General features: G+C 39.7%; 1 protein-coding gene across 1 annotated transcript; it reads left to right on the top strand.

Annotated features, from left to right (window-relative positions):
* Positions 1-7,600: 7,600 nt before the first annotated feature.
* On the top strand, positions 7,601-28,598 carry angpt2b (angiopoietin 2b). Its single transcript, XM_006631214.3, has 9 exons — positions 7,601-8,316; positions 13,839-13,994; positions 15,379-15,500; positions 17,112-17,344; positions 17,850-17,971; positions 21,999-22,100; positions 23,955-24,121; positions 25,594-25,724; positions 26,095-28,598. The coding sequence occupies exons 1-9, from the start codon at positions 8,047-8,049 to the stop codon at positions 26,253-26,255; spliced, it is 1,464 nt and encodes a 487-aa protein (XP_006631277.2). The 5' UTR covers positions 7,601-8,046; the 3' UTR covers positions 26,256-28,598.
* The last annotated feature ends 43,491 nt before the right edge of the window (positions 28,599-72,089 follow it).

The following is a 72,089-nucleotide window of genomic DNA, read 5'->3' on the forward strand; positions in this document are numbered from 1 at the left end:
TGTGGTAAAGAGGCAGATGGGCCGTCGGTGATTTAGCCCTGCACAATCAATAACGTGATGACGGAGCTTCGCAGAGATAAAAAGGGGAAAGAATGTGTTATTTTATTTAGCTCGTTTCCAAGTGTGTATTTTTAACCTTCTTATCGCGCTGAGGATTGACTAGCAGGTCACTTCTGGGCTTTACCCAAATAATAGAAAACCAAATACGGTAAGCAGAAACCTTTCTTTGCAGAAGTGTAGATGCTGGAATGTGCCAGGTATTTTCATCTGTTTCTTCTTTGTGGCACTATTTCTGCATTGTCATTTCTTTAGTTTTGCTACAGGACTGGACTACTACCTGATGTGTTAAATATCCTTAGATACATGAAAGTGTCTGTAAGACTAGTGCTTTTTTTTAGCATCTGGAGGACCACATACACCTTAAACATGATGCAGGGGCTCAGATATTCTCATCAAGGATTGGCATCTGAGCCAAAATGCTACTTGTTACAGGACCACTTGGGGTGCAACCCACAGCTGCCTAATGTAATTACAGGCATTCCAAACTGCAAACAAATGTGCTGTGTTTGAGAGATTCGGTTTTCGTCATAACCATCCTAACGCCTCTGCATTCTTCATCAACACAATCATCATTCCCTTTCTTCGAATCCTCTAATCACTTGGGAGCTGATAAAGTCGAGGCTCTGACAGGGTTAGCGTGTAACAGGGGGACGATTCCTCTCGCTGTTGGGAGATTAGTGCCTAGCGCTTTCCATAATTAGAACTCTGGAGGTCCCGTTTACTCCAAATGGGTACATTTTGTTTTCCCCCCCAAAAAAATGTTCGGCAGCAGTACATGCTTGGTTCAAGGTGCCTTACAAAATATTCCAAGGAAAAATTAGTCTTTGCTTCCCAAGAATGCCACCTGTGCAATGAATCCAAGTCTGGAAGACAGGAAATCCAGTTTTAAAAGCTTCTCACGTATTTGACCATTCTGTGACAATTTTATTTGCTTTGCATCATTTTGCCGTTGTAAGAATAAACAAAGAACCCAAAGAAGCTTTTGAATCTTTCTTCAAATGTGAGGATCTTAAACTTTAAGGACAAGCTCCTCATGTCAATTAGCTTCCAGCAACCAAAAAAGCTAGATGAACCCAATGGCTTCCTCTCCTTTGAAAACTTTCTTATGTTTTTAAGATTTTTCTTTGCATTCCTCTGGATTGCAATTATTTAATTTATTTCTTTACTTACTAATGAGCCTTGGGCTCCAGGCTCTGACTTTATTTTCCTTTTGTAATCTAAACCTGATACAACAGTCGCCATGCAATACTGTAATTAGAGCAATTTTGATCACTTGAGCGTTTTTCCGTAAAATAAAAGCTCTCTTGTGTCTCCAGGAGAAAGTAGGAAAGTCTTCACGCTCCCGCAGGCAGATTGACTTTTTGCATGTGAGCACATGCTCTCCTGTACCATGTAGTTGAACTTCAGAGAAAATGCAAGAGACAGAGCGGCACTGACTGAGAGTGAGATTCTCACTGTGAGGACAAGCTAAATGTACTACATCCAGCCACAGACTGTTCAACACTTTGGAAAAGAGACTCAAAAATGAAACATGCCAGAGACAGACAGCTGGCTCCAATAAGCGCAGATTCCTGCTCCAGCACAGAATGCTTTGAGTGCATATGAAAAGCATTAAGTGGAATATACCCTCATAGTCTTATAAAGGCTCCAGGAGGTAGTTCTTTACATGAAGGTTTGTGGGAGTCTGGAACAAGGTACTCAGACATGCAGTACAGTGCCAAAGCTAATTCCCATCCTTCAGGAAACAACTAAATAAAGTTCCTTAGTTCCTAGTTTCTAACTACCAAACAGTGCAGAAGGCTCGAATATCCTCTTTTTGCTTCTAACATTTCTTAAATAAGTTAATCACTTAAATCAGCAATTGGTTAAAATATGCCTGTTAGGAGCCTTCTGCAAAGTAGTAGAGCTACTTAGACATGAAACCTTGGTTAAAATGAACTCTAGGCTCCAAAACGTGATAGCGATGTCAATTGTCTAATGCGTATTGTTGTTAAGCTTTGTATCACTTAAGAGAGAACAGAAAAAGTCTTAAGTAAAGAGCCACTAATATGTAGTGGGTTTGGAATTTTGGGTTGTGTGGTTTGCTCAATATTTTCATTTAATATAGTTTTGAATATCAACACAAATTCATTTTTGTGCATAATAACACTGTAATTACAGCAGTATTACTATGTAGTAGTACATAGTAATTACATGTGAGTACATTTTTCAGAATTGTGTAATTCATTCTACTGTGTTGCTGCTGTAGATTATGAAACCTGCATTCAGATTTGCATCTGTCTTTTTGTATTTGTTGTCATTTTTCTTGTCTGTTCTTTGCTTAAATCAAATTTGATCGAATCACATTGATTTGCTTGAATGCCATGAGCTAATTGAATACCTTGCAAGAGTAATATTATAAATCATTAGCATGAAAAATTGTTTTCTTTTTCATAAAACCACTATTGAAGAAAACCATATTTAGGAGCTCAATGTGATTGTCAGATAGCCTGATATCATTCTTAAAGTCTGACTTGTCCTACATGTGACACATCCAAGAAGCATCATGCTGTGGCACCCTGAAGAGTCTGGGAATTAGAGTATTTAATTGGATAACAGTACTTAAATACTTTGCAAGAAAATCATTCGCAGGCTGTAAAAAAGCACTAGTTACAGTAAATATTGCTTTAAGTTCAGCTAGGTAACTCAAAGAACACAATTATGTCGACGCTTAAAACGGCACATTTTTGTAAACTTGGACTGCATTTTTATTATTGTAGCTCTCCTGGCAGTACTAAATAATTTCTTTATGTTTGTTGGCTGGTCTAGATGTCTCTAAGAGATGAGCAGAAAATGTAAATTTAAGAATGTTTCAGAATTAGTTTCTGTAGGGTCAGGAGTTCTTGGATGTCATATAGCATAGCTCAAAATACTAAATGGGAAGAAGTTAGGTGTGTTATGTTAATCTTTCCAAAGTCTTTTAATAATTTAAAACAGCATCTACAGGACAAATTTATGGCCTATAACTGGTACAGTGACACTGAGGAGCTACTGTACCATCACTTCAGTACTATTTCTGCTTTTTCAAAGTTTTTTTTTTCCTTGAGAAAGAGGTAATATTTTAAAGAGAACCCAGAGAAGATGAAGAGTGAATATATTGTATCTCTGTAATTTCTTAAAGCAAGTAGAGAAAGAAATCTGGTTACACTCTCATTGTACTTTGTAATGAAGTAACTTTAATCAGCACACCGAAAGACGCTGTGACTCCTCCGGTATTTCCTGGCAAGGATGATTCTGGCTGATAGTCATACAAAAAACAAATGAGAAATAAAAAAATGCCACCAATACTCAACAGTGTTTCTCCATTTTGGTGGTGTGACAATTATAGTGTGATACCTATAATGACACTACAGTCACTTGTGGAAAACACATGATGCCTGGATTGATATTCTCTTCAAGCACTTTCAGTCGAGCCCCCAGGAAAACAAAGCCACTGTTCTCCCACAGAGAGGGGCCCCTCCTGACTCAGGGGGAAGACTGGCCCCGAGAGCACAGCCTCCTGGTGTGCTTTACCCTTGGGGAAAACTGCCTGCTCTAGTGCTTAAGGAACCGGTGCAATATTCCCCAGACATTTACCCTTGACAAAGAGGAAACAATAAATAAAAATAGCCCTATGGAGGCATAAGCGGTCAGACATGAGGATTGCAAATAGACTGAAGCATGTGCAGTTTCTGCATCCCAGAATCAGGTAAGACGATCAAGCCTGTCTTTGCTGGAGCAAGCTGTGTGTGAAAGTCTGAAGAGCCATTCTGTATACATCTTATTCAGAGATGCAAACAGAAACTCTAATCTTCAGAGAAGCCAAAAGCACTGACCTAAATGCATATTTAAAACAGACAAATGCATACCACACTGTATGGACACCTGAAGAAGGCTCCACGGCCAAAACGTTGTGTTTTCTTACTTCTTTTTTTCAGCATGGAATAAACCTATTACTTGTTCCCACACTGTAGTTCAGTGTCTTCTTAGTAAGTAAAGATGTTCCATTTCGAATGCTTCTTTGATTTGGTACTTACAGTAAAAATTACAGGTACATTTTCTTTCTTTGACTCTACTCCAATTTTCTTTAAACACTCTGTTCTTTACAAGCTCTTTAGATGATAACTAATTTTTCCAGATTGATTGGATAGAAGGATCAATGGCTAATCAGAAGCTGCCCAGCCAAGCTCTTATTGTAGCTGTTATTGTGTCCATGCTCTTATTTAAAAATCTGGTTTGTTTCATGCACGCCGATGGACCTAAATAAAAAACAACTTTAAAATGTCTCAATACAGCTTTAGGGTTTGGTAAGCCTGTGGTTCCATTATTATTCAAATGCCGTTTTTTCTTACTAGTCTTTTCCTCAAATCACATGCAGTATGATCAAAACCATCCGGAAACACGCTGAGAATCAATTTCCCTTACTAGTGTATGAAACAAGCTGCTTGCCACAGTGGCAGAGGCTTATTGTTTTAACTGCTCTGTAGTTCACAGGATTCCTGAATCTCTGGATAAATGCTTTGTCATGACAGCGAGTTTCTGAAAAGGCTCAGAAATCCAGAGTTGTGCATTCCTAATGTATGCTGGTTTGGCATGTTCCCCCACCTTTTCTAAAAAAACATCTGGGGAGGGAATTAATTCCTGACATCGATATTGTGCAACACACAGGAAGAATAAGAGAGTGCTTTTAACAGGGAGTACAGAACATTTGGATTAATATGATTGAAAGCAGGCACATTAACTAAGACTGAACTGTACAGATTTTGCAAGACACAATCCATTACATAAAGGCTTAGATCATGCAGAGCATGCTAGAAGAAGTAACTCCTTGCATTTTAATGACAATAATTTATAAGTAATTATTTTCTTTCGCCAGATAAGGCAGTTGAGAACAGGTTCTCATTTACAGTGATGACCCGGTCAAGCTGCTCACAGACTACCATAGTATAGAAGACAAAGTGGTGAAATTAAAAAAAAAAACACAATTAAGAATGTAAATAACATAACAGGACAGAATTTAACAGAACCTGGCAGTATTAATAGGTGTGGGTGTCAGCCAGAAAAGGCTTAAACACAAACTGAAAACACCATCAGATATGAAGGAGGACAGTTTCAGCTCGCCCTGCAGAGCCAGAGTTGTTCCAGTCCGTGGCTGTGAAAAATTGAAACGGTCTTGCACGCAAAGTCACTAGTTTTCACTAGTTACTCTTGGGCTGTTCAGTTTGATGAAAGTGCTCCATCTCATATTGAAAGATGGCACAGAGAACTCTATGCAATACTAAAATAAGGCATTATTTTCCCAATTAACGATGTATAGGCCCATTCAAACCAGTGGAGAATTTTTATCTTGTTTGGAGAGTGGGACATTCACTCAAAGAGTGAAGAGCACAATGACAAAAGCAATAAGCTTTAAAGTCCTTTCTGTGAACCACATCCCTGTAGTCCAGGATGGGGAGTCCAGACATTTCGACTGGTGTGTATTTAAAGGAATGTGTAAAGCAAAGTTTGTTGTGGTAACTTCAGCACAAGTAAATTATGATGTGATTACAGACGTATTCATTCATTCCAATGGCGCTTGCTGGTTTCTAAACTCCTAAACAACTTTTCCTGCAGGGAATGAAAACACAAGTTTATTCAGAGATGCTTCATATAATTACAGTACTTAAAAAACCACAGACCTGCTCCTGGCCATGTCTTAGCGCCTTAAATTGGAGTGATGGCTCTGTACATTTCTGGCCATTACTGGGATAAGTTTAGTCTGCAGAATAATGGAAAATTGAGTTCAACTTTAAGTTGCTTTGTGAGAAGAACCAGAATGAGACTCTAGGAGGCATATTTGTGTTCTAGTGGATTAATGCTTTAACTTAGACATTGACAATTAACATCAAAAGCAAAAAACCACAAATTACATACACAAATATGCCAAAAGGCAGCCAGCTCAGGAGCTGAATATGGTAGCTGTTCTGTAACCACATGTCCCAAACAGTAGCTAAGATACAGAAAGGGCCAACTGCAGTCGAAAGCACTTCATCAAGGTGAGAAAAATGCTGAAAATGGCTTCCAATTACTTGCCTGAGGATGGATTAGGAAGAAAAGGTTAGAAAAATTCCTTTTGTAGAGAATGAAGGCTGTGATATTTTGAACTGAACAAATTTAATCTTGAATGTTTCATCAGCCAGCAGTTTTGAGCGAATATTTTGTGTCTGCTGTTTGGGATTTTGGTTCTAACGCTTATCGAATGAATAATGACTTGCATCTGCCTCAAGTGAGCGGAATGGAAAGTTTAGAGTAGAAGTTTTCTTTTTGCTGAAATGCTTTTCTCATTTCCTGCCCTATTTTCTTTGTTTGTTTGGTGGTGCCATTGTTAGTCATGCAGTAATCACTCCGAACTGATGACTAATTCTGAAGACGGACCCCCTGCGCTGCTGTAATCTGAGGTATATGGCGAGCAGTGAGCACAGACTGACGGGCTCGTGTGTGCCCTGATGGATAATCAGGATGAAAATAGGGAGGGGACACACAGAGCCCCCCCCACATTACAAAGTCTGGTTGTGAGGCAATATGGAGTTGGGAAGAATGACAGCTGCCATGTTAAATTAGCCTCAGCTGTCCTATTCTCCTGTTGTCATTTCCTCAATTTAAAAAAAAACTACTAATACCTTACATGAGTCTTTTCTCTTTCATATTTTGTCATTTACAGTACATCCCACCTCCGCCACGTCCCCATGTTGGTTACCCCTTCCCGCTGTAGGGGGTCCCCCCCTCCTCGTTCTGTGGGTTAACACAAGGTGACTCTGACTAAACACTCAATTCACAATTTTATTCTTGTGCTGGCAACCAACTCAAGCGACCCTGAAGTTCATTGTCTTCAAGGCTTTTCTGAAATCACGCTAAATACAGAATCTTTCATGCGCTGAATGGCCTCAGTTAGTTCCTAACCATTCCAATATTCTTAAGTACCGCTTATTAATTGCACTGTTTTCAAAATATCAATATGCTTATTGACCAGGGGCAATTCTCAACCTTGAGTGCTCTGGAATACAATGATTTCATTCTGTGTAATTCATCAAAAAATCCATCACTGAAATGGTTAAGGAGAGTCTTGATTAATTAGGGCAGTTTGCGGCTGTATATTTTACAGAAAAAAGTATATACTGTATTACAATAAGCGGATTTATTAAAATCCGTGTAAAGTAAAATTGCAACATATCTAAAAAAATGTAAAGGAGTAATACGAAGTGATACATAATATAGTGTTGGGTCTTTCTTGAAAACGTACAGTACCACTCACTTTTCAGCAGTGGGAGAGGATAGGAGGATGGGAGACAAGCAGGAATAGAGGAGAGGGTGTATAAAACAAGGGAATATTTGTGAGAAGGAGCCATTGTGGTGGTCATGCTGTGTATTTTTGTAGCTTTCCTCTCTAACCCAGAATAGGGGGGCAGATGTGTGGAGTTGGGTGGTGGAGGGAGTGTGAGATAGGAGGTGGGGGATGATGATTAAGCCATGAGGGAGGGTTTCTCAGTACTTTAAATCCTCAGACACCTAATATACAGCTCTGAACTGGCTCCTCTCATGTACCAAGAACAAGAAGAGAAATATTTCTGAGAAACTAAAAAAAAAAAAGGGAAAGAACAACAAAGCAGGAAAATGCCCTGTGTTTCCTGCAGAAAGCGCTGTGGACCACTGCCGCTGCAAGAATAGGAAACAATCGCCTTATCCAATCAGTCCAGGCACACAGCAAAAAATTTCTTGGCAGCCAGTTTGCAGCACACTGTCATAAAACACATGTCAGTGCAGCCCCACAGGCAAGAACTGAGTCAGGAAAGCTGGAGTACTGCAGGCAGGAGAGGTGGAAGCTAGCAGGGGTGCAAGCTGAGCATTTGGAAGAAGAGGCATCCTCCACTCTCAGATCTCTCCAGTTCTGTTCCCTTTATCTATCTGGGGATCACCCAATCAACTGCCCTAATGGCGACACTCTACCCTGTCGGTTGGCTGGCTGTGGCCATCGTGGCCGTTGTGGGCTCGTCAGAGAGGCGACACCACCAGGTGCAACACGGGCCCTGCAGCTACACCTTCCTGCTGCCGGAGGTGGAGCACTGCCGCCCGGGCTCTGCATTCCAGGTCACCAACTCGCTGCAGAGAGACTCACCCCCCGCAGCAGAGCAGTCCTGGCAGTCCAAGAAGCTGGAGACCCTGGAGAGCGCCATGGAGAACAACACCCAGTGGCTGCAAAAGGTAACCTGTACCGTGGTTTGATTTTGTCTGTAGGCTTATCCTCTTTCTTGTTTCTTTGCTAATTTTTGTTGTCAAAATCTGTGAACAGTACTTAGAAGGTGCAGAGAGCATGTGATTTGTGTTAAGGCAATTGGCACACACACTCGGATGATGCAGAGATGTAATTGATCATTTTTTCCTATTTGTCTCATCAAGGCAGATCTCCAGGGCCACTGGCATGGCATCCACTGTATACCAAACCTACTTTATTTTCTCCTGGCTGCCATTCAATTATTGTATTAAAGTATGATTTATTCACAAGCACGTTTTGCATAGCACACAATAGCATTTGCATAAGACAAATATTTTTTTTTAATAAAACTGGGGAAATAAATCTTATGTGATACTATACTAGAGTCAGTACTTTCCCTGAGAAAGGCCTTAACCTCTTTCCAGAATTATTGAATTTGGGTTCTTCTAATTCTTTAAACTATCTGGGAAAGAATTTCCCAAATCAATGGTTTTTGGTAAAGATTCTACAAGAGGACCACTTCAGATACAAGATAAATGCTCCTACGTTAGGGGTAGAATTGTTTATTTGACACCATCCTTCACAAAGATGTTTGTGCTATCATCATGCATTCCAGAAATTAAAGGTCTGAATGTCTATGCAAGCTGATGTTTCTGAAAACCATAAATGAAGAAGCATCAGGCTAGGCTGGTTTTGGCATTTCGAACACCAGAAAAGTGTGTCTGAATGACATGGTATGCTTGTTAACTTTGGGAGTCGTTTCAAATGAAAAAAAACAACACATGTTCTTAACATGCCTCGTGGGTTTGTGGGAGTATTTTTTTTTTAAAGAAGAGAAAGATTGTACTGTGGGAAAGCTCAGGTGTGAGAAGGATAAATAGTCCAGAGACTGAGGGCAGGAGAGGGCAGTGTGACCCCCCCGTGGCCCAAAGGTTTCCTCCTAGCAGTGTGTCGCTCCAGGCTGTGTCTCCGTCTGCTCTGACGGATCCGTGAGCCAGAAGTGTTAGCATCCATGGCTGGTGTCCCTGGGACGCTGGTTTTTGAATAAGGCTGAGCAGCATTGCACAGCCACTCGTCCAGGTCTGAGTTACCACAAGATTACAGACAAGAAATCACACACAAGAGATTATACTCAAGGGCACACACACAAAATTACACTCAAGAGATTACGCTCAAGATAGCACACAAGACATTACTCACAAAAAAAGTCTGCACACACAACTCAAAGTATTTATCTGTCATCTTTTCTCATCTCGTCCATTTGTCCAACTACTTAATACAGCTACTTTTATTAACATTTCCTAGGGTCAAATATTCATATTCCCAGATTACTCTGCAATAGGTCTTAGACAAGAGTTATTCATCATCCATTACTTTCTTGTTTGGCTGCAATTGCTATATTTATGTCATATTTTGAACATATGTATGCAATTCAAGTGTTTTTTTTTATTTCGTTAAGATCTTAAAATACCCTGTATAGAGCTATTAGTACAGCCTTGAAGGGTCCTGGCTCTTTGCAAACGGGAGTTTTAAAGCCCTACTGCCTGTGGAGTGTGCTCAGTTCCTCGCGGCAGGTCTGATGGATATCCGTGAAAGTCACGCGACAGATCTGCTGTAACACGATGTTCTGAACATTATTTTAAAATCGCAAGCCTCTTCCTCAGCTTTCTAGTGTCTCTGAGGGCCTGTCAGTGTTTACACAGTGGAGAGTGTTTATAAACTCAACCACTGTGAGGGACCAGGAGAAATTCCATTCAGCCTTCTTTTCGCAGTTCTGTTTTTTTTTTGTTTCTCAGCTCAGCTCCCAGATTATAACATTGAAAACCGGTCTCCCAGCTGGAAGACGTGTGGCTGTTTTACGGCCCCGGAATGTCGAGAGGCAAGAACAGAGGCTAATCTTTGGGGGGGGGGAGTCATGTGACCTCTTCGAGCTCTGGCTCGTGGTGACCTGCTTGCTCAACACATTTCTGTCAATGAAAGACCAAATGTGACATTTGTTTTAGCTGACGGGCTCTTCTCTAAGTTTTTTTGTTGTTCAGATAAACAGCTCTTTAACACTGTGCATCTGCATCACTCAAGTCTGATAGTTGCATAATCTGGGAAATATGAAAAGAACCTACTGTATTAGTTTATTGCTTTTAAATCTCTTTTTTGTCCCGCCATAATCTTGTTGCTTGTTTTTAGTTAACGATTCATAGAGATAGAGCATATAGATGAACATGTAAATGCTCACAAACATATGGTATCTTTTACTGTTCTTTGTTGTTGTTCTATTGTCTACTGTGAGAAAAGCAGAAAATTTCAGGTGTTAATGCAGACTTATTTTATTTACACAATGTAGCAGTTTGATGCTGAAGGAATTTTCCATTCATCTCTTGGCAGGGGAACACAAGACCTTTATGCCAGAACCACACTGGGCTGCGTCCTAATAAAAGATAAAAGACAGGCTCTAATGGCAAAGGACTCTGGGTGGCTCTGACAGTTCCTGGTGGTTGACTTCACTGTGTAGTCTCTATAAGACTCCGCCCTCTTACTGTCAATCTGACTTTCTGCATTGGCATTGAGGGTATCCTGTGCCAGCACAACTCACTTTTCAGATGATTTTCAGCCCTGCATTCTCTCAAGAATAGGCAAAACAAAGTGTTGGGATTGGCCACAGCTCAGGGTTTCTTAAAAGAGAACGTTTGTCCAGTAATCAAACACTTGAAAAAGGACTGATTTGAAAAATAAGCAAAGGTTTTGGTTTTCTTGTTTTCACCTTCTTGAAGTTTATTTTATTTTCCCTTCCCAAGACAGAACATGTGAAGGTTTCATTCAGGGCCTGTGCTGTGTGTGGGGCCAAGATCTCTCACATGAGGGCAGCTTCATGGGACATGTTGTCTATTGCATCTCATGGCCGATTTTACAGCAGTTTTCTCATTGCTCAAGGCAGTGATGTCGGAATTTGATTTGCTTTCATGTACTTTTTAAACCAGAGGCATTTAAACTAAATGATTTGGGAGGTAATAGATAATTTTAGAGTAACACCTAATGGAATTAATTTGAAGCAGGAGCATGGCTGTGTTATTGGGACCATGGACTGGAGGGTCACGGGCTCAAATGCTGTGTGGGCTGCTGTCGTACCCTGCAGCAGGCTACTGCGCTAACATTCCCCCACTAAAGTCCTTGCTGTTAAAAGCGGGTCTCCAGGCCAGCACTGTAAATGACAGATTGTTCTCATTTCACTTTCTGAGTAGAATAAGGGAATAAAAAGCAAATCATTCTAAAGCTCTGTGGGCTCTGCTGTACAGCGTAGCTCAGGTTGGTGAAAACACGCAGTACAGCTTCTGCTACATTCCTGGCAGTCTTTATTTAGCATCACATCCATTAAAAAAAATTGTCCCTTTGACCAGCTGTGTCAAGACCAGAGGGGAGAAAAAAAATCCAGCATACTACCAGTAAGTACCTGTCAGACTTTATATTGTGTTGGCTGCAAACTGATGACATTTAACATAGTCTTTGCTGAAGCAGCACCTGCTTTTGACAGATAAAGTCACTCTGCTCCCCGTCAGCACAGTATCACCCAGCTGAAAAGTAATGATCTTTAAATCTGCACACAATTACACGGTACAGAAATGGTTACAACATCCCTCCTTCAAGTGCCAGATATTGAATTTCATTCTTATTAAGTTTTATTGTTTCAGCAAAATGCTTTAAATTAGCAAAAGTGTACATGGTATTGTCAAAGTTGAGTTGCTTTGCCAGTATAATACTAACATTATTCTATGTCTACTACAGTCACAAGGAATAATGCTTATCATCTCAGTCTCATATGCATTTGATTGCAGTAAATGACATGACGACAGATATAATCAGTTTTCTATTTGAGGAAAATAAGAGGGGTTTTTATTTCTTTTCATTTAGGAAAATGAAACCCTGACAAACAACAGTGATTACATGTGAGGTTTGAGAGTTTGTCAATCTGAACACAGCTCAACCTACATTAAGAAGAAAGGAAACAATCATAGCAAAACAAACAAAAACCAGCTTGCGCACTCAATGATTTTTCAAATTAGTTGAAGATTGAAGTTGATTAAAGAAGAAAAGCGAACTTGTTAAAACTTTCCTTTTCTGAGAATGGAATGCTTATCTCTCATCGATGACAAAATATTGCTCCAGGGTATTTTGATTGATTCTGAAATGATTACGGTATTCCTTAAAATCCATTATACCTGTAACTGCAGTGTTAACTCTGTTACGTTATGTACATCTTGTCTCAAGCCTCCAAATCCTCAGTTTAGATCCTACTTGCACTTAATTTAATGTTTGCAAGGCTGTGGTGAATTACTCTTGTGATGTGTGTAAAGACAAAAGTGCCAGAAGATCAGGAAGAATTCGCTTCAGTAAATGTGAAATCTTTCTTCAAAAGGCCACCCTTTCTCCTGGAATGTAAATTGATTTTTTATTACTTTTCTTTTTCTTGTGGAAAAGAAAGAACATTATTTTGAGTTTTATGTGTAAATAAAATCTGGTTACAATTTCCACTCTGAGGTCACAGCTTACGAAGGAATTTTCTTATTCACCACAATGAGCTGTAGCTCATCCTGGTGCCCATGCGAAAAATCCTGCCAGGCTGCAAATAAATGAAATATGTACAGTAAGTCATTCTTGTTTATTTGACTGGACAAATATCTGCTTAAACAAGAGAGACACAGATTTAACTACCACATCAACGCAAAAGACTGAATTTGTATTCCTTAACAATCACATGAAGCACCATTTGCAAACCTGTATCATGAAGGACTTTCTCTCCTTTCGCCTGATTATTCGGGCCCCTGATTGTGGCACTTGCTCATTCAAGCATTTTCCCTTCTTTTGTGAGATGAAAAACTAGTACCCTTGCAACCACACAGACACACAAGTGCATGATTTAGCAATGGTCATTTAATGTACTGTACGTAAATGTAGCCAGAGCCCTTTATACAAATGCATTATAAGTCATGTTAAACTAATTTGCAGTCTTTTAACGAACTGCAGTGGTCAAATGATGTTACATCTCCCTTGTGTTGGAAAAATCCTCATACAGGCTGCCTTTAAAACCTTTCTTCCCAACAAATATGTCTACACATCCATATATATATATACATTCCCTTAAATATGGATTTTGCTAATTAGTGTGAGTTTATGCAGTGTTGGGTAAAAAAAGATGAATTTAGCTTTGGATGAATGGGGTGAATTTAGCCTTGCTGTTTTATACTGTGCAAGTCATATCAGGGTCCTGCTTCTGAACGTGTTGATGTTGATGATCATATAAAAAAATAATACTGGTCTTCATTATTTATTGGGCTCACACTTTATTCCAAAGAGATTGACATGCAAACCCATTTGCACAGCTAAGTACCACTGGGTAGAACAGCAGTACTCAACTTGGAACCTGGACACACAACATCCAATTAAGATTGCAGCGCCCGGATCATTTCTCTAAACTGTATCCCCTGAAAACAGAAAGAATGACATTCTTGTGTGCCAACAGCTGGAGAGCTACATCCAGGAGAATGTGAGGACCGAGATGGAGGAACTGCAGAGGAACACAGTTCAGAAACAGACTGTCGCCATGCTGGAGATTGGTACCAATCTGCTGAGCCAGTCCGCTGAACAGACCCGGAAACTGACAGACGTGGAGACACAGGTCAGACAAAATTGTAGGCGTGCCAACTGACACAGGATGAGATAAGAGACACTGCAAGTTGATGTTGACTGTCATTCACGACCTTTCAGAACAAAAGTATTGCAATACAATTCAATCGCATTGAGTACAAATCAAAACTATTGCATTAACCTGCATTAATTATCTCAACACTGATGAACCTCCTATGACTAACAGACAAGTCAGCCGAATTTCAAAGTTTGCAAGGCTTTGCTTCCATATTAAATACTTGAACTTAAATTAAATTTAAAGGTTGAACTATTCAGACATACAGTAAGTAACAATAGGAACAAGTAAAGGTTTATTCCATGTTGAAAGAAGAAGAAAAAGCCTTCTGTGGAGCCTTATTCGGGTGTGAAGAATTGGAAGAAGGCTCCACAGCCGAAATGTTGTTTCTTTCTTCTCTTTTCAGCAGGAATAAACCTTTACTTGTTCCTTTGCAGCCTATGCATGCTGACACAGCTCCCTACTTGAACTATACATAACAATATTCATGTGAATTCATTATGAGGTTCATGGTTTTGGAGTAGTTCATGACCAGTTGATCCAATTAGTTATGTTCAGTAATTCTGAATTACTATGAATTCCAAAAGTGGGTTACACTGTATCTTTAACCTGACTGGTGTGACAGTGTGACACATACAATGGGCCTGCTCTGCTTCCACTAAATGCATTGATGACTCATTGTCGTTTGCATTCTAAAAGGCAGTTTCATTCTTGTAAATGGAACTGAAAAACAATTTTTCAGTTGAATTAAAAGTTCTGTAGTTCTGGAAGGAACGAGTACAGGTTGAATCTTTAATGAAAAAAAAGTATTTAAAAACAAAAGCAAAAGAGTGCCGACAGTGTCAGAAGTACTGTACTAAAATCAGTGCAGAACACAGGGGAAAGTTTAAAAAACAAACAGTTCCCATGATCCTTTGACACAGGTGTTATTTTAGATCCCATTGCTTTGTTTTTGGTTAAGTCAGATACAGTCCCCTCAACCTGTGCAAATATTTTGACTTATTCTGCCTTTGTCTGAAATGTTGGTTTAGCTGTTAAAATACCTCAAGGTTCTGGAGCAACAAAGCTGGATGAAACTGTTTGCATTCATGTGTTTTTGTCAGCAAACCTTACACATGAGAAGCAGAGGCGAAGTGATGAAGCCGTGATGTCTACAATCAGGCACCACTAACAGTCTTCAGACTTAAGCACCAGCGGTGCACTCTGCTTGGGCTCACTAACACTATTCTCAGCTTCCAATAAAACTTTTTTTGTCCTCCCTTTACTCAGCTGTAAAGGCATCAGGATTCAAATACGCTTCACTTCCAGTCACTGAGAAGCTGCAGAACTATGTTTTTAAATCCATCCCTTTGTTTTTCAGGTGCTTAATCAGACCACCAGACTGGAGATACAGCTGTTAGAGTATTCCCTCTTCACCAACAAGCTGGAGAATCAGATCCTTCAACAGACCCAGGAGATCACTCGGCTCAATGATAAAAACAGGTCAGCCAGGAGCACTGAAGACTACTGACAATACAGAGGGAAGAGCTGCTTCACAGCAGCTAGAAGCTGACTTAACAGAGCTGCCCTGATGTGTGTTGAAAGGAGCTTGGAGAGATTTGCAGTCTCCCTTTGCTAGTGGGGTACAGGGGAACACATGGTGGTAACACACTGTAATAGCAATAACTTATGAAAATAATCCCCTTCACATCTTTCTAGTGGTGGCTCATTTAGATTTATTACAATTGCCTCAGAAGAAAATATACCCTTTCCCCTTACAATACTGGGGACAAAAGTCCGATAACATATTATACAAGCTGTGGAATTGATAAGATCATGTATTTCAGTATTATAATTTAGTCCGGAGGCTCCCATCCTCCTCTGTTTCCCAGGCATCAAACGCTGCTCTCACATCTGTGTTTCCGAATGACTGTAAGGGAACACTCCGAAACTAAACAGCCACCACAGAAACAAATGAAACATTTGTTTGGAAAAGAAACTGCAGGTTGAAAGCAGAGAGAAAGGGTTTACTGAGGCCTTGTCTCACTGAGGTGCCATTATACAGGACATGGTTCAGCTTGAACTTGAGTTAAGAAGTGAGTTTGTGGAAGGTGAGGCACAGCAGATTTAATCAGTTAAACTAGATGGTTTCAATACATAACACTTATGGTTTCATTACTCAAGGTAATAAAATCCGGCAGCACAAATTGATTGTTACAAATTTTGAAAAGGTACAGTTAAAATATACCCATGATGCCAGAAATTTGCCTTTGGGTTTTGATAGAAAAGCCACACATGAGTAGTTCACATGCACATGCCAACTCACAACTCCAACTCGTGTTGCCAACTTTGCTCTATCAAAACTGCCCCTCTGGCATAGTGTTGAGCACTTGTTGAGCACTATCTCCACTTCAGTGCTTTGCGCTATTCCATGCCTTTGTGTGAAACAAGGCACCTTTATGTAAAAATCCCTCCACCCGCTTTTCATCGGAGGAGATCATCATTCCTGATGGGTTTCTTTCACCTAAGAAAGCCTACCATGACAGGGGCTTTCCTACTAAAGGAGATGGCAACAGAAAAATGAAATCGTTAATGAAATCTTGGGAAGCACATCTGACAGAGAAGGGATTTATCTCTCAGCTCTCAACACTGCTCTCTCATGTTCTGGCATCTGAAATTGATGTAGGGAGAACAGGCACTGGGTCTTCGATGAAGCACACCTGAAACCTTCAGCTGCTAATTTTCTGCAGCCCCTCACTAAAACTGGCTGCATTTTGGACTACAATCACTAATGAATTGGTAAACACATATTTTTATGGCCTGTTTGCCACTCAAATGCTATAAATGTCATAGTTTACAAGGTAAGTACTACCAAAAGCTGATCTGATCAACACTAGGATTAGCTGCAGCAGAAATGGAAAGCATTAGCTTTTTATTGGGTACTCTAGGCATCTATAAACACACTAATACAACAAGTCATACCCCTCCCTCGTATGGTTTGTGGCCATGTTGGTACAGTCTGGTGTATATTTAATTGTGCAAAACCCAAACATCCTCCCCCACTGCCTTTTCTATTGATTGCTCTGATGGCCTGTCTGTGTCTCGGTCTCTCAGTCTTCTGGAGCAGCGGTTAGCGGCCATGGAGGGGCACCACGCCCAGGAGCTGCAGGCCCTGAAGGTGGAGAAACTGCAGCTCCAGGAGCTGCTGACGAGGCAGAGCCACCTGGTCACCCAGCTGGAGAGCGATCTGGGTAGTGCCACACGCAACAGCACCGTGCTCCAGCGCCAGCTGGCCACTCTCATGGAAACAGTGCAGCAGCTGCTGGCCATGGCCACTCAATGCAACGGTCAGTCCTGGACAGATAGTCTCTTCTATAGCTAATACACTAATAGAAAGCTAATAGACTGCGTAGTGCTACAGCAGGACCACTGGGAGGGTCTCTGCTTTCTCATCACGCTCTGTTGCTCCACAAGGATCGTATGCACATTCCGATTAAAAAGGTTACACTTCCACACAATGCGGGTGAAGAGAATTGAAGTTTGTTTCAGTTTGATGCTCTCGTGCTCTTCAAGTATCTATTTCATACTTAACTTATGAAATATAAAAGTGCGATATAACATAATGGAAATTGTGTCGAGCGTTAAGTTACACATGAATCTTTACAGAACCCAAAAAGTCCTTGGTGTATTAATATTATTTTGTGTTAATGTTTGTATTTCATTAAGTTAGTAATTTATGTAAAGATGACTTTAAACTATCTTGCAATGATGGCATGGTACATAACAGAGACCTCTTTCTGTTGTAGCTTTACTTGAAGAACACCAAACTCAATGACTTCTCATTTCTTCTAGAAATCTCTGTTTCGCCAAAGGAAGAGGTTCTCTTCAGAGACTGTGCAGAAATGTACAAATCTGGGATCACCGAGAGTGGAGTCTACTCTCTGCATTACCCCAACTCAACACAGACTGTTAAGGTGACAAACCTAAAGGAAGCAGGTTAACAGTTTTGATTAAACTAGGATTTCTTTTGGCCTACAACACAAAGTTGTGGAGAGCTTTATACTTACAGTATTACAGATCTTAATAATGTATTTTCTTGCATGAATGCATTGATCGCTGCTTATTTGGTAAGATGGTCTTTTGTCCCAACAAGTAAATTGCTAAGAGAAACTAAATTGTAGGCTTAAGTGTAACTATGCAAGATAAAATCAAAACAAGTTTTAAAAAAACTATACAGCATACACATAGTCTTTTTTGTAAGAAACAAAATGCTCTTCACAAATGTCTACTTTTGATTTTTTCATTTCAGCCTTTTATATGAATTTTATAATTAACTTGAATGGTACATCGTTTTGATCATGTTTTTTATACAGCATTCCTTTCTGTCTATCAGAGGGAAAATAATATTTTAAAAACAAGAGTAAAAAATGAGAGCCTTTAGGCATTGCACTGAAACGTTTTTAAATAATCCTTAAGTCATTTTTTTAAGATGAAGTCTTGTTCCCTTTTCTCACTTTATGACATTTGTAAAAAAGCTGCATGAAATTGTAAGGTATTTACCAACTAGTAAGGCACTACTAAATTACAGTAAATAGTAGCTTTTCTTTTTCATATGTTTGTGTTTACACTGGGCATAAAATGCAGATGCTTGGCAAGTAGAATCTATTAGCCAGCCAGTTTTGCCCCCAGTAAAAGTTTGCTTTTATGTACACTATGGTGCATACCATTGATCTCTTTCAAATCCTGCCATCTTTTTAAACAGACTGGGTGGCGGCTTGAATGAAGAGAAATGACCTCTCTTAACTGTTCCTTTTGTTTTTATGGATTGCCATGAACCCACACCCACATGTTTGTGTATGACATCTAATTCAGGATACAAGTAGTTTATTGCATCATGGGCTCAGAACCTAAGTACTGATAGATAAGGGTGTAATCTTCACAGGAGGGTCACTGTGGACAAGGCCTTTCTCTGATTTTCCTCAACTGTCATCGTGTATCATCAGTTTTTGATATGCCAGTTTCAGACTTTTAGTCTAGTGTGTGGAAACCAGGTGTGGACAATACTCCGTCCTTCTCTTGTGACTCTGGAGACAGTTTGTCGAATGAAAGATGCCAGCTGACACTTGGAATGTGAAACCAAATGATGCCATGCATGAAAGCAGTATCTCGACTATTAAGAAATTGTTTGTTCCACCTGCTGAAGACTGCATGACTGAAGTTTAGGATTCTGAAAGGCTTACTTTATCTTTTAAAGAGGGTGGAATGAGGCATCAGGTTTTTTTTTAAGCGATAGTGATAGTGCAGACCAGATAGCAGTCAGACTTTTTTACTGTGCAGACTTACAGTAGCAGTTTGCTAAGGAGGTCAAGCTGTGATTTGCAGTTGGTTAGCTTCTCTTCCTGGGAGACTTCCCTTCCTTTTGACTGTGGTCTCGTCACCTCTGTGGTGTCTGTACAAGGGGTGCTGAAAGTGGATTTGATCGATGGCTGTAATTATGGCAAGCAGAGGCAGCTGACGTCTATGTTCCATTTAGTTCCTGTGTTTCCTTCCACAGGGAGGTCTTGGCCCAGCCAGAGGATGGTGAGGGAGAACCGGGCATAATTAAAAGCACTGTTTTTACTCTTCTCATTAACAATGGGTCACCAGCCCATCTGCAGTCGTTACAAGGAGACAAAGCAGAAATCAGAACTCGTTCCTGTAGAGTGGAATGCTTTCTGTTGCAGAAATTAGAGTTTAAACAAGATGCGAAACATGAAACCTGAATGTGTTTTTCGTTAAAAAAAACAGACTCTGCTGCAGAGGGATGACATCTGGTTAAGCAATAAGTGCATAAAGACATTCAGATGACACTTAATATATATATATGTATGATTGGTTTTACATTCTTCAAACCTTTGGTTTTAATATGAAGGACATAAAAATATCTCATATAAACTGCACAGGGATCAGTTTCTTTAGTTTCTTGAAAGATCTACAGTTTACTTTTTTTGTTAGGAAGAAATATTTTTGATCTTGCCAGTGAAAACTTTATCTGGACTGAAGTAACTGGCTGTACTTTGTGTGCTGGAGAAGCTCTTAAAATAGAAAGCATGATTTTCTTGGGAAAGACACCTGCAGGTAAAGGTATCAATCTGTAGGGAGACGAGCTTTCTGTAGCTTAGCAATTGCAGGTCAACAAAACTGTTAAAAAGACTTTTAAAAGTACTTTTTGGACACTCTGGAGATTGTTTGGTCCAAGAATACATAATGACTCTTTCGAACTAGACCACACATTTGGGTTATAGTTGTGCAAACAAATCGGGTAAAAAACCACTTTCTACCAAAGGCAGCACTTTCATGGCAAAAGTGTGATCACAATGTTTATAGACTGCAATACATTATCAATAATAATGATCACTAATTTCAGATGATTGTAACCAGAGACGTCAGCTGTATGAAGCAAGAAAAGAGAGAACCATGCTACTGCTAAAGAAAAACATGCATTTAAAATAGTCATGCAAGAAATAAAGTAGGAAATTCTTAGGCCATTTGCCAGTTTCTTTTTCAATAAATATTCCTATTTGTACTGTAGTCCACATACACAGGGTAATCGTTTACAATGGAATTGTTGGTCTTGTATGTGGTATCTAAAAAGTAGCACTATTAAAATGTCTGTTAGACGTTTACATAATATACTGTAAGTGGTGATGTGTGATCTTAGAATTGCAAGTCTTCAAAATACTGCATTGTCATTTTTCCCCCTTAACAAATGGACAATTTAACTGTTACACAATTGGGACAACCTTTAACTACGAAAGACCATGGCAAATATCGGAGGTACAGTTATTATCCAATTTACTGAATAATTGTCTTGATAAATGATGGTGTCTGGGGGCAAAAGGTGGACAGGGAATTTTGCATTACCCAAAAACTATTAAGTCTCTTTACTGGAATAGGGTTCCAATTGCCAGAATGATGAATGAGCCATTTGTAACACAATTGCATGTAAGTGAACTTACAAAACACCTTTGGTAATTGAAGCTGCGATTTCTTTCTCCTGGAAAGCAAGAAGGATGCTGTTTTTCATTCACAAATTGGAGAGAAACCCCCTACAGACTAAGTGTCTTGTTCAGTTATTCTGATGCTTTCAAGATATTAGTAGTTCAGGTGGGGAGCTGTGTCAGCATGCATAGGCTGCAAAGGAACAAGTAATAGGTTTATTCCATGCTGAAAAAAAGAAGAAAGAAAACACAACCTTTCGGCCATGGAGCCTTCTTCAGGTGTGCTTTCAAGATATGTTCACAGTGAGAGTGGTCAGTGTGGAAGCTCTGATGACACAGTGTGAAGCTGAGATTTAAACAGGCTGGAATGAAAACGACCCCTTGTGCCTTCCTTGCACCCCAGTATTTATTGGCATTGAATACCATGTGGATAACTGTTAGTTTTAAATTGGCAGTCAACTAATCATTACATGTTTCACAGCACTTGCAATGTAGTTTGTGTGGCACGCCCCCCTTAACTGCATCAAAATTATGCAAGCCTTTTCAAATGATGCACTTTAAACTTTAAACACAGCAGACCTGTGCTTTGTGTTTTAAGCTGCAGACAGTGTGAAACAGGGTGGTTGTTCTGTTCCCACAGGGGTTCTGTACAGGATTGCAAGAACAATGATAATTAAATATTCTGTACAGTACTGTATAAAAGTAAAATACTTCAACCATGATTGGAAGTTCAGGTTTTGTTGGAAAGAGACAAGTATCTGTTATTCTACATTATGTTACTGCAATGTTTGTAACATATTAAAGGAATGAATCAAACATCAAGTAGTAGTAAATGGTTTTTAATTTCACTAGCAAGCCTGCAGTCTTGCTGAGTGACTGTTTGCTGTTAGAGGACCTTTCTTCTCTCAGAACACTGATGCGCAGATGTGAGATTTCTAGAAGGTGACTTCAGAAAGGTGGTCCGGTGCTGCGTGTTCATTACCAGGCTGCAGGTTTATTTCTGGGATTTCTGTTTTCACAGGTGTTCTGTGACATGCAGACAAAGGGAGGCGGCTGGACTGTTCTACAGCACAGGAAGGATGGCACCGTGGATTTCCAACGTACTTGGAAAGACTACAAAATGGTGAGGAAATGCCACACAGGCCATGTGCACAGTTTCAGGAGGAATAATTGTTTGTTTCACATCAGAAACACTACTTTGTAGGGAAGCTTGCATTATAGTTATCAATAATACTACTGATCCAAGTGCTATTGCTACAGGTACAGAAGTTACTACCGCTACTGCTACCTTTAGCACTATAAAACTTTTTTTTATATACTAGTACTGTTAGTATTAGTACTGTTGCTGAGTATAATATAATAAAATATAATGGATTTATTGGGGAACACTGGGAAGTGATCCAAATGGTCCATTTGCAGGATCACAGAAATCACTGTAAAATATCAACCATGAACTCAATTGTGTTTTGTTCATAACAGCTCACCAAACACCATCATATTCATGAGCAGACAGGCACCAGATCTTCACCAGCCAGGACGGCTAGTATTAACATTCTCAGCACCCTGCCACTCAAATAGGATCAGCAAGGCTGTGTGAATTATTTGCAGGTGCACAGGAGAGCTACAGAAATTCATCAAAGATAACTCTCTTGACATTTTGCTTTATTAGACGCTTTTTGAGGGTCAGACACATATAAGGTTTGAAGAGTGGAACAACTGCTTAGCATAGCTGTCCCTTCCCTGTGCTGAGCTGGTCTGATCCTGTGCTGATATTGAGGCTGGGCTGGCCATGTGGGTTTTGACATGAAAAGCACAATAGAGAGGACATTAGTCCCTGGGGTTTTAGAAAAAAAGCCCTCCTCAGAGGCCCATTCACTGGGATGCTGTTGATAAGTTGAATAGGGATATCTGCATCCAACTTAGAGTACAGTTGGATGCTAATATCCCTGCAGAGCACACAGTATGCTCTTATACTCCAGTGCATATTCCAAAGGTCTGAGGGGCCCTGTGGGAAGAGATATCCTTCTTCTAGTGACACTGCTTGTGAAAAGAGAAAGAGAGTGCAAGACAGGGAAAGAGAGGCAGAGGGAAACGATATGCACAGAGAGGCAGGGCTAAAAAAACATGGGGAGTATTGGGTGTTACAGAGAAGCTGTTTTTACAAAGCTGTCAGGTTCTTAAATTAATTAGTCTTTTCTCTAAAATACATGTCAAACTACATAACAATGCAAATATTTATGTAGCTATAAAAAATGTAGCTATAAACCACAAGTTATTTCTGTGGGCACTTTTTTCTCCTGAAATAACCATCATGTCTAAGCTCTGTTATTTGTGTTATTCTTACGGTTACTGATGTTATTTTTTGGTCATTCTGAAGTGACCATTCCAGTGAAGTCTTTCACTTTGAAAAAATACAATACGCCAAAAAAAAACCTCTATTTTGGGTTGGTTTATCACAATTTCTTTCTTGTTCAGATTTGAATACACCTTTGGAAACAAGGATATTGTGGGAGGTAGGGATGGAGTTAATCAGATGATCCAAATCATAATACCAGGGTCACGTATTTTGAATTATTTTGCCATTAGAGGAAAATATAAATATTTGCTTCATGTTGGAATCTGCGGAGTGAGTCCAGACGCTTGGCAGCGTCAGAGGAAGATATTGCTTTTCTCCATATGCCATCTGTGCTCCAAGGCAACCACATGATTCTGTATAAACAAGTGGTCGTGCCAACATAGGCTGGGGGGGTGGGGTGGGGTGGGGGGGAATCACTGTCATTTGTAAATATAATTAAGTGAAGCCAAAACAAACAAAAAAAGTGAAAACTAATAATAGCTATTTTAAACGAATTGTTGATCTTCTTTGCAGATGTTTTGCTAGGAAAGAGAACATACTGTTTTTTCACCCATGTGCCTTATTGCTCTTTCTGCAGAGCACACAGTGCAGTATTGTGTTGTTCACATGGTTTTGATGCAGGGTTTCGGCGAAGCCGCTGGGGAGTACTGGGTGGGGAATGAATTCATCCACCAGCTGACAAGCAGTCAGGAGTATACCTTGCTGGTCCTGCTGAGAGACTCGGAGGGGAACGAAGCCCACTCTCAATACGACCACTTCTACATTGATGGCGAGGACAGAAACTACAGGTGTGGAACCTTAAAAGTGTGCAAGGCCACTATCATGGGGTTTGCTTTCTGCCGAGTTGCAAAATGTGGTCCATTTCTTCTGCACTTTAAATGAATCACAAATGGTTTTCATTTTTAACAGCACTTGATATGCAGATTTCCTTTAAGATTTAGTCATTTTTACAAGGGAGTTCCTGTATTTGGAAATTAAGTTTGTGGTAATGCCTTTAAGCCTTTTGTGTCAATTAAGAAAAAATAGATATAATAATAATTTATTATTTGCTAAAAAAACAAATTCTGTGAAATGCTAGTATAGCATCTATAGATACTGTAGTAGTATGTAATGTAGTATGTAATAGTCTAACCTTAACCTAACAGCATCACTTCTGGATATCTATGGACACTTTATTAAAATGCTTTAGGAACTAAATTCATAGCAAACTGATGATTAATAGACTACATATAATACATTCAACTGAAATCTCATTCATGACAAATTGCGTTTTGTAACACAAGCTACAGAAAGCCAATCTTGTGAATGTGCTCAAGATGGCTTCAAAATGAGACACGTGCTGCGTCCATCTGTCTCCTGGGCTCTTACAAAGCCCATTTCTCTGCCTATTCAAATGCGTTTCTCCCAGAGCAGAGCGTGGTGATGGCAGTATCGTGGGAATGTCATGCACTGAAAGATACTTACAATAGGACGATTAAACAGTCTTCTAAAAAAGAACTGTTTTACACTCGGCTACCACATAGATGAACCCATCTTTCTTTAGCAGTTTGCCAAAGTGTTTTGCGACTAATTTAGTTCATATTGGATGGGTGGTGGAGTTAGGGTTTTAGTGTAGGTACCGCCAAAGAACAGTATCATCTCTTTGTGACATTTCCATATAAAAAAACACCACTGGGACTCCATTCAAAGCACTATAGAATTAAAGAATTTGCTGTATGTGTCTAAGACAGATCATAATATAAAAACTAATGTATTGGCTATTATAATAATGCAAAAACAATGTAGTGAGCTATGTTATTTTAATGGATTCATTTATTACTTTTTTCTCTTGCATTTTTTGCATCTTACTAGGCAATAGAACAGCAGAAGGAAATGCCAGATATTACCTATTGAACTTTCCCTCAAATGAGTCATTGTTGTGAAGGCGCTGGGAACACAGTGCTGGGTTCATTTTCAGTCTCAGCCAAGGGAACTGTAGTGTTAGAAACTCTCCAAAATGTGCAGTTTTGCATTCTGGAGAGCATGTGTTTTAAAAGCACCACTAATAAATAGTTGATTACCTGTGTTACACCATAACTCTGAAAGGCATTCCTTGTGAGGTGTCTTTCCAAATAGACATTAATTCTAATGAACAGTGTACTTCTGTAGCGGAGTGTTTTTAAAACAGTCTAAACTGCTTTCAGAGGAATGGTAAGATTGCTGACCTGAGTGTTGATGGGGAGTATGTATCGCTGACGTGAACTTATACCCACAAATGCAGCCTCCATGCATGGGGTTTCAGTGGCACTGCAGGGAGGACCAGCAGCCTGACTCCCTCTGGAGCCCAGTTCAGCACCAAGGACAGAGATAACGACAAGTGCAGCTGCAAATGTGCCCAGATGGCTTCTGGAGGTAAACAATTATGTCACGTCGTGAACTCTTTAATGGTTTTACCATGTGGGCATGGGTGGACTCCTATGCAAAGTCATGAATAGGAACCAGTGATCAAACTGTGATAACATTTTGGATCAAAAGAGCATTTCTGAAAGGGTGCCGAATTGGCAGCTGGCAGTGAAGAGCTTGGTGAAGGTCTCAACTTTACACAATCTCTTGTGCTTGGTGCTGGCAAACAAGCCAGAAGCTGCTATTTAAACACTGTAAAGCGTAACATGAGTTATCAAGAAATGCCCTTTTGTGGTTTTCAAGATTTTTTTGTCCTGGCTCGTTCTCAGAAGATTGTGCTCAATCCATCAGTAATGTTGCTCTTCTCACCGGACTGTAGGGTGGTGGTTTGAAGCATGTGGTCCATCCAACCTCAACGGGATTTATTATGCTGGGAGCTCCAACATCGTCCGCTACAATGGAATCAAGTGGTATTACTGGAAAGGACCTAGCATGATGGCCACCATGACAACCATGATGGTCAGACCACGTGACTTCTGAAAGGGAAAGAGACCCAGTCCCCAGAGACTTCTCATGGAAACAGACGGAATCAACTTTTTAGAAGACCGACACAGAGACATTCAGGCATATGGGCTGCCTGTCAAAGGACATTATGAAAGGAAACTTAGAGCACACCCACTGTACAGAGAAAACACTCACTCAACGTAAGGGAGCCTGAATGAACTGTACATACATAAACTTCTTATGTTGTGAGTATTAGATGCACTAATGTCTTCGTAGTGACACGGTTTTATAAAACTCTCAACTGTCAGAGCATGGAAACAGGGAAACAGAGATAATGTGATTGCAGTTAATTGCTGAAACAGATGGATTGGGAAACCTGAGTAGAATTTTAGTAAATTAAGTAATTTGTGCTGTAATTACATAATCAACCAGAGAATTTTCCTTCCTCAACCGTTGCAAAACACTAACAAGCATTTAATAGAGTATATGAAAATAGGTTTGTTCGCTTGCTTTTTCAAAAATATATATATATATGCGTGACCAACCTTATCCTTAAATAAAGTGGCTCCAGAGATCTGTACACAAAAAATCCTCACCATTGAAATACTGTTCAGTGCAGGAGACTTCACAGATTTTGCTGTTTACACACCGAAAGAACTGTTTAGCAACCTAACCCCATCAGGCTCTTAAAACCCCCTAACATTCCACTAATTAACCCCATGTGAGAAGGAAAAATAACCATCAACACTAATCTAATTCATAACCTAAAATACCTCTGTTTTTGTCTATTTACAAATGATAGAGGCTTAGATAGCCTTTATTGGCATTTCAGCTTTCCTAAGAGTCCCTTCAGACTAGTTTGCCATGATATATATTTATATCTTTCAATCATGTAAACCCTGGACGCACTTATCCTCTTTGTAATGTGCCTCCATAACCTTGAGATTATGAAAGAAATGAAGTGACTTCATGATTGTTTTGTTATTTTGTCCTTCAGACAAAAGGGGAACGTTGCCATTTAAAACATTGGTTATTTAAAACGAAATATAAACTCTAAAGCAGTGAGGGGATTTTACATAAGTTATTATAATTTCTATACATTGCAGAGCAGTAAATACAGTATGTAGCCCTTGGTTTTAGGTTTAATTTGACATCATAATTCTACAATTATTTCACTTATCGTGCTGTATTATTATGTTTCACATTTTTTTTCTTCTTATCTTTTCAAGTAAATTATCATCTAGAAACCCGAGCAGTGCTAACTGCTCATCTCAAGAACAATTCTGCTGTTGCCCATTCTCACATGTTACTGGAGCAGTGATATCACTTTCACTTGTTATAAGTTATTCAAAAAAAAAAACTGAACCACATATGGCCTGTAATAACTGCAGTTAAACACAAATAAATCACAAACTATCTTAATTTTATTTCAATAATAATATTTGAATACAAAAACCCTAACAGTTTTTTTTGGTTCATTTCCCAAAAGCAATAATCCCTCCGGCCAAGTGATTAAACAAACGTCAGACACAGCTTCTTAAAGTGACTTTGTACAGCAGTGATTTAATGGCACCTAATTACTTTAAACAGTCTGATCATGTTCGTTTGCTGAAACCAGTTTATAAAGCAAATTATTCAGGCCAAGAGACACAGTTCTCCCATTTTTCCTGGTATAAAGAATGAATTGGGATCCATTTAGTCAGAATGCATTCTACATTTGGTGTATCAGCATCCTTTTTTGTTCTTAATTAGAAAGAGAATCCCAAAAGCTTAAGCTATGTTTTATCAAAGTCTTAATGAAAAATACAGTTTGCATCATCGCAATGTAACTGACTCAGTGGAAGACTGAGTTTATGCTTCATTCCCAAAGATTTCATTTCCAAAGTAAAAAAATAAAAGGGAGAACTGTGTGTCCTGAGTGGTCTTGAGGTCATCATCACATTCTCATGAGTTCCAAAAAGTCATGCAATTCAGATCCAATGCATCAGGCTCAGTCACTGCACTTGGCTAATCTATACCAGGTGAATTTGAATTGCATCTGTTATGCATGTCTGGTATCTGTGTGCCACTAGTTCATAGCAGCAGTGTGTGCAGTGTCAGATCCCACATTCTGCCCTACTTTTTTGTGCTCCAGGTCTGTTTTTGTGTGTGTACATGCATTAAGTGATATAAAGAGGGTATGAAAAAGTTTGATCAGAGCTCCACGAAAGACAGACATCATTTGTCTCTTTCATTAGTAAGACAATACAATTTAGTGTTTTTGAGTTAGAGCTCAAAAAGTTCTTCTTTTATTTAACTCCCCCAAAAAACAATTCTTCCTAAGAAAAAAAATCAGTTGTTTTAGGTGCCTAGGCTTTTAATAAATAACAAGAAAAAACAGATGTCTACTTTCTATTTTTTTACTTTCAGTGTTGTTGTTTTTTATTAGGACTTGAATACAAATGGCACAGGAAACAGTCAGCACGGTACAGCCTCAGGACATACCTTCATATATAAACATAACCACGATGCAGTATTTACATGTTAATCTGTATGACGTACCCCTGGGGGACAGGCTTCTGGACCCTCCCAGAAGGATGAGTTCACAGAGTGACCTTTACCCTTTCCATTACTGTTTGTATCAAAATAATTGCACACGCAGCTACTGTATGTGATCTGCTGACTGAACCACATGATGAAAGATCTGAATGCTATTCTCATGATTTAATGTATTCATCTAGATCACTGAATATGAGTTTTCCATTTGTTGATTAATTTATGAAAGAATAAGACATATCAAGAATTTTTATAAAGATTTCATTGTCAATTGTTTGATTGATCTATTTGAATGTTTTTAATCCAAGTATTTATTTTATATTTTTATAATACATTTTATAATACATAATGTACAGTTTTGGTCAAAAGCTCTGCCTCATCCTAGCAGGCTCTCCGGAACTTGTACCCTGGTCATTGCTGCCTTGAGGTTTCCTCTAACTTATACCTAATGGTCACAAGGGGGCAATATAAGCACACTAATGTACACCTGGTGAACATGAGGAATGAAACCTCGGCCCCATATGAGAATCAGAATCACCTTCATTCGCCAAATACATTTCATGTACAAGGAATTTACTCTGGTCCTCTTGGTGCTGCACAAAAATTACATATAATTTTATATTACATATATCATACACAAACAAAACAATAGACATAATTAAGACATATGTGCACATACTGTAAAACTAGGAGTTCTGGTTAAGCACAAAGATAGCCCTTGGAAATTAGATCTTCAAACACCAGAACAAAGAACAATGCAGTTAGCCTTTGAAGCAGGCAGATGTTTTACCAAACAAACAGTTGTAGATGCAGTCAGAATGCTCTCTATAATGGCTCTGTAAAACTGTCTCGGAATTGGTTGAGAGACACCAAAGTTTTTCAGTTGGCACAGAAAGTACAATCTTTGCTGTTCTTTCTTTATGATACTGGCGTTATTCATGTTCTATTTAAGGGTATTAGAGATCATAATTCCCAAAAGCCTGTAGGACTCACAGTCACATCACTGATTAACACTGTTGTAAGGGTACGAAACTCCAGGTGGCTGTTAGCATACTACAGTACCAACCCTCACTTCCTTCCTGTACACGGTCTCATCATCATTAGTGATGTCATCACAAGAGCGCTGTGATCTGCAAACTTTATTAGTTTTATGGAAGAGTTGGTGGTGGTGCAATTGTCAATGTACAAGGAATAGAGTAATGGGGAAAACACACATCTTTGAGGTCCACCAGTTTTTACCAACAAACAGCCTCACAAGCAAGGGCCAAGGCACCAAAGTGGTGCATTTATTGTAAAGGAGTTCTGGTACAATTTATTGTGAATGAGTTCTGAAATAATAGTATTCAATGCCAAACTAAAATCCACAAAATAATTGTGCATATGTGCTTGAGGATTCTAGATGTTGCACAATGTATTGAAGGTTCATGTTAAAAGCATCTTCCACTGACGTGCTGGCCCAGTATGCAAACTGTACTGTAGATGATCAAATGTGAATATGTAATAGTTTTGGGATAACAAAGTATCGTACATTCTTTATGAAGGGAAGTAACAGCAACTGGTGCATAGTCATTTAGACAGACTATCGTGTCCTTCTTTGGTAGAGGAACACTAATGGAATATTTAAAGCAGGCACAGTACACTTACATCTTACACAGATCCAGAGTGTTACGCATTCCACTCGCGTCTCTGTCCCTTCTTGCATTCCCACGCGCACACCCTGTAACACGCCGATCACCTTTCTCTCCCGTCCCTATTTTAGTTCTCCCTTTTCCTCCTTTCCCTGCTCACCATTGCGGATTCTCCTCGGGAGCGTTTATCTCTAGCTTTTCCTCCGGTACCTGATCTCCTTGCTTGCTTCTCGTTCTCAATTTCGCCTTGAGTTTTGGATTGTTGCTTTCTCGTTGTACTTCCGTCTTCCGACCTCCTCACCTGCTTCCTGGTTTTCGATTTGCCTAACGATTCGGCTTAGTGTCTTTCTCAGTCTCCTGAGTCCTGCACAGTATCCGTTCACCATATCAGCCCCATTCTGACGCAGACGGATTAAATGCATCTGTGAAAACGGGGGCTCACTGCTCTGCACACTGCTTCAGTGTAGCAGGGAAACCAGAATTGATTGAGAGAAACCAACATTTTTCTGTTGGCACAAAAAGTACAATCTTTGCTGTGCTTTCTTTTCAACCTGGACCCGAGTTGAGTCCAGCTTTCCTGCTTTTCCTATTTCTCCCTAGCAAAGAGCTGAACTTCCGGTTCTTTGATAATTAGAGGAGCTAAATTGAGATCTCAGTGTGTCCTAGCTGCTGCAGAAGGGATGAGGGAAACAACAAGGGCAATGAGGTACTAGAGTTGTAAGAGGTCATCAGATTGCATGAAGGGCAACTTTCCCAAAAGCTGATGACAATGTGTTCATGGGTAGGATTAGACCCATACGATCCTAACGTTTACTATATTATCCCAAGAAGTACAGACATGACATAGACCCAGGGTAAGGGCATGACGGAATAATAATCCAGAAATCTTAAACCCCAATCTCAGATTTAAAAGATTTACTATATAGAAGGTTCATCTTTTTCAATTCAAAGCCTCGAAGGAGACCCAGAGACGAGGTCACACCACGAACAGTCACACTAAGGCTTGGGGCAGACAGAATAATTAAAGAGCTTTCAGTTGCCATGCCAACCAGACCTGTTTCACAATTGCATTACAGGATGTCTAAAAAATGTACAATTCTAAAACTTTTGCTTAAGTGCTTTTTTGTTTAGTTTGGATAATCCCAATAGTATCAAACATTGCTATTAACTGCTCTCAAAATCTAGGTGAGCTTCAAGTGGCATATCAGTAATAGAAAAGGAGCTGTGGTTAGTGAATAGGTGGAAATAATTAGGTACTTTCTTCATTAGATTGTTTTCTTTTTTACTTGGAACAACTACTTGCCACATGATCACTCCTTATACTTCCTTGGGGACACTTGCATGGATACTCCCTGGAAGGAAATGGACCACCTAAAGCTTCACTGTTAAAAGGTGCCTTTTGTCTCATGCATTTCAAGTGACACAGCACCAGATGAGGACGCCCACACAACTAAGATCTATCTGAGACAGATTGATCACAGTCACCTCTGAACACCTTTGTTTAGGGTCTCAGAGATATATGTGGACTGGAATACCGCCTCACACACTATGTTCAGGACTTCAGTGTAGAAGGGAGGGCGGTTAAAATCATATTAAATTAATATTTAAGTATTTTGGAAATGGACAGTAATCTTGCTGTACTTACTGCAACCATGAAATGCTTTCTAGCAGCAAAGCTAATTTAGGAATCTAGTAACACAAAAAAGGAGTAGAGTACTGGGTGTTTATTTTGCTTTACTGGCCTTTAGTGACATTTGCTAAGTGATTTCCAGAATGCCAAAAAATAATAATTGGAGTAGAGTTCAGGCAGCACAGAAGGACGCCATGGTAGGGTCGAGCCAGCAAAGACAGCAGCACAGCTCATAACAGCTTAATACCTCTAAAATTGCATGACACTCCCTCAGCTGAAATTGCAAGCAAGAGATCACAGCTTTGTGCACAGCTGTGCTGCTATTGTCACAGCCCTTATTCTCCTTGACTGGATGGTATCATATTTGTTGATATGTAAGAACATTTGATGGTTGACACTGACAGTTTCATCATCAAACCCCAACCTTGAACTTGAACTTTATTGCCATATGTAACTGGTACATGTAAATAAAGTGTCAACCGTGAGATAATTAATAAAACATAAATTTAGATTGTGCCCTTTGCATGCTTACAGGCATGCAATTTTGTGTGTACTGTATATTCTGGCATAATGAAATAACTCCTTTGCTTGAAAACAAACGTGCAGGTGAAGAATGAGACCTGATGCTTTTGGCTCTTTTCAGTTTAATTGTTTTTGTCTTGGATATCATTTGCAAATGTGGATGAAATTTAACCAATCTGTTGTGGTTCCCAATAATACTGAGCCAGGTTGTGAGGAGCTCTTTCTGTCACAGAAGTGTAGGAGACCTGTGCTGCTGAAGCAGTATGTGCCAAGACATTTTGGCTTCCATTTAGACTGATTGTTTCCATATACCTGCTTTGGCTTGTTAAAGATTCATGGGAGCTCATAAAATTAAATGGCCACAATTATGGCTGAAGCATGCTTTTCAAAACAATTAAAGACTGAATATTTATCTTTTTTTTCATGGTGTCATTATCCATTAATAATCTAGCTGGCTTTTTATGGCTTAACTGTCTGGGGTTTTGCTTCACCTGTTACAGATACTCATGCCCAGTCTTTCTGCTGAACGGTGGGCTTGGTCTCTATCTGCCCCAGGCTGTGTCTGTTCATCGGGAAGCTCATTAGAGGTCTGGGTGGGTCCATGGTGCCAATGGAGGGACGATGGAGCCTTGCAGTGCTCAGCTTGAAGACAGCTGACACGCTGGGGATCTTACTGCTGTTGATGTCTAGCTTCATTTTGGGGATCTGTTGGGGGTGTGTGGGTGGGTGAAGGGGTTGTTTCCACACAAAGAAAAGGCATCAGAGGCATTGGAAGGCATGCTCAGAAGAGTGACAAAGAGTTGGACTAAACTGCACCCTGGTAGGTTCCATAGCACTTTGGCTTAATCTGTAATACAGTATGTTTGCTTTGTTTCCTAGAGACAACACCAGAGATCAAACAGGATATGGAAAGGTAACAATGGACAATGCAAACAAATATAAAGATATATTATCAGAACATTATAATTATACTAAAGGAAGACTAAAAGATACCAACCTACAGTGATAGAGCCTTGCAATGAAAGTCCACATTCTTGGTGAGGCCCTGTTGTAGGAGTCTTTAAATGAAGAAATCCTGCTGTGTCATGCTGAGACACAAATCTAACATGACAAAGTGCCTGTTTTGCTGTTGCTGCTGGACAGACCTCACTCTTCTCTCTTCGCTCCTAAAGTGAGAAATATTTTTGACTCTTGAGTCAGAACATCCTAACCCATACACACATGCACACTCACAAAATCAACAAAATGTTCCCAGCTCCCTTTTCCCAGTGGTTCTGCACTTAAGCATTTTAACACAGCATGCCAGTCTGCATTTTTCCAAACTGCAGCTTGTGTCAGCACTCTTTAATGCTCAATGGGCCGTCTCAGTGTGCCTTTAATAGCTCCGTTCTTGCGATGTCGCTTGTAAAAATGGTACTGTAATAACAAAGGTACGTCTGCATTTTCTCTTTATCTAATGTCTTTAGTGACCCTAGTTGCAACTGCTTTTAGAACAAAAAAAAAACAGTTTAAAAGCCTGTCTCAGATATGGAGACTTGCAGACACAGCCCTTGCCACCCTATATTAAATTAGTTAACTTCATCACTAAAGTGTCTAAAATGCCACTTGCTAAGGTAGGTCAATTTTAAATGGGTGTCATTTTATTAACAAGGTGCAGACACCCATGCATGCCCCCAAATAAAAGTTACTGTTTGAAAGATAATGAGTGAAAATCTTTTGCTTGTTTAGAAAAACAACAGAGCACCAAAACACCAAGGTGGCTGGTTAGGAAAAAACACCACAATTTTGTAGCACCAACAGAGCAGACACATACAGTAGGCAGATCAGACAGTGACCATCCAAGCTGAGGTTTGTTTTACTTTGTGCAAATAATGAAAATTAAGTGACTGGGTTTATTAAATGGGAGACACAGAGGTACAGTGGGTCATAAAGAGACAAGCTGTTGTGATATAATTCCTCTTGTTGTTGTGCAAATGATGTCCTAACTGATAAGCATTACTAAGTTGTGTGTCATTGCATTCACTGTCCAAGCCAATCAAAAATGCAAGCTGTTGCTGGATGTTGGTTGCTGGTGCGATTGAGAGAGAGAGGCATGTCAAAGCTTATCTGATGCAGGGAAAAAGACCATCTCTAGAAGCATATGAAGCTCTGCAGAAAGAGAAAATTTGACTTCAGTCCAGCTGTGAGAAAATCTATTATTTAAACATCTCAAGGCATGACATTTTAAGTAGAAAAACCAATAAAAATAGGCTAGCAGAAATGCAAAGATGAACCTGGAGCCATGCTGCACATCTTGTTAACTGAAATTCATAGAGAATTTAAATCTGAATTCATATCTTTTCAATTTAATTCTTCATAGACTCTAAGTATGGAAGAGGGAATAATACTTATTCTGAAAACTAAATCTTTGCAGTGGATGATGGCAATGTGTGTTGCGGTATAGATATGTTTTCAGCATTTCTTACAGGATTACAGTCACTTGTATTTTACTTCATTGCAAACTGTATATTTTTCTTCCTGTAAAGACAAAAAGATTATAATTCGTCACAGATAAACAACAATGATAATTATCTTCTTACTTGCTGATGTAGTTCTGGTCTAAGATGCTTATGGTGAAGTGTTTACCTTTGCTTAAATGTTTGATTATCTTTTTAAAACATGAGTGTTGTAATTGTGTTCCAATTTTAAGACCGATCAATCAAAGCCATTGTGTATTTAAAACTGACTTGATCTGTATTTTGTATCTTGCTACTGTAGCATGGAACATAAAATAGCTGATGGCTCCTAAAATGATAGATTATGTTATAAAATTGATTATTAGATAAATTCTAGTCTTGGTCAATTGATCATTTTTATAGCAAGTTGTATGGTGCAAGTATTACTTAATGTTTGTGCTATTATATAATGATGTTGTTAACAGTGTAAAAATTGTCTTCTTTTGCTAATATTTTAATTATTTTATGGCTATAGTCACCCCCTTGTAACCTGTTCTCATTGTATCTTGGAAGCCCAGCAAGGTTGTGACTGGTCAGAACCTACAGGACACCTCTGGGTTGCTCCTCTCAGTTGTCTTAGCAGACCATTAGGCAGTGCTCATTGGTCCACTAACCCACTAAATTTAACCTTGCCTCACCTGTGAGGTAGGTGTTGCTGAGATATTCAATTGAGATCCTGATGGTCTAATCCCTCTGTCCCGGCTAAATTCCTCCTGGAGCTTTAACAATCTGGTCTTCCTTAAAATGTCCACGAATTCAACTAGTGAAACAGCTTCTCGTTTCACCAGCTGGTCTTATGTGTAGCAGTGCTGTTGATGCAGAATGGCTGCCACAAGTCATCCAAGTGGGGGCTGTACAGCAGTGGATGTACAGGTGAATGAGGTTTGTGTCCAAAACATATATAAACTACATACAGTGTAAAGTGTTTGAGGTTGAAAGTGTCTAATAATTTAGTAAATTGTGCTTCTATTTGCCAGCTCTCCAAATATTCCTCTACAAATTAAAGAGAACAGGGTGTTGTGACATTTCATTTTGTATTATAAGCATGCAACATTGCTCTTAATATTAATGTAGGCATTTAGAATGGCATAAGTACAACCAGAAATCCTGCTTGCTGAATGCATTAGTGACCTCAATAGGAGCTTTTTTTATGCTGCCAGTGGGTTACTTCCATTGCACACAGTTCTTGTATTTTAGCAGATATTGTGGTATCACAGAGACAACTAATTCATTCATGTTTTAAAGATACTGGGATAGAGTTTTTGTCACGATCGTCATCCGTCCTCTTAAGGGCGATCTGACCCTTTCGTATTTTAGTTCATTATGTGCACCTGCCCCCTGTTCGTCCGTCTTTAAGGCGGGCAATCCTGCTTTGCCTGATTCAGCATGGGAAGATGGACGCCACAAGGCTTGCCTATTCCCAGGCCCGAGATGAGACCTTATTCCCTGGCGTCCTGACCGTCTGAGTCCGGGGCTAGGAGTGCCTGGCCTCGTTACTCTGTTTTAACTCCCTGTTCCTGTTCCGGATCCTGTTCCAGATTTTAACTTTGTCTCAGATTGACTTACTTCCGGATTATACCGTCTGCGTAGGGTCCTGAACTGCTCACAAAGTCGTGTTTCCAGTTGGCCTGAATTTGTTTTGTGTTGCTCCCCAAAGGCCGAACTCCCGCTGGAGAATTTCTGAGATAGCTTCTGGCAACAGGAGTAAAAGAGGAAGAGAGAGAGTAACAAATGTGCAAATGAGTTATGAATAAAACCATAAAACCTCTGCAGATTTGATATCATGTGACACCAGAAAATAGAAACATTGCAAGGAATCAGAAAGCATCTAAAATCTGGCAAAATTAAATTGTCATAAACATATTTATTGATTTCCCTCCCTCTGTCTTCCTTTTAAAATTACTTTTATCTTCTGTACCAGTGTTTTGCTCATTATTAAAGGCAGGCAAAGTATCTGGGTTTGAGCTCTACTATACCCTGGGAATAAATCCTGTACCGTATCTCACTGCAAGATAAACAGAATATATCCAGCAGCTCGCAGAGGTCAAATTCAAGAGGAGGCCTCCATTAAAAGCAACAATCAGAGATTGTTCCTCAGCAGACAGACAATATTCCTCCCATCTGGAGAAACACCTCACTGGTGGGCTATGAGATGGTTTCTTGGTGAAATAATGACTCCAGTGCCTGCTGTCTGGAAAAGGAACCCATCTTTTAACCCTAGACTCTTTGTATAAAATCCCAGAGTAGGCAATTAACAGATGTGGATGACTAATTACCCAATTTATCCCCGATTAATGCATTTAACAATACTTTTTACACTTTCCCAGGTGGAAGAAATAGCTAAAGCAGCATTTTAGAATGGCAGGCAGCAGATAAAGGGCTACTCTATGTACAGTATTACGAAAGAATGTTAAAAGGAATCTAATTTAATTTCGTATTTCTCTGGTCATATGTTGACCATTGTGAATGTTTTTTACTCTATATTTGATGCTTACCTACAGTACAAATTTCAAACATCTTAGTATAACTCTTAAAATAATGTGGTTACAGTTCTAGATTTCTGGTACATATTAGTGTTTACCCCTTTACCTTTCCATTTAAGAAGAAACTGAACTTATAAATTCTGTTTCGTGGCCAGACATCTCATATAATGTTATGCTCTGAAGTGAAATGGAGAGAATATTTTCAAAAGCGAACATTGCCTAAGTTGCAAATTCCATATTCTTGGCTGAAATGAACACAAATTGTGTCCATCATTCTTTATATGTCGGTTTACGAAATGCGAGATGTCATGCCAGAGCGTGGTTCATATAACTAACTTCCTATTTACCTGTTTTAAAGTGGATACAGAGGTCAAGGGAGCATACATTCATTAGTTAAACATACCATCCTACTATAAAACAACAGTGACTTGAAGTGAAGATGGGGCACAAGGTTCTAAGTTCATTAATGGAAATGTATTTTACACGCAATAGAATTCTCACTTGCATATATACTAATTAGACCAAAAATGAATATTTGCATAAGAAAATTGGAACACTATGTTCTCATTAGCAAACATAATGCTTCTTGGTGATGCCTGCAAAAAGAGTTGTGCCTGGTTTTCAGCATTTGTCTTTTAACTTAAACTTAACTGTATTCCTATCCTACGTATATTAAGTTGCAGTTGTGTTGGCCATGATGTTGAAAGGTTATGATTTAACAGATTTTAGATTTGATTTTAGTTTTTTTACATGCACCTGCCCCCTGTTTGCAGATTACTATTTAAGTGTGGCGTTTCCATAGCTCTCAGCTCAGCACCTGGAAGACGGACGCCTGGAAGCCAGTCTACCAGCAGGTCCAGGAGTGACCCGACGGCATGGGCTTCAGAACGGTGTCCTGACCATCTAGGTCTGGGGCTCCGAGCGCCTGGCCTCGTTATCCCTTTAAACCTCTGTGTTCCTGGTCAAGTTCCCCCTTCCTGGGGATTTTAATCATCCTTGTCTTGGATGGACCTCCCGGTTTTGGATTATACCGTCTGCATAGGGTCCTAAACAACACCTTCGGGAGTCAGAACACTTTGTCTCAGTGAAGACAAGAGGAGAGCAGAGAGCTGGGCATGGCACTGTGCAGACAGACTACGACAGGACAGGCAAGGCAGGGAAAGGACCTCAAAGGCTTGGTGCAGCTAGTGCAAAGCAGGGTATCCTCGTGACCAGGCAGGACTGCAGGACCAGGCTGCTTGCACAGTGCCGCAGGTCTTGAGTTTTGCTAAACAGGAGTCGTGAATACCGGGTAATGGGGGGATCCCACTGGTAGTGCTGTTCTTACTCGGGATCAAGCAGAAGGGCTGATTGAGGCAGAAAACGACTTGTTCAGACAGGCTGGTTGTGCTGAAAGCACTTCCCTAACGTGATTGGAAGCTCACTGACTGTGTGCAACATAGGCAGATCAGGATTTAAATATCCTGGAGCTGTCATTATGGTTGGGACTTGGACAAAACTGCAGTTAAATATAGTAGAAACACAAGAAGACAAAGTTACATCTTTGAGATAAGTCTTATCTTTTGTTGTCAGACTTGGGCAGTTTTCAAATGAAAAGGAATTCAATTTGTCTGTGGTGCGACACATCTGAAATATAAACCTTTGATTTTAATCTGTTTAAAGGTACTTTTGTTGCTATTTAATATTGTAAACCATCCACAAGGGTGACCTTTAAACCTGTTGTAATGACCCCTGCTATTGCTGCAGAAATGGAGAAGAGCTGGCAAAACATTAGACAAAGGTCTAGAACACACCTGGAGGATCCCTGGCTGTCAGGATGTGTACCTACAGTGGGTGTTGATGTGATTACAGTGAGCAGATGCTTTAGGCCAGAGATAGCAGTCAGAAGCCCAATATCTAAGGAATGTCAAAAGATTTGAGCATAGGCACAATAAATGGGATTGTCTTGTGTAGTATTTTATGAATCCTCAATGCCATCTGACAGTCACGCATTGATCTCATTACACGCCTTCCCAAAATAGACACAGTCTATTCAAGGAGTCCACAGTGATTTATCACTGGCATGGCTTGCACTGGCAACTATTAGTGTCTGGCAAAACCTCTAAGTATCACCTGAAACACAGAGTAGACCCATGTTTACTTTTCCAGAAATACTGTATGTATAATAATAAAAAAATAATGCAGATGGTAAAGACATTAAATAACTAATACTGTGCTCACCTTGGAGAGGCTCAACTTGTAAGAGTACTATATGCACTGTTGTGAGTTGTGTGCCACAGGATTGCCGGGTCAGTAATCATTGCTGGGACTTGTGGAAGGAGTGCTAACAATGGCATCTGTCAATTCAAGAGGCTGGGGACAGAAAATGCAATTGTTTCGCCACAGCTTGGCCTGTTGGAGCACTCCCAGATGATACGTAAGTTCGGAGCCTGCAGAAAATAGCTCAGTAGTATCAGCGACCAGGTTCGTTTGTCATTTGATTAATGAATCGATTAAACGATTGCTGATCAACAATTTAATCAGGTTGATCAGCTGATTAAATCATTCACTCATGTTCATTCATGTGTTAATCCTATTTCTTCTCTATGACTCCATGACTGTATCTTACTACACTTATCTTTCAGGATGGACTTCCAAAATTGTCTCATAAGAGACTGAAAAACATCCCTGGTCGCTTTATTTTTTTTTTAATCTAAAAAGTATCAAGGGAAATCTACTTGAAATACATGGTGCTAGGATGGTTTCTCAGCATTTCCATGGCAACATAAGCTTCACAGAGCACCTTCTAGGTGGACAAAACATCTGGTGCCAATTTGCTATCTTGTGGTTATTTGCCCGGTCAGACATAGTATTACGTCATGGACTTTCAAAGGTTTAAAGTGGCTAAAGTGGCGATCATTGGCAATTAACTGTGAGTTCAACAGGCCAAGGAATATCCAAAATCTTCAATGTTCGTGCAGAAACCACTGCAGTGGTCAGATATAAGAACATTCAGGCAGGTTAAAGCACATTCTTTCTTGTTTCTGGAAAATAGAAAGAAGGGGGATCTTAGAAGATTTTATCTTAAAGAAAGGGAGCTGACTACAGAGCTGATTTTATCTTTCACTTGCGAGCTGACTACAGATATATGTGAAAACTGATTTCTTTTTACTGGCAGATCACATCAGCTCAGTTCTCTCTCAGGCACGATTTGGCTGGGGTCGTGCCATGGATTTCCCAGTACCCAGATCAGCAAGACCTTAACAGCAATGCCTTACAGTGGCAGAACAGGAAATGTATATTGTCAAGGGAAGTCAAGCTATAGAAAAGCTGCTGTAAATTCCACAACGATGCTTTTGTTTTGGAAGCATGAATGCTGTTCTTTTTTGAGGCATGCCTCCACTTTGGTCAGAATCTGGAAAGCGCTATGTCTGATTTACACCCTGACTATGCAAAAAAACATTTGGTTAAAACATCTGCCAACACATGAAAAAGAACTGTTAATTTCATTCTTTACTTCGGATTGAAGTCATCAGGGACAGAGTAGTGTGGTAAATTCTGTGGAAGAATTTTCTCCATGATGGATTTTCCAGGTGTCAATGAGCAAGTGGCGGCACTCTGGAATATCCAAGAGGAGATTTCCCCGTGGTCAACATGTTATTGGAGAGATAAGCCGAGCCAGTAAACAGCTTCTGAATTATTAAACAGGGACTGAGAATTATTTATCCAATAATACACATGGGAAAAGGCAGGTCATTATACACTGAAATAATATATTTCACTAATATTCCTATGGTTATGACTTGGACCAGAAAGCGGATAATTAGAAAAGTGAAAGGCAAAATGTTTGCCTTACATTATAAGAATGTCAGACTTGGGCAGTTCTTAGAGCTAGTGGAGTTCCTCCTGTCAATGGTGCCATATATCTAAAAGATAAGCTTTTGTTTTGAAATGCGAGAGTCCAGCACCATCGCTGAAGCATGACTAGAGAGCTGCCCTGCATTTCATTTTCTTCTTCCCTCTGGACCACCTCAGTGTCAAGGTCCTGAAGAGCTGGCAGGCCTGCGTCTGCATCCTGTTTCATGCGCCACTGGGGCAGCCAGTATGGGCGGCACAGCAGACCCTTCTCTACAAGCTGAAAACCCACAAAGTGAGCCGGAGAAAGACGGACAGGACCCCTTTTGCCATTTCCAAGCCTCCTTTAGCTTGCATATCAGACTCGGATACCTGATCCCAACTCCAAGCTGGACCAAACCGACCCGACTGGCAAATTAATGAAAGAGCTTGGGGAAACCAGGAAGCCAGATGGATTAGGAGGGAACATGTGCAGCTCTATCTAGCCTTGAGAAGTGCAGCACAGGCCACAGTGATGATGTGTAACCTGCATTACTCCTGACCACCTGCATAACCAGCACTGGTCCTCATCACACCACCCTGCTGTGCACCCCGATTCACTCGGACTCCACACTTTCAACTTAACGTGCCCCTCACCTATTATTTAAACCCATAACTCTATGATTTCTGCAGAAACATGCTGTACAAGAATGTTGAGTATTTAAACAGCTTTAGAAATATATACTGTATAAATCTGATGCCCCAAAGCTAAAACATAGAAAAAACAATGCACACATGATGTGAAGGAGCTCAAAGACATATTGGACTGCAACACTGGGTTGAGAATATAAGAAGACTCCAAACAGAAATGCTCTGGCCTGAAGATTTCCGGGAGGATCCTAAGTCAAATGCATCAACAGTGTGCTAGTTCCAGACACACACACGTAAAAAAAGATCTATTGTCTCTTCTAATGCTCTAATTAACTCCCAACTGTGTTACTTTATCTTTCTAAATGCATTCATATTTAATGTTCATGGTTTTTCAAGAGGATGATCTAGTCTGTTGAGTGAAAGGCATTCTATATTGTTTAAGATCTGCTGATAATACAATTTGAAAAGCATGTGCAGTTTTTTAAAGACACCATTAAGAGGCTGGGTCCTCTATGAGACATTCCAATCAAAGGGTGACACATATCCATTGTACGTGTTTGTCCTCAATCAGGTTAACTGTGTAAAACTGATTAATTCCTAAAAATAGTTTAAATTACTGTTGTTCTACAGCTAACATAGGCCACACTAGTGTCTATTTTAATTTTTTCTTCCCTCACACACAGAAACCTAAATGACACAATCTATAATGTTGTTTGCTTCGTTGATGTAACGACCTTCGCCTTATTGATGAAATTGTCCACCCATCTAAATAAAGTACACATTAGAGAGGTTTATTTGGTTCCACGGTGATCAATTTGATATTTAAGGTGCAGTAAGTGGCGTTTAAAAATCGTTTCTCCTCTGTGCACTTTCGCCCCTCCTGCCTCAGAGTGTAGAGAGACACTCTAAATACACTGGCTTCCTCATCTGGACCCCAGTCTGTTTTACCTGCCCCACTGTGGCACAGTCTGGACTGCAGCTGACATTTATTTGCCACTGAGCTTTTGAAAACAAGATGGAGAGGTTTTCCAAGGAGAGATGAGGGGTGTGGAGTGTGTGGAGGGTGGAGGGTGTGAAGTGTGACAGGCCCTGACTATTGAACAGAGGAAGGGGGTTTATGTCGAGCTGTCAGGGGGTTGAAGAGGCTGAAAATCTCTGGATTCTGCTGTGTGGACTGAGAGGCTTGGTGGCAGGGACATTGTTTTTCAACTGGCTGGTCAAACAGGATGGGACGCAGCACCAGAGACCCATTGAAGCACCAATACATAGACCATGAAGTAGATAGGACACTTCTTGGGATTCAGGCACGTTTGCCGCTTTCATTTTCTTTCGCTCAGAGGATTGACATTCCTATGTGCAGGTATTGTTGCTTTTTGCAATCAGTGCCAGAGGAGAAGAAATTTCACAAGAAGCACCTTCATATTCCTGCCTAGGCGAGCGTGAACTGGGCAGTCTCTTAGAAAGTCAGATGAACGAAACCGTTCAAACACCCAAGTGCATACTGTTCTGCTCAATAGTTTGACCATACAGCATTAACAAAATAATACTAGTGTCGTTGTTATATAGCAGCAACAGAAAATCACAGCATTTACATTGCCTGGCTAGTTAGGATAATGCCCACTATTAAGATATGTTTCTATGCAACAAACATTCAGAACCTTGTGAATAAATATTTCAAACATTATACAGTAAATATTAAACACGCTACAACTAAAATAGTATACTATTTAATAATAAATCAAATAAATAATTTGTTAAAACCCTTATAGACCCACATAAATCCGTCCTTCCTTTTTCTAACTGCTTTCTTCAGCTGAGATTGAATTTCTTCTAACTCAGGGTCGCAGGGGAGTCAGAGCGTATCCAGGCAAGCAACAGGCACAAGGTGGGACACCAGTCCATTGTAGGGTGCACACAGACAAAAAGGGCCAATTTCCCAGAAGCGTATTCACCTACCAGTATATTTTTGGACTGTGGGAGGAAACCCATGCAAACTCTACACAGAGAGCACTCCAGGTTCAGAATTGAACCCCTAGCACTATGAGGCAGTAATGCTTACCAGTGCACCACTGTGCTGCCCACCCATATAAATGCAAAATATGATAAGTATAAGCATTAAACGATGTCTGCAGAAACAAATTTTAAATGATAAAAGTTGATTCCCAAATGTCCACAGCCATTTAGTTTCATTCTGCACTTAGGCTACTTGATGAACACATATTAATTACTGTAAATAATCTGTGTTTTTTTCTACAGAAGCAATCCTGAGCCGGAATTACATAATTCTTGTACCCCATTGTAGAAACAGCAAGTTTGGGGTGCTTCTGATTGGGAAGGGATCAGAAGAATATGACTTTCTTGAGGGTAAAATATGTACTGCGACTTTTCTTATTTCATCTCATTTCAGTTTATGATAAAGGAAGGGTTTTAGCTGGTAACAGCTGGCAGAATAAATGGACAGTAATGTCTATTGAAACCTGTTGCTAGCAATCTAATTTTTGTGAGGTCTCTGAGGGAAAAAAGGAGATTTATGAGCCTGGCTAAACTAGAACATTTTGAATTATTATGCGGCAGAAAGACATTTTTCAATCTTCTGTTCCCAACATAATACGGCAATCTGAAATGCCCTGAGTTGGAGTCAGACTTTGAGATACTCTAAGTTGCAGACATCCAGAGAGATGCTAAAGAACAGAGCCAGTTTGAAGGCTTGTATGGTGCCCATCACAGCCACTAAAGCTGATTAATTTTTCAGTGAGAGGCACTGCCAAGTCACAGCTGAAGAAGACCATGTTGTGACATAAAACCCCCTTGAAAAAGAAGTTCTCAGAATGTGTGAAGACTCTAATGATGTATTGTGACATTAAACAACAAAAAAGAAACCGAATGTTGGTGTTACTCTGAGTAAGAAATCTAAACAATCTTCTGCAAATTGTCAATTCATTTGCTGATATTAAACTCTCTTGATCTATGGAGGCAACAAAAAATCACTACAAAAGAACATGCAGAAATTGCTGAACTGTATATATTATACAAATGATTGTATTATTTCTAGTCTGCTTCATACAGATCGATTTGCTTCTTCAATCTATTGATTAGTGATTTTCACATTTCACATTGATTTTCACAGGTAGTATAAGGTAAACTAATCATGCCCAACTTTGCCTTTCACATCTTCAAGGTAGAACCAAAAAGTAGGACAGGTCTGAAAAACTCTAATTTGTTAACCATTGCCCATGTTGGGATAAATCTTCTCAATGTGTCCTGCACGCGTCTCCAGTGAAGCCCAAGAGGTCAGTGCCCTTATTTGTGATGAATTGAGCAAGCCAAGATCAGAGTACTAGCAGATGCCACACATTCGGACTCGGCAGTTTGTCTGTCTCAATAAAGAGAAAACATGGTTTAATATCCTCCTTCGACCTGACTGTGCTTGTATTTGATCTGCTGAAAACACCTGCATTGTTGGCAGCCGCTAGACAGTGCCGATTGCAAAGAGAAGACAGGTGAGAAAAGGGGAGCAATGAGGGATTTTGTTCATACAAAACCTTTTCTGTCTTCTAACCAGCAGAAGAAATACAGTATCTTTTTCTGTTAAAGCAGTCTTAGTGCCTTGTAGATTGTTATAAATTTAACAGAAAATTTAGAGCATCCAAATCTTGTGGTTATTATAATACAATAGAAGTAGAAGATTAGTGCTAGATTAGGACCCATTTTTAAGGCGGGTGTTTAAACCAGTTCGTAGAAAAGGTAGGACCACAGGACAATCAGGACAAACTTAGATTTTGTTGGATACTGGCTAATAAAACTCTCTAAGATGCATTTAAGATTGGATGTGTACTGCTGTGTTGACACTGTCTGGGGTATTCAGTCATTCTCTAAATTGCTTTCTGAAAAACTGAGACTCTTTATGTGCCTTGCATAAGGTTTTTGTATTTTAAAACTTTAATTGAAACGGTGGAGCAGGTGATTGCTTTATTGGTAACTAAGAAACATAAATCAAGCCTTCATACCTTATCCATTACAGTGTGGATCCATCTGTATTAAACCTGCATATAGCTCATTGATTCGGAGAGATTAAGAAGAAGCACCATTGTATCAAATTTAAGTAGGTCAAGGATGCAGGGAGGCACATTCTGATTTGGGCCGCACCCCTGTTGGCCACTAGGTGGAGCAATGGATCTACTATAAAACCCCAGTGTGAAACAGCCTGCCTCTTCCAATGTCTTACATGCCCAGCTGTTCCCTAATACTCTTTGACATGATTAATACGCTAAACAATCCAACAACATGCCCACTTTTGAGTTTTATCAGCAATACAGGTGCAGTCATGTTTAGACTTGGATTCCCCATGCTGGCCAGCAATGCCAGAACCCTGGAATGGTTAATAAATGCATACATATGACTTTTTTTATTTTTCCAACAAGTGTGTCATATTGTTTTGCAGACCGATTGACTATGACTAATCAGCCACTGCACAGACTCACAGAAATACATACTGCCCAGTGTCCTCCTCTCCCTGAATCCCAGAAGCAGGAGGAGGTGGGTGCTGTCAGGCACTAGTGAACCGCGGTGCAGACAGACACTCATCCTTCGGCTCAGAGGGCTGTGTGTCACACTGCGTCCGGCTCTTCCCCAAGCCAAAGGGGTCCAAGGCTGAATCCCAGTGCCTTCATCTGTGTGAGGTATCCAAGTGCACAAGAAAACAGCAGGCGCGTTCCCAAAACATCTTACCCTCTAGACTCCAATGAGTGTGTCTGAACTGCTTCTCGTTTCTGTGGTCAGTGTTATACCCTATCATGCTCAGACATGAACTTGCTGAAAGAAAAGCCAAAGTAAAACTCCTTTTATAAGTGATATTGATTCCTGTATTTATGTTGCAACAGATATAAAGATACAAATCAATGAGACCTTGTTGCCTGGGGAAGGGTCAGACGGAATTCTCGTAATACTAACAGTAATATCCCATGGAAATCAATTGTGAACAAAATAAGAACCGTGGTGATACTGTAGGTCTATCTCTGCAGCTAATTATTTTTAATATGTAGACATATGACAGACAACTGAACACCAACCTAACGATTCCTTTGTCTTTTTGACAACCCCATTAATAAAAATGCAAAGTCAAAACTAGTGACCCTGACAATACACTGTAAAGAAGAGTTTAGGTCAGAACCTTGGTGAAATTGCATTTAAGAGCACCAATCCTGTCAAACCCAGTTTTCAGAACCTCATGCTGTGACTGATTACTGCTTGAGGTTAACTCAGAAGACAAGAGAATCTCTCTGTGTTATTTTAACTTTCACCTGAGACAAGACAGCACAGCAGACGTTCGCAATCAGTACCCTGCTTCTGCAAAAATTTAATTCATTAGAACAATTAATTAGTCCTGACTCTGAAGAACCCCAGACCCTCTAAGTCTTATAGGTCATGACCATTTCACAACATGAGAAAGCAGAACTCTCCTAAGAGGCTTTTAATTCCACTACATGTATATTAAGTCAAGCCATGAACAGCTCAGTTGTATTAGGGATCAGCAGTGTGGCACAGCTTTAACTCAAGTAGTGAGACAATAAGAAACAACAATAAGAGTGAACAATCCTTCTTCGCTGCTTGTGTTACTTTTCCGTATGCAAAGACTCTTGAGGCAGTTCTGTTTTTAACCATTATGATATGTCTGGAGATAAGATTAATCTACAGTATGTTAACATATTAAACTCCTGTTTGCTTCTGAAAGCTCCCTAACTTTAAATGATGTTCCTCATAAGAAGTTGTTCATGGGAAATATATGCTTTTTTGATTTTTGTTCCATATCATCCCTACTTAATTTAGTAAGATTAAAGAAATCGCCAGATTACATGTTTAATTGCTCACAATTAAGTTATTAATTAATTATGACATTTGAGATTCAGGATTTATGGATCATTCCGATCTATAAAGCCTGCTTTAAACCCTCGACCTAGAACATCCTACAGTGTAACTGCCACTTGGTAGGAGGAGTGAATAAGATTTTCAGCAAACTTATCACTGCTTGCTTCACAACCCTGGTGCCAATATTTGTCTGCAAGTGTGTTTAATAATTATTTTGTAAAATACAATATCCCATTAACACTACAGTACAGATTGTACCTTAGGTAAAGATCATTCTACGTTTTGCACTATGGGATTTCAGGTGGACTTTAACTCATTATCAAGGACGGAGCTGGGCTCACAGCCACAATTTATGCTTTCTAAGGCAGATTCCATGCTTTGCTGAAGTAAGCCCTCATGTCAGAAGAGCTAATGCTGTTAGGTTGCTTTGTGTAATGGATAAATAAGCGTGAATTAATAACATTTAAATTAACTTTAATTAAGTCAAAGGCATTTAATAACCAGACCATCAGAACTGACGCACAGTTTGTTGTCTCAAATAATATTTAATTATCATTCTTTTATTTATTTATTAGTTACTGTTGAATGCTCTGGGGATTTTAATATTCTCAAATTAACCTTCACTGAGATGAGGACAACACAAGTCCTCTAAGCTCCCATGTAATTGACTCTTCATGTAATAAAAGTTTATGACTGTTGAACTAAACAACAAGTAATCTGTCTTTTTAGTAACTATTAATAGGGTTGTTGTATTATAAAACACTAATTGCCTATTGAAGAGCACCTAATTAACACTGTTGCCATTGCTATTTTAAACAGACATTTCCTGCTGTATGAAAGCTATTAATCCATGTTGCTCTTGTCTGTCTTCTTCAGAAGGAGTACAGATTACATGTGCTTGAACCATAAGCAGCATAAATGTAATTATGCTGGTGTTATAAGAGCATGCTAGAGGCTACAGTCAAGAAGTGTATGGTCATCCCTTCTTAAAAGTCATTCAAACAATTTAGTAGTTCAGTGAAATAAAATAAAATTGACCAGCTGTTTCTTGAAGGAGCCCAGGGTTTGGATGTCCACAACTCTGTGTAACGAATTCCAGGAAGGTCAGGGTGAGAACCTGAGACCAAAAACCAGGGAAACATGGGACAGCCACAAAAGTTCACTCACTAAACATGTACACAAACCTTTGTACAGACCCCCCGAGTCCAGGGAGTTAACAATGTCCCTGATAATTCCCAACTATCCCAGATGCGTTCCCGTCTATGCCATCAAGATCTCCTGGGTCCGTAATCACCAGCCCCATTGCTTGTCTGTTTAGTTTATCAGCACCATCCCTGCCTGATGAGGGCGCTACAATATGAACTCAAACTAAACACCTATTTCCTTGGGTTTATAAGTGAAATGAAACACCAATTTGGCCGTATACATTTACATTAGACTCGTCACATGGAGTTATGCATACATTTAGTTAGCTCACGTGTTTCTAATAAAAACCTTTTTTTTCTCACTGGCAAAGTGGTTCCTCCCGCAACCTGTAGGACCCAAACCATGGTAACAGAGGCTGGCTTAGCAGTGCCTGTCCCAGTATGCGTAGTGTGATATGTGTGAAGATACCATTATATGGGGGTCGTGTTTTCATTAAAATAATCATGTACATAGAAGGATTTAAGGCTGTCTACTTTTGTCAATAATAAGTCAATTGTTTAATTGTGTATTTAGCAGAATTCCGATAATTATTTAGTATCATTTCTTTTTGCTTTGTAGTGGAACCTTCTAGGAGGAGTTTTTTACCTATTAAAGGAGCTCATCTGGAGTTAGGAGTAAGCTTGTGGAGCAGTGCTTAGTAAGAGCTGCCAACAGCAATCTAATTTTTTCTTAAAGCAATCAACGTATACATTCTTGTAACTATAGCTTTGTGTTTTTTCCGCTTTGGTTAATTTGTATTTTTATTTTGTGTAGACTTTGGGAACACAGCTCCTCACACTAAACACCTTTGCACTTCTGTGCAATTGTGGCTGTGCTTTCATTATTACTGCATCCCATCTGTGCCTCTAAGCTACTGAAGGACGAGACTGTGATAAAAATGTATTATAAGAAGCTGAACGTGAAACAAGATTAGCCTATCATTCTTAAACATACAGTAGAGACCCCATGCACATGATATGAACTTAATAATATAAATATAATGGAATGTTAAACATTAACACAGCTAGATGTAGGAATGAATTTGCATTTTTTTAAAGTACTTTTTATTTTTTGTTCTGTCCAGCACAACTTCTGTAATTGAAGTGTGATTGTCGTTGAGTTTCCTCATTAGGCTTCATGAAGTCTGGAACACACCCACTGAGAGGGCCACCCCTAAAGCTGCACAGAGCAGGACTGGACTGGAGTGAGAGATGTTTAAAATTCAGGGGGAAAGGCTGCAGTTTGAAAACCATGCCGAGGCTTGTGTTATTGGTTTCAGCTGACTAATTTCACAAGTCAGCAGCTCCATCGGCAGTGTATATTCAGCAACTTCAATTTTTTATTTTTCTCTTTTCAGTGTGTGAGAATATCCTTCATATAAAAAAGCCTGATCCTGTGTAAAACCAAGGAGAGACACTGAAATGCTCTGTGTATTTTTTAAAGGGATTGTTGTCATTTATTTTTCTAATGTAATAAAGCTTGCGAATAGTTTTGAAGAACGGATCTGCTCCCTTTAGGCTTCCAGGCTACTCTGAATGCTAATCAATTGGTGTTCTCTGATCTATGAGCTGTAAGAGGTATCATTTATAATTCAATATTTTTCAACTCCCATTTCCTGCAGAATAGATGAAGAGGGAGAGACAGAGGAGAGAGAACTTTTGTCAGTAAATAATTTGTGAGACCTGGGTACAATGACATCAAGCTGAAAATGAAAAGCTGTCCTTCCACTCACAACCTTATACTATACTGATATAGTACCAGCAATAATACTGTTAATAATTGATTGATTCCAGACTAAAGATGGAAGGTTTGCTTTTCTAAGGAAGAAAACCAAATGGTGACAAAAGTAAGGAAGACACTCATGTGTTATGATCAATCTGCACGCTAGATAAGAAAAGACAATGCACCTGTACACCATCTACAGCATGGTCTACAGGTACAGTATTACAGTAGCATTTCTTCATGCTACAGTGTGGTCAATGGGGACAAATATGGCATATGAACTTCACTGTCTATAGGATATGAGCAGTAGCATAGAGCTTGAAAGTCCGTTATCCCTTACGGCATGAACAGCTCAAAACCACAAGCCAGCTGAATCTCATCCTTGTAGTTTGTTCATTCTGATGCAGCTGGTGCACTTTCTGTGACCCGAAGCTGGCTGGCCAGACATGAAAGTAACCCATCTGTCTCATGATGAATACAGCTCACTCTTACCTTCCTTCTTCCTTTCTTCGGGAAATCATTACAGGCTGCCTTGACAACTCGGGGACTGAAGCTGAAGAAAACTTTTCTTGCTGCGGGCTTGGCAGGCTTGGTTTCTGAAATACAGTCTTCCGCTTGCAGTCTGCTTGTTCCAGAACTTTCATAGCACTTATTCATCTGTTATAGTCACGCAACACAAAGGTATTACCTCCTGACCTTTGGCCCTACAAGAATTACAACATACTGTACTGCATTATCAATATTGTGCTCCTAAATACATTGTGATTTGTTTGTACTATAGTTTATTTTGTTCTAGATGTACCAGGCTGCCTTTTAATGATTAGAGTACTCCTGTTAAAACTCACTAGATATTAGCATAATACAGTACTGTACAGTATGTACAGTATGATTTACTTGCTTTCCATATTATTCTCACAGTCTAGCTCCAAAAGAAAACCTTAAATGAGCCCTAGCTGATGCATTTATCTTTCTAATTTTTACAGATAGCGTCGGGCAAACCCAGGATGCTTGAAAGGACAAATGTGCCAGAATCAGAAAAAGAAATGTTATAGTACTGACCTTGAAAAACAGCTCCCATGTGATCAGTGTATTGGCTATAATGATGCTGTAGGCAGAGGACATGTACTGTATGGTACTGTCAGTATTCTCCTCTGTAGATGTCTTCCTACCCACAGCTCTGAAGGGTAATATACTTTACACACCAAATGAAACATATTTTCATTTCATTCCTTAAGTCTAAGATAAAGAAAGATATATGTATTATTTTCCATTTATTTCAGAATTTCCAAAAATTTTTAAAAATAACAAAACACTCCTCTACAGATGCAGACCAAAACCTCTGGGGGTTAAATTATTTGCAAATTCAAACGTTTTGCAAAAAAATATTCCTCGCGGACCAATTAACACATCCCTGTTGCAATCTAGAGAATATCAAGCCATCTGCAAAATGCTAGGCAAGACTACAAATAAAATCTGGTTTCAATATTATTCAGGACTGTTACTTCTTACTTGTTGGTTATTTTATCGGAGATATCTTGCTGGGCAGAGTTCACGTCACCTTGAGGATCCTGATGACTGACAGAGGTGTGATCTGTTCTCTCAGACATGACTGACACCCCTGCCCTGGCCGTGTTCTTGGGCACTTCAACCCGGTGGCAGGAATGGCGTCTCTGCAGCTTCCAGGAGGCCAGAACTCACCTCTTTGGCACAGTCGAAGAGCCCCAGAGCGGCCCTTGCCATACCTGCCCATGGCAGGCAGATTTAATATCTCAGCAAGCATTTGGATGTGATGAATTCAGGCTTCATCGTTTGCACGTCCTGCCAGTGAATCAGGAGCTCTGCGAAAGTTTGCTTCTAAAGCTGAATTCCCAGATTCGCATCAAAGGAAGGAATTGATGTTTGAAATCTCATTAGAGCTAGGGCCATTCCCTTGCAGACATAAAACAGAAAACCCATTTCTTTGGGCAAACAAACATTTAGCCATGCACAGAGTATTTCTAAACGTGTCACGTATTTCCTCTGGTGAGGGGTGGATCCTCCTTTCTGAGCTCCAATGGGGTATAGATTTCACATCTGCACTATGACTACATCACCGGAAAACTGAAAAAAACAGACTCCCATGTCACAACAACATGGCCATTATCCAGGTGGTCTACATACAGTATTTCTCTGCATGGCAATGACCTCAAATTTCTGAAATTTCAACCAACTTTTTGTTGGCAAGCTATAAATCTAATACTTGAGGGCAGGTCAATAGCAGGGAGCAAGAAGCTTCTGCCTTCAAAGACTGTTTATTTTACCTGCTGGCTGACCGACTGGAGGTTTGATTTAATCGGGATCTTATTGAGATATGTTATTGGGACCGCCAAGTTTTAGTCTTCTGCATATGTCACCATTTTTTTTTTGTAAACTCCATATTTGGAGTTCATTATTTTCTAAAGCTCATACCAGGCTCACCACAGGCTTTAATCAGCTTTAAGTCAGCTTTAAATAATCAACAGTGTAATTATCTCAGTACAGAGTAGCCATTTAGCAAATTCCCTCATGCTAATAATAATACAATAATAATCCTTTATTTAACCAGATAAGTCTGTTGAGAACAGATTCTCATTTACAGTGATGACCTGGCCAAGAGGTGCAAAACCTCTCAAAACAGAAGGCAGAAGTGGTGAAAAAAAAGAAAAGAGCGATTGAGACAATGTAAATGGCATAACAGGATGAAACTTAACAGAACGTGGCAGTGTTAATAAGTGCAGATGTCAGCCAGAAAAAAGTTAATCACACAACTGAAAACACCATCAAGTATGAAGAAGGACAGTTTCAGCTCATTCTGCAGACTGTTCCAATCACTGTATAATGCAGTGAGAGGTGGCACCTTGAGCAAGACACTATCTTGGCTCAAAACACAGGCCCAGTGGTGTTGTCCTGAGACATGATGACCATATAGCAATTGTAAAGAGCAGCAGGACAGGACACAGCTGGGCTGATTCCATCTGGACTAAATAGAACTCTGTGCAGCTGTTAGGATAGGCTCTCCAGAGAATTAGCCTTTCCTAATCTTGTAAGTCCAGCTGGGAAGAAGGGGAATCAATGTATAGATTCCAACTATACCGAGCTGGATCGGACTGGCTACCAGGCCTGTAGGACTCACTAAGCTGTAAAACAGTTTGAAGAAGATATATACATAGCAAATGCTGTACTAATGGGTGCCACAGGTCCTGGACAGGTGAATTGTGCGATAGTCCCTCTGCCAAGCCTAATGATGGTGAGGAACAGGGGTGGCTTGCTGGATAGGGGCTGGTGGAAGGATTACCAGCCTACAGGATGGAGGCATCTTTCAAGGGAGCAGCATGTCATCACACCACAGCGAGAGGAACAAGAATCTAGGAGTCTAGATAGCATAGATGGAATCATCCGAATGCACTGTACTTATCATAACAGCTACAGACCGAGGGGCAGTCAGAGTGAAGGAGTGAAGAAGCAGAAGCAGCAAACTGGCTGCTGCCACTAAGTCACATGCCAGTGGCTGATATAGTGAAATGCGTGGTGGGCCACATCTGGTGTAAGGCATGGATGATGAGTTACCCATTGAGTGACGTACCAGCTTATTTAAGACATTTCTGAAAAAGGAACAGCAACATAATCATCTGAAAAATCAATCCTTTCACTTATCAGCATGACCTGTTCTAAGGATTCTGCTTAACCTGTGAATTCTGTAGGGTATCATTACTATTTTGATATCAAACCTTGATTTTTGCCTGCATAAAAAGTAGATCACCTCATCTGAAAACATATTTCCTTTATTATCTTGCTGTTACACACACTGTGTGCAGCTTTACTGCATGTTTCTAACTGAAAATTATTTTTTCCTATCCAAATTTTCTGTAAAGTCTGAAGTTAATGCTTCATTGGCATCAGTCACTGGTTGTTTGCAGATCTGCTCATTGGGAGTAAATATTGCTATGTCCACCTGGATTACTACAGAAGTGAGTATCCTTGATAAATGTAATCTATGTTATTAATAAAGCAGAATAAATGACCTGTCTTGATCTAAAGAGAAATTAGAAGTCCCCTGGAGAGCAATGATTGGAAAAACACATCAGAAATAATAACGGTGGATATATATGTCTTCTGTGCCCTGTAACAGCTTGCATAGGTGACTCCTGAACACAATGAATCAGACAGTAACCTTGACTGACTCAATGCATCAGGGTCATTGGACAGCTATCTCCATTGCTCTCTGTAAATACACCAGTCACTGTGTCTACAGAGAGAGGTGAGTTTGCATTGGGCAGCTGAGCATGAACAGGATTAGACAGGGGGTAGTGACAGGAGGGTAATCTGTTAGGTCAAATCAGGCTTGAAAAATGGACACACCTTGGGATGTCCACCAGTCAGTGACTCCTGGAGCTCAGCTCAATACCAAAGCAATATCTATCAGAGCAGTGGACAGGTCAGTACCATTGAACAGCATTCCATAAGGATACATACTCTGTCTTCTGTCATTCTTTTTCTAATTCATGTCTTTCCAGTCCTGTAAGTTTTTAATTATTTATTGCCATAATTATATTTCATGATTCACTGAGTGGAATTCTGATTTTGACAATATGCTATGAGACGATTAATAAGACATAGAGTACTTGCATCAACATGTGTTGTATCACCTTCCAATGAATTCGAATTCAAAAGTATTATTTAACATTAACATTAAATAATATTGTACATAGATTTAACAAAGGTTTATCTCTTCATCAGTATGACTTTTACTGATGTTGAAAGCAAAAGTTTGAAACATTTAATTATTTCTAACCTTTTCAAAAGAAAAGAAGAGAAGGGAAATTCCAATGAGGGGAATTTTAATGTTGGAGTGGAAATATAAATGACATTGCCACTTATCTGTCATTCCTAAATCTAGAGCTCCCTGTTTACAGTGCAGTGTTTTTAATAATAATAATAATAATAATTGCTTACACTTATATAGCGCTTTTCTGGACACTCCACTCAAAGCGCTTTACAGGTAATGGGGATCCCCTCCACCACCACCAGTGTGCAGCTCCACCTGGATGATGCGACGGCAGCCATAGTGCGCCAGAACGCTCCCCACACATCAGCCATCAGTGGGGAGGAGAGCAGAGTAATGAAGCAAATTCATAGATGGGGATTATTAGGAAGCCATGATTGGTAAGGGCCAATGGGAAATGTGGCCAGGACACCGGGGTTACACCCCTACTCATCTCAAGAGACGCCCTGGGATTTTTAATGATCACAGAGAGTCAGGACCTCGGTTTTATGTCTCATCCGAAGGACGGCGCCTGTTTACAGTATAGTGTCCCCATCACTATACTGGGGCATTAGGACCCACATGGACCACAGGGTGAGCGCCCCCTGCTGGCCCCACTAACACCTCTTCTTTAAGCCACACTTTGAAGTTACTTTATTTCTGGACAATGACCTTAGCAAAAAAATGTATACTGTAACTACTAGCTCCTTTTCTGCACTGCTTACCTCCGCTCTAAGCTAGGCCTTAATCAGACTTCAGACAACTGGACCAGCAGCCACAGGCTTTGCTTCCAGGCTTGCTGTATTTGGCCTCTGCTGTGCTTGCAGGAGCCCCACTGTGATCCAATCCTGGCCATGGGATACAGCCCCAGCACGATTCACTGGAGATGGTAATGACCTTCTGGCAAGGGCCAGCAGCTATAACAGTGAAGCCAGGGCAGCATCTCACCTTAATTGCTTCACTTTCTATTCTGTACTTACTGGCAAAACAAAGCTACCTTTCAGCAGGAATGCTGACTCTCGTGTTTAGCTGGGAGAAAACAGAATTAAGGGAACACAGAGGCTGCCAGGCAGTGACTAAGCTCCCAGAGGTACATCTACACTTGTAGGCAAAGTAAGCCTGGTCTTAATGGGAGGTACTTAGTGTGGAAGCGTCACCACAGGAGAGATGAGGTTATACTATTTGGCAGAAATCCTAAATCTAAAAAGCTCTTGTGTGAACCCAGTCATGGCATTTTATCACTCAGAAACTGAAGGACGACAAAATGCTATATATACAATTAAGGGTCAATCCATCAATTGCAGCTTGGCTGTTGGCAACCACTGTATAATGTATACAGTATATCAAGATACAAAAAGGTTTACTAGGGAAAAGTACCTTAAAACAATTTCCAGATTCCCCCACAAAACAAGTGTTTTTGAACTTCCCGGTATTCTCCACCACATTGAGTTGAAAAGCTCCTGGCAAAACCTGCTCAATAATTCACAGCATCTTCTGCACCACAACTTGCTTCGTCTCTATCTCTGAGGGCTGCAAGCTAGCGGCAGCCGTCATTTCGAAGCCACGTTGTGTGAAGTGGGGCAGAAAATGGCTCACGAAGGAGGCAAAGACAAACCCTTTATGTCCTCTCATAAGGACATTAGGGGAAATTAAAATAAATTATGCAGGGTTTATTCTGCTCAGAGAACTTTCAAGCAAATCGCTTCAAATGCCATTCAGTATACCTCCTCCATGTTAACACAATGACAGTACAGTATAAAGCTCTAAAATCTGACTACCATATCTTTGTAAATGATTTTTATGAGTTTTAGCTATTGTTTAATGGCTATGTTGCTCACATCCGCCTAATAGCCACAAAAGCTGACTGTGCCAGAATTAGAGATTCCAGTTTTCAATATAACCTTGGAACCCAATGTGCTGCAATGAATCTTTTATTATATAAACACCTAAATTGTATTTAGTGCCAATAAATGTAACCTTGTCTGCAACTCTGAACATCCAAATAATCAAATGCTGTTTGTTTTTCCTTTTCCTGTAGACTTAGAAATGCAAAATGGGCAGTAAACCAAAACTTTTTTCTCTTTAACCTCTCTCTCATACAAATAAAAGAAAACACACAAACTTCCACAACATGACATGCTATTATTGAGTTGTTAAGAGTTAAAAATGCAATATAACACTTGTATAAAAGGAACAAGAAAATGAATCTTGTAATTATTGCCACAGTTACTACTTTAACTGCTGCTACTGCTATTACTAATAATAATTTAAAGGAATACAGGAACGTTTCCTAAAGCTGAAACGTGCAAGCATCAAATATTCCCAAATGAAAATCACTGACAACAGCATTACAGTATTTTCATCACTGGCTTGGTTGTGTATTTTTGCAGATCAACATTGTATTATAGAATGGTGTTACAAATGGAAAGAAATAAAAAAATGAGCAAAAATGCAGAAAGAAAAAAGAAAAAAAAAAGAAGACAGAAATGTCAGTTCGGGGAAGGACAGGGGCAGATGAACGCTGGCGCTGTATCACCTAGACCAGGGCAGACGGCTGCCTGGCAGGCTGTCAGTGATGTCTGGGCTGCAGAGGAGGGAGCTGGCTGGGCTGTCGAGTGCGTAAGTCAAGCCACGCTGTCTGGCACTCAGCTGGAGCTGGGACTGTCACCCTGTCACGGTCACTACCCTCCAAGTCTCAGTTCCCCGGTGAGACGTAATTGAAAACCAGTTATGTTCAGCTCCGACTGCAATGATTGGAGCGGCTGTTTTGAGATAGCAGGAGACAACCAAAGGCAACAGCTGACCGTAACAAAAGTTGTCTTCAGAGTAAGAAAAGACGACATGCATTGTGGTGAATGTATGCTTGATGCAGGAACACCAGGGCATGGTAACCTGAAGGAATAGGGATTTTTACATTGAAAATGTAAATTGGAAAATTGGAAAATTTTGATTAACTTTAAATATTTAAGATTTAAAATGCAGAGCAAAAATATATTTTATATTGAAATATATTTAAAGGCCTATACATTAAAATTAATATTATTTATGTATGGATATGACCTCCAGTGATCCTGCGAGTACTTACAGTAACTATTTCTTTGGTGGTTCATATTACTCCCCTCACCCCACCAACCACACCTCAAGTTTTATCTCTCTGATTTATGTGTGGAAAAAGACTGAATGTCTAATGCAAAAGAGTAGAATTAGCCCAACAATGAAGGCAGTGGCAGTACATGGACACTTTGGCAAATTCCAAGGATCCCAGGCATTAACTTTCAACTTTAAATACTTGTGGCAGCATCTACAGTGCAGGAGTGCTTTGAGGAATATGTAATACAAAATATGAATGCATCTACTTTGTGACAGTGTGTCATATTTAACTGTGAAGCACAGAGTACATTCATATTAGTAAATGGATGCAGCTGTAAACATTTTCACCCTTACTAGACATTGCTAAATTATGGGTGCCCCAGTGAACTCTTGGCACTTCCAGCATGTTTAATGCTCAATAAATTAATCATACCAACATGCAATGTGTAGCTGCTGCTTTGAATGTGCTTCTCTTGTCCTAATAGCAGAGTAACAGAATCAAAGAAGAAGCTCACTGTACAAATCCTCTTTAAGATAATAATGAAAAGTATGCTTGGTTGTGTTGCAGTGACATGCCATTTATCAGTATATGTCAGAATGGCTGACTTCTCATTGAAGGCTGATTTCTCATTGAAATAACCTGTTGAATGAGCCACAGCTGTTCTTAATGAGTGGTTAGCACTCAGAGGGAATGACATTCCACATGAGGGCAAGGAGCCTGATCTGTGTGTGATTGGTCTCACCTCTGGGATATTTGTGAGGCTTATAAGAGCAGCTGGGAGAAGAAAGACTCAGCAGTCTGTGTTTAGACTACAGTCTGATAGGAGGGAGTGTGAGAGCTTTACAAACACCAAACTGACTGCTGCTTTGTCAGGGTTGCAGGTTTTTATTAATGAGAGGTATACCTGGCCAAACAGGATCACCCTGCAGAGTAAGTAATGTGGGGGAAAATGAATGGTTGATGCCAAGTGTGCTGGAGATATCGATGCAATATTAACGATATAGTGATTGCAGCAAGTATCAGTAGTCAAAGTAGCCAGGTTCTTTCTAAGACGGCTTTAGATATGATCTCGGTGTGAAATTTCAGTGAACTGTTAAGAGAGGATTATTATTCTCCGCCTTCGGAGAACAATCTGACCATATTGGCTTCGTCACTCTGCTCTCCTCCCCTCTGAGAGCTGGTGTGTGGGGAGCGTTCTGGCGCACTATGGCTGCTGTTGCATCATCCAGGTGGGGCTGCACACTGGTGGTGGTGGAGGGGAGTCCTCATTATCTCCACTTTGAGTGGAGTGTCCAGAAAAGTGCTATATAAGTGTAAGTTATTTTTATGTGTGATGTGCATGCATATAGGTGATGGGCATGTAGAACTTCACTCTAAGCATGCAGTTTCTTTGTTTCTAACTGAAAACCCACAGAGGGTTCTAGGGTTCATCACACTGAACCCCTTCCCTCTTCCACCACTTCGAACTTCCACACCCCATGGGGCTCTGGGTTGGACTGGCCAGACTGTTGCTTCTGGGGCAAAGTGTTGTTTCAACCAAAACATCTCCGTTCCCCTCCTTTCCCTCAAGGAGTATAATTACTAGAACTGAGCCCACAAAGCTTGACTGTTGGAAATTAATTTGGAGCTCTTTAGGAACTGGGACACAGGTACCCCTAGAACCATTTACCTTGCTCTGGCTTTGATTTAGTCAGTCATTCCAGGACACAGCTGGAAGACCGACAAGGATGCCAGTGAATCACTGTCTCCCTTCTGAATGCGTGGGTGACGCAAGCACTGCACTTCCTGCTGGCCTTGTTTGAGTGTTTGAGTGCCTGGTATTAGTAGATTATTTAAGACATAATCACGTTCTGGTTTAATTCATCTTTTTGCTAACAACAGATGGTGTGGTTCTGGGTGAAACATTTTTCAGTGTATTTTTCTGAATTTTATTTTGTTTTGTCAACTAAGTTATGAGGTACAACAATGCAGGATACTGTATATGCCATTCTTTTGTGGTTTTTATTTTATTACTATTAAGTGTTTTTGCAACAGGGTTTCTGCTTTTTCTATCATATTCCATTTCACATTAATGGTATACATTTATTTTACTTCACTCTGTAATGATTCCCAAATTATAAAGAAGTAAATAACAAGGATTAACATGGAATAACAAGTAAATATACCTTCTTATTAAGTGCACAGATATTTGTTTAATTCACACATCATTATTGGAATGTAATGGGCTGTGGCATGGTCTGCCGTTAGAGAATCATCTGCACAAGTACTTAACTGGAGGGGGAAAAGTGATCTCATTGAGGTTTAAGTGATCTTCAGCCACTGATGGACAGCTGTCAAACCAGAAGGGCCAGAATTCATAGTTTGAGCTATGAATGAAAAAGAAAAGTGTTCCTCACAAATAACATTTCTGTAGGCTTTTAAGTGTTGTAACAATGTACTGCAAACAGCGCTGCATAAATGTTGTGCTGTATGCATGGAGATGCTTGCGTCTTGCCCCCATACTATAGCTCTCTGCATTGTGGTACTGAACATTACTGTACCTTAGGGCTCTACAACAAAATGCTAATTACCCCATGTTCCTAATATATTAGCCATGTTGTCAAAGCTCATTCCCTGGCTTCTTTCGAGAAAAAGCTAGAGGAGAATTAGTCAAGTACCACCAACCATGCAAGCTTGTCTTGTGACTAGTATTATTTTTCTAAGGTGCAGAGAGATGACTGTCTTAAACCATGCTCTTGTACTGACCTTCTCCATGTTTAACCAGTGTGCACGACATTGATTCTGTGCTCCCACTCTGAATTCCTGCAATAATATAGTATAATGCTATGGATATTTATGCCATAAAAATTAAATGTGCTACACTGATAACAGGAACAGCATGAATGTCTGTTTCCATACTCTCTGCTCCCTATCCTGGTTGCTGAAACTTGAGGAAACTTAAAATTTAATTTCATTAGTCTGTACAGTGCTTTTACAGTGTGTAGCATCTGGGTCTGCAATGCAGCAACAGAAATTCTAAGTATGAATGCCAATAAACTTCAGATTTATGTCAGAGAATAAAGATTTAATTTTCTCATCTCTTTTTCACAGCCACATTGGACTAAATGAATCATGGCAGGCAATTGCATGTTTTCCGCAAGGGCATTGAAATAAAAAAGGAATAATAAGGATCTTATTAAAGATAAAAATACCTTGTATGACTGTTTGCTTATCGGTTTGCTCTGCTACAACAAAATAAAAAAAAATAACAGCTTAATGAATTTTCTCCTGGGTCTATATGAACCCAGTGTGTGTATAATTTGCTCATTAAATAGTGAGACTTGAAATACATGTTCAATTTGCTTAACACATGTTCCTTCTGCTGATGCAGAAGCTTTAAAGGGCAATTTCACATAAACACTAAATCAATAATAATCATAGAATGATTAAAGCATGATCTTAAGCTTAAGATAATACCTGAATGCCTGTGACTGTATTATGCACAAAGCAATGTCCTCTGTGAATCTATGAAAGTAAAGGCTTGTAAGAACCATTAAACAGGGAGACTCAAACAACACATTTGTCATAAGGTCTCAGGACAGAAAACTATTGACCTATTGCTAAATATTCAGAGACGTTTGAGGATATCTCTCTGGCTCACAGGTAGTAGTTATAAGTGTTAGCTGGACTACATTGAAATACCCTGCCTTGCATATTGGTTGCAGCAAATTTCATGAGGGGGAATGGTAGTTTTAAATCACAGCACCTTGTAACTGTGAAAGAAAGGTCTTCATTGTAAATACTTGGAGATTTATGTACTGTACCTGCACTAACCAATATCCAATTGAAAAGCACCAGTAAAAACACTGAACACTGAACTATTCTGTCAACAATAAGCATCAATTGTTAATGAAGACTTTAGTATAAAAGCCACTAATGAGTATCTTGATTTATGAGTTTGGAATATCAACTCTCCTTACTTCAACAGTGTTTTCAAAATGGAGTAGTTCATTATTTTTTAATAAATACATATTCCAGTACTTCATTGTCAGTTGAAATCAGGGGGGCACAGTAGATGTTTTTTTAAATCAAATGATGTTAAGTGTTCCAGGGAACAGATTCTATCTGCATGACAGAGTCAAGATGCAGTCAAGGCCATCTGGCATGCCACACCAAGCACTGAGGAAAGATTGTCATGGGCAGTGCCCTTTGATTTATTTATTCTGCAAGCTGATTCAGTTGTTATAGATGTAAAATCAAAATTCACTGTGCAAAATTCACATGTGTCTGCCGTATCTGGACACCTACACAAGCACGTAGACACTGGACAAACTGGACAAGCGTGCGCCTCACACATACAGCCAAGTACTCTATATACTGTAAAATACCCCTACATGCATGTATATCTTCTCTCATACTGCCTCATACAGTGCTGTTGTTTTTGAACCCATCAACACGCAGACGGTGTTCAGGCAATAGAGTTATTGGTGCACATCCCTCATGATAATTCTAGCACATAAAAAGAGCGATAAAAGGAAAGGATAAGTTGAAAACTTCATTAAAAAAATAAGTACGAGCAATAAAGGTTTTTCCCTAGCCAGCCACTTTCTCATCCTCAATAGCTATGGATGTTCTTGGTTCGAGTTTTAATGGCAAACTGAGATAGCTGACACGCTTGTCAAGTTGCTGTGAGATCCAAAGATGGATCGATCACACTGCCTGACTGAAAACAGTTTTCTTTTCAGGACAGTGACTCACAGATGCTGCACAGTGCCACAGACCCTTGTATTTATCACTATTCATGGGGAATAGGTGTGTTGTGTGTGTGTGGGGGGGTGGTGAGAGCAGTTGTGAACGCAGTACTTCTAAATTCTCTCTATGGTACTTCCTCATGCATTCACTCCAGGTCAGATAACAATGTCTCAGATAAAATACAAAGATTTTTCAGATATACAGTAACCTGAAATAAGTTAAATAAAGAGAATTACTTCTTTCTCCGAAACAAGGCATTTTACATTCTTTTACATGTTTTGTTCGTAATGCAGCACAATTCAGTCTGCTCCATGGAGGAGTTTTTTCCCAGTCCAACCTCTTAATGTTTTACTTGGCAATTAGAAGGCTTTTTGCAATTGATGTTCAGCTAGCATTAGAGTGATGTACGGGAATGGAGAGATCACATGTTGAGCAGCTGTGCTGGAGAACCAAGCCGATCTATGTAACATACAGTACAAACATTCAATTGAACAGGTTACCTTATAGTGTAGCAAGGATTTGCCTTAATCATCACATTTTACATACAGTAGATCCCTCCCCATTATAAGAACAAAGCAGGCCGTGCTTTACTCTGCAGGTGTCTTATTCACCAACTGTGCTGCAAGTCACTGTGTGACAGTGGGAAAGAAATGAAACAGTGAAAATGATCTGATGCTGAATTGCAGATTCACACTTTACAATCCAGGAATTCGCTCTGCCGACTCGTTGCATTTCCTCTTCAGTTCCACAATTTTTTTATCTTTATGGAAATTAATTTCCCTTATGTGCAAAGATAAAGTCTCGTTATTGAAGAAAAAGTCAATAAATTATAATTTTTTTGGAGGGTGGGATAATTGAATGCAAATTAATGCACATGGCAACAGATAACCAAATTAGACTGTCACACACAGATTACATTTGGGTACAATTAGAGATCTAGGTCCCTGATTGGACTGTATATAAACGAATTCATTTGCGAAACGTTCATCACATTATGAATCATTCATACAGTATGGGACTATCGCCACTAAAAAAAATGACTTTGCAGTAGTTAACGTGTTGATTACACAAAATCTGCCCCCCAACACATAGACATGCAGTCCAGATGGTACAAAATGTTTTCTTTTAACTGTGAGAGATGAGAACGGAAAGCAAGCGTTTATTGCAGAACTCACTTGTTAGGTATGTCTAAGGTGTTTGTGAACAATTAGCAGTGGACTATTCACAACTGCTTTCTATTGTAGACACTGTTTAGATCTATAGGTTAATTTTGGTTTTAATCCATGTACCTAGAAGCCTCATTTAAGAGAAGTGTTATGTTTATAGCAAGCACCAACCCAGTTTCTAAAGGAATAATGAGCCCAACATCAAATTGTTTTTTTGCATTGAGTGGAGACCACAATAGATTGCATGGGCATCATATGTGAAACATATGGCATCACCTTCTTTTTCACATCTTAAAAAAATAGTTGTTATTTCTAAATATTACTTGAACATAAATCAATTCAGAAGGAACAAAGCAGAAGACTTCATCTCCACTGCCACTGATAACACTGCGAGACTACAACATACTAAGATGCCACAGTGCACATTAAATGACCTTTTCCATATCTTGTAGGTAAAGGCAATTACTAGCTTTAGAATGGCAGGATGTCTAGGTAGACTGGAGTCTGTTTCTGGCAGAATTAAACCAAATTATCCCTACCCACAGTTGTACAACAGATAATTTATTGCCTGGCAGACTCTAGCATGGCAATTAAGCATTTCATGGACAGCATATGTGTACACAGTATAAGCACATTGATATAAACAGGGTTTTGAAAATAATGTGTTTGCAATATTGCATTTTGCATCATGATTTATTCTCCTATGCTTTTATGAAGAAAGGAATTTGTGGAATGTGAACATCAAGAGTAACAGGCTGTTAAGAAAATTCTTTACCATCTTTCCATCAATCAAATGTTACATTTGTCTCCTCTGTGATTCATCTGGACTGTATTTCTGCGGGATAGAGTCCACCTACTTTCATGCAAAATAATGAGCTGGAGTGCTGGCTTTGGTCTTCAGCAGCAATGCTAATGAGATGTACTGTTGGAAAACTGTGTCGTGAGTAAATGCTGTAAAACTCTTACTCGCAGACTAATGATGTTCGAGCTACAGTAGAAGTTGTTTGGCTTCTGTGGCCTTACGGTGTTATCAGTTCACATTCTGTCATGGCAAAGCAACAGGCTTGCTCTGTCCATTATCGTCTTAAGAAAGGTCCCACTTATTTGTCTAACCATACTGCTAATTGCACCTGCTACAAGATAAAGCCCTCAATTATTTCCTAACCTCATAGTTACCCTCTAACCAAACTCCATTCCACAACAGTAACACTGCCCATTTCTTAATCTCTTATTTTTCATTTTTTAAATACCTTCATTATTTTGTGAAATAAGGAAGAAAAATATTGCGTGGGCTAGCCATATAGCTGAACAAGTAGTTTTTTTTTCAGTAGAACAGAGATAGCATTGTTTGGAGGACAAGTTTACTTATTTTCTGCTTCCGAAATCTAACTGGCATGCCTTCACTTCCATTCCATTCCAAAACTAATTTGACACGTAAAAAAAAAAAACCCTCATTGAAGAATTTTTCTCTTCTAGTGAAAGAGAGTGTCCAGGTCAATACTTACCAGCCCCCAGCTCTTCTGTGATGTACAGAGAGACCTTTCTGGCCTTACTGTGAGTGTAAGTTACTTACTCATCAACACTTAACACTCTCAAGAGCAAGTAGTGACTAAGTAGTGAGCTTAGAAAGTGCAGAAGAGAAGCAGGGATTCCACTCAATGCTGATATACTTGAACGCAATTGAATAAACAAAAGGTATATGTGTTTTAAATATTATATACAGTACATGGCACAATGGTTAGTATTGCCGCCTCACAGTCCTAAGGACCTGGGCTCAATTCCTGCTTATTGGATCTTGTATGCTGTCCCTGTGTTCACATGTGTTTTCTTCAGGTGCTCCAGTTTCTACCCATTGTCCAAAGACACGCCGGTACTTTAATTGGTCCTGGTTTGAATGTGTGCATGTTTGTGTCTTTGTGTGATTTGTGATGGTCTGCTGTCCCACCCAGGGGTGTATCCCGCCTGAACTGGATAAAAATTTGAATTGGATATTGAAAGTGATGTGATCTGATGCTATATAATGTGATATTACTGTATATACTGTATATAAATGTCATAATATAATACAGAAAGACAAAAGTATTCATCCTTCTTCATGTTTTTCTCACATATTTCTAGGGAAACATCTCTCTGAAAACTGCAAAGGAATCCAGAGCAATGCAAGAGTTCCTTGACTGTCTTGAAACCATGGGTGCTGGGCGGAATCCTACGTGAGCCCATTTAGGGTGAACTGGGAAGGGAAGCTTCGCAAAATGGTGAGACAAGTGCAAACAAAACAAGGAAGATATAACTGTAAATCTTGGCCTTCTGTCATCTTTGATGGGAAACTGACAAAAAAAGCCAAGGGTAAAGGAATGTTGCATTACAAAAAATAAACAGAAAACGGGGGGGGGGGGGGGGGGAGTTCTTTTTATTTGCTAAATATTAGGGAAACAACAAAAAAATATTTTGTATGTCTATTGCTATTGCTCTTTGGCAACAGCTACCATTTCTAGTATGTCGAACCCAGTCTGTGTAGGTGTGGGGAATAACAGGCTCACTGACAGTTTTATTGCCCTTTTTATTTATAGTGGTGTGTGCTCCTCATGGAGAGGGTGAATGGCTGGAACGTCAGAGGAAGAGTGGTATGTTTCCACTGGATGCACATGAGGCTAAAAAGACACACAGGGGGTCTGTCCCTATTTTTATAGAGGAAGAGGCAGGAAATACAAACCTTCAGGGGTAAATAGGAGAGGTCATGGGGACTGTGCAATGACAGAGAATGCAGAACGCAAAACTTGGTTCAAAGATCTCAGTTTGAGATAATAAAAAAACCAAACCAGCTACAGTTTCAGTGTGACCAAATGTGGGTCAATCTATGACGATGCTCCTGAATTTGGGAAGAGGAGTTTGGAGGCAGCATGTACACAGGGTTTGCCGTGTCCTTTTTTCCCAGTTTTTGTCCAAAGTCATGCCCCTCTCAAATTTAATTGATGGCCAGGTTAGAATAAAAACCACAACCACGAGGAATTGAGTTTGACATCTCTAAAATAAATAGAGAAGGTGGTCACACATCAAAAAACCACCAGGGAAACATCAGAACTCTAAATATGTGGCAATACAAACATACTCCCGGTTCTCTTCTGAGGCAAAGAATCTCAGCCCCCCCCAAGCAAGACACTGAAGAACATTTTCAATGAAATTGAACATGCATGCTCTTAGAGATGGGCTTCTTTTTTTCTAAATTTTCTGGGGATAAGTACATAAGCAGTACTATCACTAGGAGAATTAATTTAAGTAAGCCTGAGGCTGAACTGTATGACTGCTCAACAGTCTGAGCCATTGCTATCACATCCTCTTGCTTGGAAAGCCTAAAGTAACTACTTAGAACTGTAATTTAATCCCCAAAGTTCCATTCTTCCTCATATTAATGTTTAGAAGCCTAAGAAGTTTCATTTTTTGTACACTGTGGATGCTGAATCCAAGCTTAATTCTTGAAAAATAAAAAAATAATTGCCATTAAGGAAAGTGATCTGAAAAAGACATAAGATGATGTGAAATCTTTCCAGTTGCATCTCGACACAGAATAACAGATCATTTTCACACTTTTGGATTTCTCGCAAACAAAAGCGACATCTTTCACATTGAGGATAAAGGGTTCAGAGATAATTTGTCTCGTGTAAAAAAATCCCTTTGTTTCTCCTTGAAAAAGCAGTGTTTTTTAAACCAGAGTATAACACGATGAGTGAAAATAGGCTTTCTGTAAAATATGGATTCTGAGCTGTATTATTATATTTCTGTTTTTTTCTCTCCTAGAAAGAGTTATCTGGGTTAATACAGTGATGGCGTCATTGGTTAATTAAGCGATATAGATCATAGGTTCTACTGGCTTTTTGGACAATCTAGTTAATTAAATGGAGATACAGTATCGTTTGCATGCTAATTAGACAATCTTTCATCCTCCTGGTATACATCTTGTTTTCCTGATCTCGATACATTCAGAACTCTGAAAATCCTGAGTTTGGGTGCCAGCAGAAGGGACTTCTCCAGCATAAATCCTCCTATAACTGTACTGAAGTCATCACACCTGTGAGGAAGGGAGGATTTGCTGAGTCTTCGCCATTGCTTTAAGATTCCACAGTCATATAGATTACTCCAGAGGTTTATGTAGGGTTACATGCAACTGCTCTGTATCTCCCCAGCTTTTTCAACAACATTACAGTGAAGTACAATGTTCTGCTTTACAGTTCTGCTACTGCACTGCGTGAGGTTATCACAAAAACCATATCTCTCTCAATCCAGACTTGCCCACCAGACTTTAGTGAAGTTATCTAGTTATGACCAACCTGATTTGTTTGTATGTGTACTCCTTTAAATCTCTCAGGTCACATGAGCAGGTCTTCTATGTAAAACATGCACTGATTTTAATACTGAACCTTTTTTCTTTGTAGAATATTGGATTTCTCAGACTTTCCTTATTTAGTGCTCATCCCAGTCTCCCTCCCTCATTTCCTTTCATGATTTTAGTAGCATTTTACATTATCTGAGTGGGAATGAGGCTATTACTCACAGAAGGGTTCAGGGCTTGTTGGACCAAGGAAAATGTTGGGCAAAAGGAAAATTATTTTCTATTACCCTTTCTAACACAACTGTTTCCATTCCATTCGCCAGTCCCCTCTGCTGTACATGAGATTCAAGGCCCTAGGGTATTCTTCTCTCTCTTCACTCAGTTTCCCCTTCTTTACACAGAAACACAATTCTGTGCTGATCTCCTGAAATGTTTGCCCTTTTATGTTAAGCTTGTAAGTATTCCCAACTGATATGTTTTCTTGCAATATAAAAAAACAGAGTTCTAGATTCATGGCTTTGTGAGGAATGAAGGCTGGTAAATGTGACGGGCTAGCAACCATAACGCAGTGTTTTCGAACAGAGATTTCGGGAGAAGGGTGATTTTGTCTTCCAGCGCACTTCCACTTTCCTACGCAAAGCCACATTGCCTGGCGAGAACACCCTCTGTTGTTGTTTTGTGTTGTTCCTTTAATCTCCTATCGGGCTTGTCCTCGTGGGCCGGTTGCCGTTCCCTCAGCCAGGTGATGTACTCCAAAAAAATGTAATACATTTCAACCTTTCATCTCTGTTATATTAATCAGGATTTAATAATGCTGTAAGTAATGACTCTTTTGTTGCACCCTACAGTGGGTACACTGTGTGCACACAAGGCAACGTCGGACTAGAAGTGGGACAGGAGCAGAGTAATGAGGCTTCAAGGACTATGAGTAACTGCAGAATGTGTGCAGGAGATGAGCAATGTTTGTGCTGCCACATGTTGCAAAACCAGAGATTTTTCCCTATGAAAAAATTACAGAAGTTAATTTGTACCCTACGGTCTCTCTGCCTTCTCACAGTTAATTGGAGCTACTAGTGCTAGTGAAGAAGGAACTGGAAGAAGGATTAACCCCAGTTCCTGCCATTCTCTGTCTTTGGATAATAGAGGAGATCTGAGTTTCTCACCCAGCTGGCAAGGCAGACATCCCTCAGACCAGCTGGGTGAAAGCTAAGCATTGCAATAATAAAAAAAAACTCTTTCTTTAACACAGTCATATTAATGTGATTTGTCTTTGTCTTTATCTGACTCACTTTTTTTTCTGCGTGTTTGCTTAGTTGCTTAGGGTACATCATGTCCTACCATACTTTACCTCTCAGTGAGTCACCGTGATTGAGCCATGACTTTCCCGCATTTTTTTCACACTTTGCTTCAATACAGTAAAGTTTTATGAGGGTACAGGGCTTTTGGAGAGATGGTAGTTAATGTCTGCTTTGTAAACGACTACAGCAAACCATAAATATGCTCATTTTCACAATCTGCTTTATTGGAATTAGAGCCTAGGGAGTTGCTCAGTCTTTTTGGAGGTTTCCCAATTTTCTGACCATGAATCTCAGGCTCCGTCTGCATCTCTGCTCACTTTGCCTGATGCGTTCGGAAGGAGCCAGGGAGTTGCCAAAGCCAGGATTTCCACTAGGTGACATTGTGCAGCCTGGGCTCTGCCTCTCATTCCCAGCGACTGCGTTCTGGTCCGGCGAGAGGGTAGAGTACAGTGCTGAATAAATCATGAAACATAAAATGTGGAAAATTAAAATGTGAGCTCATGAATTTTAAAATTGCAATAATGCATTACAGCTAATTAAAATGCTGAGATATTCCACCGAAGAAGAAAAAAAAGGATATGTCAAAACCTGACATAAGAAGAACGGAGACATAACAGTGTTTTTGTTTTCACCTATGAGTGATACTAAGCTGCTTTAGCTTCAATAAACAAAACATTAATTAGACTACATAAATAACACTGCAATTAACTTCAGAAAGAAATTCCACAGACATTTAACTATTCTCTCTTGTCCTGTCGGTAATCAGACATGGTGCATGGTGCATTGGAATATCTGTCCAGACCCTCAGGACCGGAAACTGAGTGCCAGTGGTTTTCAGCCAAGGGACTGAATTAGTAAAACATCATATAAAAGTGAGAGAGGCAGTTGAGCTTACAGTCTGAGCAGAAATAAATTTGAGACATGAAAGTGGAAGTCATTTGCTTCATATTTTTTGTGTTTTCAAACACAACACTGTATTTATGTATTTGACTTTCAATGGTATAAACGCTGTATCTGTATCCACTGTATTCTGAGAGCCTGTTTTTGTCTTAGACCTTACAAGCGACCATTTATTGCTGTGTAATATTTATGTTTGTACTGTCTGGGGATAAGTACATAAGCAGTACTATCACTAGGAGAATTAATTTAAGTAAGCCTGAGGCTGAACTGTATGACTGCTCAACAGTCTGAGCCATTGCTATCACATCCTCTTGCTTGGAAAGCCTAAAGTAACTACTTAGAACTGTAATTTAATCCCCAAAGTTCCATTCTTCCTCATATTAATGTTTAGAAGCCTAAGAAGTTTCATTTTTTGTACACTGTGGATGCTGAATCCAAGCTTAATTCTTGAAAAATAAAAAAATAATTGCCATTAAGGAAAGTGATCTGAAAAAGACATAAGATGATGTGAAATCTTTCCAGTTGCATCTCGACACAGAATAACAGATCATTTTCACACTTTTGGATTTCTCGCAAACAAAAGCGACATCTTTCACATTGAGGATAAAGGGTTCAGAGATAATTTGTCTCGTGTAAAAAAATCCCTTTGTTTCTCCTTGAAAAAGCAGTGTTTTTTAAACCAGAGTATAACACGATGAGTGAAAATAGGCTTTCTGTAAAATATGGATTCTGAGCTGTATTATTATATTTCTGTTTTTTTCTCTCCTAGAAAGAGTTATCTGGGTTAATACAGTGATGGCGTCATTGGTTAATTAAGCGATATAGATCATAGGTTCTACTGGCTTTTTGGACAATCTAGTTAATTAAATGGAGATACAGTATCGTTTGCATGCTAATTAGACAATCTTTCATCCTCCTGGTATACATCTTGTTTTCCTGATCTCGATACATTCAGAACTCTGAAAATCCTGAGTTTGGGTGCCAGCAGAAGGGACTTCTCCAGCATAAATCCTCCTATAACTGTACTGAAGTCATCACACCTGTGAGG

The sequence above is a fragment of the Lepisosteus oculatus genome, chromosome 11, assembly GCF_040954835.1.
Source record: "Lepisosteus oculatus isolate fLepOcu1 chromosome 11, fLepOcu1.hap2, whole genome shotgun sequence".
In the NCBI taxonomy this organism is placed as follows: Eukaryota; Metazoa; Chordata; class Actinopteri; order Semionotiformes; family Lepisosteidae; genus Lepisosteus; species Lepisosteus oculatus.

Coding starts and splice junctions, on each gene's coding strand:
- angpt2b (XM_006631214.3), top strand. CDS start 8,047: ATGGCGACACTCTACCCTGTCGGTTGGCTGGCTGTGGCCATCGTGGCC. Junction 17,972..21,998: donor ACTCAACACAGACTGTTAAG/GTGACAAACCTA, acceptor CTGTTTTCACAG/GTGTTCTGTGACATGCAGAC. Junction 25,725..26,094: donor TGCCCAGATGGCTTCTGGAG/GTAAACAATTAT, acceptor ACCGGACTGTAG/GGTGGTGGTTTGAAGCATGT.